Source organism: Crocuta crocuta, unplaced genomic scaffold, assembly GCF_008692635.1.
Source record: "Crocuta crocuta isolate KB4526 unplaced genomic scaffold, BGI_CrCroc_1.0 scaffold258, whole genome shotgun sequence".
Lineage (NCBI taxonomy): Eukaryota > Metazoa > Chordata > Mammalia > Carnivora > Hyaenidae > Crocuta > Crocuta crocuta.
Window position 1 is genome coordinate 2,779,916 of NW_027532842.1, and position 72,089 is coordinate 2,852,004.

The 72,089-nt window shown below is 43.7% G+C and overlaps 1 protein-coding gene across 1 annotated transcript; it reads left to right on the forward strand.

Annotated features, from left to right (window-relative positions):
• The first annotated feature begins 8,143 nt into the window (after nt 1-8,143).
• Nucleotides 8,144-60,702, forward strand: FLT3 (fms related receptor tyrosine kinase 3). Its single transcript, XM_077745373.1, has 23 exons — nt 8,144-8,197; nt 15,087-15,289; nt 17,945-18,060; nt 21,611-21,740; nt 23,307-23,434; nt 23,764-23,903; nt 24,001-24,154; nt 25,634-25,802; nt 34,905-35,008; nt 35,761-35,872; nt 36,145-36,323; nt 37,330-37,436; nt 37,523-37,655; nt 37,745-37,849; nt 40,968-41,078; nt 42,796-42,949; nt 44,813-44,895; nt 45,563-45,690; nt 48,270-48,392; nt 50,950-51,061; nt 51,544-51,643; nt 52,073-52,178; nt 60,237-60,702. The coding sequence occupies exons 1-23, from the start codon at nt 8,195-8,197 to the stop codon at nt 60,357-60,359; spliced, it is 2,823 nt and encodes a 940-aa protein (XP_077601499.1). The 5' UTR covers nt 8,144-8,194; the 3' UTR covers nt 60,360-60,702.
• The last annotated feature ends 11,387 nt before the right edge of the window (nt 60,703-72,089 follow it).

The window sequence follows — 72,089 nt, forward strand, 5'->3', positions numbered from 1 at the left end:
CCATTCCCCCCTCCCCCCACTGAAGCAAACAAATAAACCGTTCCTAACTGGCTATCCCCCCAGGGCTCAGTGCAAAGGGAGCAGACAGAAACTTCCAGTACCTGGTCTTTTCCTGACAGAGGTCTATTTGCAGACTTNGTCCCCCACTGTAGCAAACAAATAAACCGTTCCTAACTGGCTATCCCCCCAGGGCTCAGTGCAAAGGGAGCAGACAGAAACTTCCAGTACCTGGTCTTTTCCTGACAGAGGTCTATTTGCAGACTTTAAATGCCTCTCCTTTTGAGTGGGACTTCCAATCAGTGTTCATCTCACTTGCCGACTGAGCTCCTCCCCTTTGAGACACTGACAAGGTCTTGGCACGCCCTCACTATTACGAGTCAGGAAGAACAAAAAAGGTGGTTTGGACAATCGCAAAGGTCCGAGAAACAACGAAGACCTAAGCGGATTTATTGATAAGCTTCATCTCCTACCCGAGATCATTCTGTGCAGATTGGGAGAGGTGGCTGTTTTATCTAATGCACAGAAACCCACACAGAGAGTCAAGGCAAATGAAAAGGAATATGTTCCAAACAAAAGAAGATAAAACTCCAGAAACAAACCTTAGTGAAACAAAGATAAATGGTTCACCTGAAAAAGAGTTCAAACTAATGGTCATAAAAACTCCACAGAAATACAAAAAGATCATGAGACTATTATGAACACTTACATGCAAACAAATTGGACGGTCTAGAAGAAATGTATAAACTTCTAAAAACATATGACTTACCAAAGACTGAATCATGAAGATCAACAGAAAATTTGAACAGAGTTACTAGTAAGGAGATTGAATCAGTAATGAAAAATCTACCAACAAAGAAAATCCAGGACCAGATGGCTTCACTGATGAATTCTACCAAACATTTAAGGAAGAATGAATACCAATCTTTCTCAAATTCTTCCAGAAAAAAAAGAAGAAAAGGAAACACAAACTCATTTTATGAGGCAGCATAACCCTGATACCAAAACCAGGCAAAGACATTATAAGACATGAAGATTACAGGTCAATATCCCTGATGAAAATAGATGCAAAAATTCTCAACAAAGTGTTTACAGTCCAAATTCAATACCTCAAAAAGACCACACACGGTATCTAGTGGGATTTATTCCAGGGATGTCAGGGTTTTTCAACATCTGCAAATCGATCAGTGTGATACACCACATTAACAAAATGGAGAATTTTTAAAAAATTCAATTTCCATTCACTGGGATACCTGGGTGGCTTGGATGGTTAAGCGTCCCTGGATTTGGGCTCAGATCATGATCTCATAGTTTGTGGGATTGAGCCCCGTGACAGGCTCTGTGCTGACAGCATGGAGCCTGTTTGGGATTCTCTCTCTCCTTCTCTCTCTCTTTGCCCCTTTCCTGCTCTCTCTTTTTCTCTCTCTCTCAAAAATAAATAAATAAAACTTTTTAAAAACATCCATTCATGATAAAAACTTTCAACAAAGTGAGTGTAGAGGGAATATATGAACGTAAGAAAGACTATATATGACAAGCCCACAGCTAATATCATACTCAGTAATCAAAAGCGTTTCCTCTATCATTGGGAAGAAGACACTACTTTTTTTCAACATAGTACTAAAAATCCTAGTCAGAGCAATTAGGCAAGAAAAAGAAAGAAAAGGCATCCAAATTGGAAAGAAGTACAAGTGACTCTATTTGCAGGTGGCATGATATTATATAGAGAAAACCCTAAAGCCTCCATCAAAAAGTGGTTAGAACTAATCAACAAATTCAGTCAAGTTGGAGGATACAAAATCAATATGTAAAAATCAGTTCTTGGTTCTATACACTCACAACAAACTATCAGAAAAATTCCAGGGGCACCTGGGTGGCTCAGTGGGTAGAGCATCTGGCTCTTGATTTCTGCTCAGGTCATGATCCCACAGCTGGTGGGACTGAGTCCTGCATTGGGCTCTGCGCTGACAGCGTGAACCCTGCTTGGGATTCTCTCTCTCTCTCTTTCTCTCTCTCTCCCCCACTCTCTCCCTCTCAGCCCCTTCTCTGCTTGCACTCTTTCTCTCTGAATAAATAAATAAACATTAAAAAGAAAGAAAGCAATTCCATTTACAGTTACATCATAAGGAATAAAACAGCTACGAATAAATATAACCAAGGAATTAAAAAATCTGTACACTGAAAAGTATAAGACATTGATCAAAAACATTAACTAAGACAAATAAATAGAAAGAATTTCCATGCTCATGGATTAGAAGAATTAAGTCAAAATGTCCATACTATTTTTTTTTAATTTTTTAATGTTTTATTTATTTCTGAGAAAGAGAGAGACAGTGTGAGTGGGGGAGGGCCAGAGAGAGAGACACAGAATCCGAAGCAGGCTCCAGGCTCTGAGCTAGCTGCCAGCACAGAGCCTGATGCAGGGCTTGAACCCACGAACCGTGAGATCATGACCGACGCTTAACCAACTGAGCCACCCAGGCGCCCCAGTGTCCATACTGTTTAAAGCCACCTACAGAGTCAATGCAACCTCTATCAAAATGTCATGGCATTTTTCACAGAAATAGAAAAAACAGTCCTAAAATTTGTAATGAACCACAAAAGACCCTAAAGAGCCAAAGCAATCATGAGAAAGAGCAAAGTGAAAACCATTACACTTCCTTATTTCAGACACTATTACTGAGCTCTGTTGTATTCAGAACAGTACAGTATTGGCATAAAAACAGACACATTGATCAATGAATGGAACAGAATAGAGAGCCCAGAAATAAACCCATGCATATATGGTTAATTAATTGAAAACCAAGGGGGCCAAGTGTGTACAGTCAGGGAAATATAATGTCTTCAATAAATGGTGTTGGGAAAGCTGGTCAGCCACATGCAACATAAAGAAACTAGACCACTATCTTATACCATACACAAAACTCTCAAAATGGGTTAAAGACTTGAATGTAAGACCTGAGATGATAAATCTCATAAAAGAACACACGGGGGAAGTCTCCTTGACATCCGCCTTAACAAGATTAGATTTTTTGGATTTGACACCAAATGCAAAGGTTACAAGAGCATGAATGAATGAATGGGACTACATCAAACTAAAAAGCTTTTGCACAGCAGAAGAAACCATCAAAAATATGAAAAGGCAACCTATGGAATGGAAAAAAACATTTGCAAATTATATATCTGATAAGGGATTAATATATAAAATATACAAAGAACTCATACAACTTAGTAACAAGAAAGAAAGAATATAAAAGTATATAAGTTACTCAAAAAATTAAAAATAGAACTACCATATGATCCAACAATTCTACTTCAGGGTATATATTGAAGGATAATTACTACCTCNCCCCCCATTCATTGCAGCACTTTCTACAGTAGCCAAGACTTGGAAACAACTTCAGTGTCCACTGATGGATGAGTGGATAAAGAAAAGTGTGAGATAGGTAGGTAGGCAGGTAGGTAGGTAGGTTCGTAGGTATATATACATCAATTGATATACTGTTTTCCATAGTGGCTGAACCCCTTTACATGTCCTCAAATAGTCCACAAGGGTTCTCTTTTTTTTTAACGTTTATTTCTGAGAGAGACAGAGAGAGGCAGAGCCTGAGTGGGAGAGGGACAGAGAGAGAGAGGGAGACACAGAATCTGAAACAGGCTTCAGGCTCCGAGCTGTCAGCACAGAGCCCATCTTGGGCTCAAACCGTGAGATCATGACCCGAGCCGAGCCGAAGATGGATGCTTAATCAACTGAGCCACCCAGGCGCCCTACAAGCGTTCTTTTTTGTCCACATCCTTACCAACTCTTGTCATCTTTTGTCTTTTAAATGATAGTCATTCTAACAGGTGTTAGATAACATTTCATTGTGGGTTTTTTCTTTTTTCTTTTAAAAGTTTATTTACTTATTTTGAGAGAGAAAAAGACAGCCCAAGCAGAGAAGGGACAGAGAGAGGCAGAGAGAGAGAATCCCAAGCAGGCTTCGCACTGCCAGCTCAAAACCAGACGTGGGTCTCTAACTCATGAAACTGTGAGAAAATGACCAGAGCTGAAATCCAAGAGTCAGATGCTTAACCAACCGAGCCACCCAGGTGCCGCCTCATTGTGATTTTGATTTGCATTTCCTTAATGATTAGTGATGTTGCCCTCCTTGGAAAAAGGAGGCACAATTTCCAACCAGATTTCCTTTTCCTCTCTTTCTCTCTCCCTCTTTTTTTCCCTTGTTGCTATTGAGATAGGTATCTATCTATTTATGAATATCATCCCACTGTGAAAAAAGAAAGAAGTCCTTCTATTCTTGACAACACGAACGGACCTTGAGGGCATTATGCTAAGTGAAATAAGTCAGAGAGAGTAGGACAAATACTGCGTGAGCTCACTACTGTGTAGAATCTAAAATATCAAACTCACAGAAACAGAACAGATTGGTGGTTGTCGGAGGCATGGGGAGGGGTTGGGAGAAATGGGTGAAGGTGGTCAAAAGGTACAAACCTCCAATTATAAAATGAATTCTGGGGATGTAATTGTATACCTTAACCTTATACAATGCTACATGTTGACAATAACACAATAAAGCTAGGAGAAAAAAATCAATCAAAACTCAATAATAAGAAAAGAAACAACCCAATTTTAAAAGACATGTGCTGGACAAAACATGTGGACAGAAACACTGCCAGAGAACATACAGTATGTCATATAGGCATCTGAAAGGATACTCAACATCATTCGTAGGAAAATAGATATTCCAATCACAATGAGATATTATGTGCCTAGTACTTATGTACCTAGTACAATGGCTAAAATTAAAAATTCTCGTCATACCAAATGTTGGTGAGGATGTGAGTACCACAACTGAAATCCCCATACAATGACAATAGGAATATAAAATGATACGACTTCTTTGGAGAGCAGTTTGGCACTAGAAAGTTACATAGACACCTCCCTCCCCTATGATCTGGGTACTCTAATCCTTGGTATTTAGTCAAGAAAAATAAAAGCATGTCCATACCAAGACTTTCATACAAATATTCATAGCAGCTTTATCTGTAAGAAGCTAACCGTAGAAACAATTCAAATTTTATCAACAGGTAAATGAATGAAAATATTGTGTCGTATCTATATAATAGACTACTACCCTTCAGCTAAAAGGAATGAACAACTGATATATATGACAATAGGGATGAATCTAAAAGTAATACATAGTGAAAGAAGCCAGACAAAAACAGAAATTTCATACTATATGATTCCATTTATATGAAATTCTGGAAAATTCAAGCTAATCTATAGTGACAGAAAGGAGATCAGAGGTTGCTTGGCATGTGGCTGTGGGGTGAGTCGGAGGGAGGGATTACAAAGAAGCATGTGGAAACTTCTGGGGGTAAATAAGTTCACTATCTTGACTGTGGCAATTGTTTTACAGATAGATCTGTATTTATGTCAAAAGTATGCATTTTAAATATGTTCAACTTACTGGATATTAATTATGCTGAATAAAACTATTTGAAAAAAGAATAGGAAGGGGGAAAAAAACCACTGGGGAATAGAATAGGGCAGGGAAAGACTTTGAACTCTCTAATTTTGCTTTGTTTTGTTTTCCCCATCCCTTACAGTTGTGCTCATTTGATTTCCTTTTTTTTTTTTTAATGTTTTATTTATTTCTGAGAGAGAGAGACAGAGACAGCATGAGCAGGGGAGGGTCAGAGAGAGAGGAAGATACAGAATCTGAAACAGGCTCCAGGCCCTAAGCTGGCAGTCAGCACAGAGTGTGAAGCGGGGCTGGAACCCACGAACCGTGAGATCACGACCTGAGCCTAAGTTGGACGCTTAACCAACTGAGCCACCCAGGCGCCCTTCATTTGATTTCCTTTAAAAGGTTGGGGTTGGGGCACCTGACTGGCTCAGAGGGAAGAGCTTGCACCTCTTGATCTCGGGGTCATGAGTTCGAACCCCACTTTGGGTGTAGAGATTGTTTAAAAAAGGGGGGAAAAAAGGCTAGGAGCTATACTAAGGGAATTAAAAAGTATATAATGACTACATGCTGATGTGATTGTAGTAAAACTATTAAATTCACACCTTACGTGTAGCTACATAAATTGGTTTAGCACCTTTGAAAAACCAAATGGCAATGCATTCCAAGAACCTTTTAAGTATGTTTATATCTTTTAATCCACTAATTCCACTTCCAGAAATTTATATTAAGGAAATACCATTTTATTTTATTTTATTTCATTTTATCTTATCTTATTGTATCCTATTTTATTTTAAGTTTATTGATTTTGAGAGAGAGACAGAGTGCGTGTATTTGTGGGCAGGGGAGGGGCAGAGAGAGAGGGAGACAGAGGAACCCAAGCAGGCTCTGCACTGTCAGCTCTGAACCCAACATACTGCTCGATCCCATGAACTGTGAGAGCATGACCTGAGCCGAAGTCGAGAGTCAGACGCTTAACCGACTGAGCCACCCAGGCACCCCAAGAAATACCATTTTAAAAGTGACAAGCTTAGTGAAGTATTTTAAATGATGGATGGAAGACAAACCCTAAGATGTGTAACACAAGGGAATGATTAGGGTCATTCTTGTTAGGGCCATTAAAGGAACACAAATCAACTGCCTACAGTATCTATCATAAGAAATGCTTATGACATATATTATTTTCAAAATGAGAATATAAAATGATTTCTACTCTATTAATACAATTAGTTGAAAGCTATGTATACAGATGTGAAGGGAGCAAGGAAAGTGCCTTGTTAGGATGTCAGGATTTAGTGTGAATTTTCGCTTACGATTCCACTTAAATTGGTATAATATGTCTTCTTTAATAAATAATAAAATAATAAAGACAGATGAAAACAAACCAGAGAACGTGGCCTAATATGTAGTTCTCATAGTTGCAATCGTGAGATTTTCATCAGATTATAAGGTACAAAGACGAGTGATCACATACATTTATCTTCTGTCTACCAGGAGTCTACTCAAATGACAGAAAAAATGTTTTAAGTCTTATTTATTTATTTTGAGAGAGAAAGAGTGAATGTGAGCTGGGAAGTTGCAGAGAGAGATAGAATCCCAAGAAGGCTCCATGCTGTCAGAGCTGAGCTCAACGAAGGGCTCGATCTCAGAAACCAGGAGATCATGACCGAGCCGAAATCAGGAGATGGACACTTAACTGACTGAGCCACCTAGCCCCCCAAATGACAATTCTTTTTTAAAGACATAAACTTATAAGGACAAAGACACGGGAGAAGCAGAAAATAAACTTTAGAAAGCTTTGAAGAACATCAAGAAAGCCAAGTTGTAAGATACAGGATGAGAAACTGAAAAGCAACCTGATGTCCACTGAAGAGCCCCCAAAAGGGTATAAATTGCTAGTACCGTCTCCCAGAATTTGGGGAGAGAGGAGTGTCCTCTGGGGAATCTGAATAGCCTGTGACAAAACCTAAAAATAACCATACAGAGAAGATGGGGCAGTGAGTCAAGCCACGTCCACAGAGCTTATGATGCATGCTTTGGGCTTCATTCTTATATACAAACACATTGCCGAGGACCATCCGTCATTTGGGGCAAAACATCCAAATGAAAGGAGAACAGAAAGTGAAGGACAGAGAAAGAAATCAAAGAAATAATTCAAAAAACTTTTCCAAAGGGAAGAATACAGATTTCTGGATTCGAAAGTCCCCCTGAGCATCTAGCACAATGGATAAAATAGACTCTCCATAAGGCACATAATTCTAAACATTGAAGACAAAATTGCTTGGGTGCAAATAATCAGTTCCTCAGTTGCCCTACCCTTATTTCAAATTCTTAGCAGCCTCTACCCTTCTTTCAAATGCTCAATATCACATTGGACAGCACAAAGACTATTTCTGTCATTGCAGAACCTTCTGTTAGACAGCACTGCTCTAAGCACCCCTGCTCCTGATTTATCGTAAGACTTACTTTTTATGAAGTTATATTTCCTATGCACTTTCCTGTGGGCCACCTTTGCCAGATTACGTTTCGTTTTGTTTCGTTGTACAATGAATACGTACTTTCTTTTCCAGGTGTGCGTGTTATCAACATCGTTGTCTTTATTTTGTTTTACAGTTGTTTTTTCAGCAATGATATTTGAGACTGTTACAAATCAAGATCTGCCTGTGATCAAGTGTGTTTTAATCAATCATAAGAACAATGATTCATCACTGGGGATATCATCATCGTATCCCATGGTAAAGTAATGTTAAAATTCTAACTTTAGCTATTTTTTTAGAGAGACCATACTTCGTAAGTTCTCGAGGCCTACCATGGCCACATGGGTTTTTCTTTCTGTATATTTACATATATTATGTATTCATATGCACTCCATTCCATCCAGATCATGTTCTCTCGGGTTTGAATTCAGGAAGGACACTGATACTGAGCATGAATAAGTAACAGGAATTACCCTTTCTCCTTAAAGAGAATCCAAGCCTCTCCCTCAAACCTGAGTCCCTAATTTCCAACTGCCTCCTGGATATAGGTAAAATGGGTTCTCCATTTGCTCCTTAAAATCTACCTATATATATTTTATTTCATTTCTACTTCCCCAAACCTGCTCCTATACTTGTATTAGTTGATTTCTGTTTCTGGCCCTGTCTAGTTCCCAGGCTTGAAAGGTCGGCATCATTTTGGACCACTTCCTCTCCTTTACCTTCACATTCGGTCAGTTACCAAGTTGTGTCCATTTCCTTTCTTTGATTGGTCTCCTATACACACCTCCTGTTCTCTGGTCTCACGGACACTTCCCGAATTCAAGCCCTCATTGTCTCCCCCCTAAACACAATAATATTGCAAGTGACTTCTTCCTTCTAGATTTCTTCTCAGATAGGGCTTCCAGACTGTTCTTTCTGAAGCACAGCTACATCCTCCGCTGCCGGGCTTGGACCCTTCAGTGTCTTCCCGTAAAGCTGACATGCAGATTGCTCTGGCGTCTGACTCTGGCTCCTTCGGGTTCCAACTTTCTTCTTCATTACCCTTCTCCTCCATGCAGCTCATATAGCAGCTTAGGTATTTACTCAAAGGAAGGAAGCTTAAATAATAGAGAACTGAAAATATTACAAAATATTAGAAATATACAATCAAAAGTGAACATAAATTAGCCAATTCCATGAGCATTTTCAGTTAAGGATTCATACCAATATATAGTCACTCTGTTTTCTTTTACGTGGGTATAACACCTAAACACATGACATGATGCCCTGAACTTCACTCCCCACCCCCTAAAATCAGAGACATTAAAAATATCCTCAAGTGTGAATTTTATAAGAATGTAAAACTTCTGATTTAACACACAATTTTTAATGCAGATTTTTAACAGAAATTGGCATCATAACATATTGTTTATTAATAATTAAGACATTTTGCCTACACGGTATTTCAGTGTGGACAAAAAATTGTTAATATTATTTGCTATGATGTTTTAAACTTTTATTGTCTTTTCAACTTAAGAAAAATCGCTGCTTACATTGAAGTGTTTTTTTATAAAATACAATCTTCAAACAAAAGCTAATAATCGGTCTTGGCGCCTAGTAGTATTAAGTCCTGCATTATTTTTTTCATGCAGTATAGATGGTATTCTTATGCAATATTCAAGATTGGATTAAGACCGAGTAGCTCTCAAATAGCATTAAACAGACAATCCAGCAAATCCTCGATGATGCAAAGATGAGCAGTCTGCAGAATAAGCTTTTACCTCCTTGAAGTTGAAGCTACTCTTTTTGGGTATTTTCCTACTTTTTTTTTTTTTAATATTTTTATTTATTTCTAGGAGAGAGAGAGAAAGACAGCGTGAGCAGGGGAAGGTCAGAGAGAGAGGGAGATACAGACTCTGAAATAGGCTACAGGCTCTGGGCTGGCATGCAGCACAGAGCCCGACATGGGGCTCGAACCCACGAACCGCGAGATCATGACCTAAGCGAAAGTCGGACGCTTAACCGACTGAGCCACCCAGGCGCCCAGGTATTTTCCTACTTTAATGTGAAGTGGATTGTTAGGGTAGCAGTGCTCTTTAAATTAATGTTTTAGAGGGGCACCTGGGTGGCTCAGTCGGTTAAGCGTCCGACTTGGGTTCAGGTCATGATCTCACAGTTCGTGGGTTCCAGCNAAATAAATTAATTAATGGTTTAGATTTCATCCACAGTTCACATTGCTCAGTTGAGACGTTTTTCTTTTTCTTTTTTAAAAAATTTTTTAACATTTATTTATTTTTGAGAAAGATAGAGCACGAGCAGGGGAGGAGCAGAGAGAGAGACATAGAACCCAAAGCAGGGTCCAGGCCCTGACCTGTCAGCACAGAGCCTGACACGGGGCTTGAACTCACAAACCGTGAGATCATGACCTGAGCCGAAGTCGGTCGCCTCACTGACTGAACGACCCGGGCGCCCCAGATGAGCTGTCTCTCTGGATATCTTACAGTCGGGGGTGTTTTGAATAACCCAGCACTCTAGTAGACAAAACTTGGCGATGTAACTGGAATAAATAGGCAACTACATCTTTAGCTGTGTTACCAGCATATCCTAGAACCAAAGTAACAGGATTTTACTGTCCCATAATCCACTTACTTGTTTAAAATCATCACTTATCATTTTCTGTTTGATGGCGAATGTGGCTCGGTTTCTCCACTACAAAGTTACCATTTTTTCTCTTTGTAATCAACAAGTATCTGGGGGAAGATGCAAATATCTGGTTTCTCCTGCCATTTTCACCTACTGACTTTAGCACCCATTGGTGGATCTTGCCACAACAATTTGACTGTGACGTTTGCCTAAGGGTGATTCTCTTTTTCCCTCATTCCCTCTATATTTATAAATTGGAATTCTGTGACAAAGAGTTATCTCTTCTTTCTATTTCATTTATTTATATCAGTATGGACTCAGAGACATTTATTTTATTCTATGAGTTATGACCTGAGACTATCATTTTCATTACGTTATTCGGATTTGTCCAGCTTAGGCCAGTGGGAGCTACTTCATATTGACTTCTGTGTCATTTCAACACATTCCTCATTTTCTCAAGCACTTCCTTACTTTCCATTGCGATAGTACAGTTCAGACTCATCTTGTGTTATTCCTACCTAAGCCCTGGAATTAACCATTTCTCCAAAAAAACACTGATGTTTTTTGGAGAATAGTGTTTAGAAACCAAGGTCTGAGTTGGGTGTGCTCATTGCTATTGGGACATCATGGCCCTTCAGGAAATGTATGTACATATACTAACCCCCAACACCTCCCCCCATCGTGCACGTGTCCATGCATGCACACACACACACACACACACACACACACACACACTCTATCTCTCTATCATCTTTACATCTATCTATTTACTTATCTATGTATATATCACCATAAATCATGCTGGTAACTCTAATATCAATTCAGCATCAAAGGGTTTATTCTACCTTTTCCTCTTCCCAGTTTTGTACTTTGCTCTTTGATAGTAAGAAACCTGGTCCTAATTATCTCTAATAAATGACTTATGTAAACCTAGTATATATATAAACCAATTTCAGAATCGATGACCCACACCCCAGTGGAAACAGAATTACTAACTGGAATACAGTCTTTGTGTACAATTCTTTCTGTCTTTAACTTTATAGTATCCAACGCAATATTTTTCTTTTTTTTAAGTTTATATATTTTTGAGAGATGGAAAGAGAGCACAAGTGAGTGCAGGCAGAGAGAGCAAGAGGCAGAGAATCCCAAGCAGGCTCTACGCTGTCAGTGCAGAGGCTGATGTGGGACTTGAACTCATGAGCCATGAGATCATGACCTGAGCCGAAATCAAGAGTCAGATGCTTTACCGACTGAGCCACGCAGGCGCCCCTACAACGTAATATTTTTCAAAGTAATTTATGTTAGTTCTTTTCTCTCCAGCCCTCTTCATTATGGTTACATTGTTTATCTGTTATGCAATTAAATTCTCTCTCTCTCTCTCTCTCTCTTTTTTTTTTTTTTTTTTGGTATTCCATTTTGTGTCCCCCTAATATCCTGGTTAATTTTAATTATTTATTTATTTCTTGTGTATGTGAAACATGTCTATGATCCTAGATGCCAAAGCGATATAAAAAGATACTCAAAGTAGTATTACTCCCTCTTCATATCTATAACCACGTTTCCATCCCTTTTCTACCTACCTCCTGTATATAGCCAATCCCTTTAGATCTTTTATCTTATTCCTAGATTTCTTATGCACACANATCCTGGTTAATTTTAATTATTTATTTATTTCTTGTGTATGTGAAACATGTCTATGATCCTAGATGCCAAAGCGATATAAAAAGATACTCAAAGTAGTATTACTCCCTCTTCATATCTATAACCACGTTTCCATCCCTTTTCTACCTACCTCCTGTATATAGCCAATCCCTTTAGATCTTTTATCTTATTCCTAGATTTCTTATGCACACATGAGCAGATACATGTGTATTTTTTAATCCCTTTCTTTCTTACATGAAGTGTAGTATGCTTGAAAGTGGATACTTTTTGCACTTCGTTCTCTTCACCTAACAGTATATCCAGGAGATCACTCCATATCAGATCATCCACATCAGGAATGGCCTCATGTTTCTTCAAAGCTGCATAGTACTCTACCATGTGGATATACTATGGCTTACTCAACCACTCTTCCATGTACGAGTATTTTGGTGGTTTCCAATATTTTACAATTACTTGTTCATAGGTATAGGTTCATAGGTGCAGTTCTTGAAGTGGGTTTGCTGGCCCAAAGGATGAGTGTACATGAGTTGTTTTTTGTTTTGTTTTGTTTTGTTTTGTTTTGTGGTAGGTTTCACACCTAGCATGGGGCCCAACACAGGGCTTGACCACATAGCCCTGAGATCAAGACCTGAGCTGAGATCAAGTCGAACACTTAACCACTTGGCCACTCAGGTGCCCAAGCACATGTAGTTGTACTAGCTATAGATGGCCCCCAGAAGGGTTGTGCCAGCATGCATGCCTCCAGAAACGTGTAGAATAGCAGCTTCCTCACAACCCCACCAACAAAATGTGTGGTCATACTTCAAAATTTTTGGCAGATTGACAGATAAGAAGTAATATTTCAGTGTTGTTGTTTTTAAGTTTGTTTATTTATTTATTTTCAGAGAGAGAATGTGAGCAGGGGAGGGGCAGAGAGAGGGAGAGAGAGAGAGAGAAAGAATCCCAAGCAGGCTCTGCACTGACAGCATGGAGCCTGACATGGGGCTCAAACTTGAGAACTGTGAGATCATGACCTGAGCTGAAACCAAGAGTCGGATGCTTAACCGACTGAGCCCCCCAGTCACCCCTCAGTGTTGCTTTAATTTGTACTTTCTAATTACAACTGAGTTCGAACATTTTTTCATATGTTCAAGGACGATCCTTGAGATCTTTCTTTGGTGAGCTATCTGTTCAGTTCTTTTTCCCAATTTTCTGTTGTGTTTTGGTCCTGCACCCTTCATTGTTAAAAAATTCTTTATATATTGGGGGTATTTATTTGTAGCCTGTGTTGCAAATATTTTCTTCCAACATGTCAGGTTTTCTTTAATTTTGTTTTGTTTTGTTTGGTTTTTACTTTATTCTGTGCCTATCTTTTAAGACCCATCTCAATTTCTGGACCTCAGTGAAACATCCCCACTACCCCCGTCCCAGCTTGGAAGTTTCTTCTCTCTTCTCTGAAGTGCCCGAGCACTCAAATTTACCTCTCAGAGTAGTTGGTACCTTTTTGTGGGGCACACCGTATCTCTCCTGGTGTTTTAATTTTTCCTTCCCATGGACTTGAAACTCTTTAAGGACAAAATCAATGTCTTTTCTTCCATAGCACCCAGTAGATGGTCTGGCACTTATCAGATATTGAGCAGAGGAACTTACCAGTTACTTGCTGAATAAATAAAGGCAGAAAGCCAGAAGTATGGCCTATGATCGGTAGCAGAAGACCTACCCTGCTCCCCCCATGAAGAAGCTTGTATGTGTGTGTGTTTGTGTGCGTGTGCGTGCTGGGCTGCGTGTTAGGAGAGTAAGAGGTTAAGGGTCCAGAGACAGAAGTTGCTACCACACCCTCCTCTCAATAGATCTCAGTTGCGTAAAGCAGGCAAGAAGTGCGGTGGTGGCGATAAGCCTATGGGGGGGAGGGGGAGGATCTGCCCAGAAAATATTTTGGTTTTGAAGTTCCTTCTAACACAGATACCAACTTACTGCTGCCATGTAGATTCTTATCTACACACCAATAATCACAAACACAGTTACCCATGTGTTATGAATTTTATGACTATTGTTTGTATATTAGTTTGCTAGAGTGGCCGTAATACAGTATCACAGACTGAGTGACTTAAGCAACTAGTTTATTGTGTCATAGTTCTGGAAGCTAGAAGTGTGAAGTCTAGATGTCCTCGGGCTTGGTGCCTTCTGAAGGCTGAGGGAGGGCTCTGTTCCAGGCCTCTCTCGCTGGCTCATAGAGTTCTATCTTCACTTTCTTTTCTTTACCTTTTTTTTTTTTTTAAGTTTATTTATTTATTTTGAGAGGGGGAGAGAGCAGGGGAAGGACAGAGAGAAGGAGAGAGGGAATCCCAAGCAGGTCTGCACTGTCAGTACAGAGGCCAACACAGGGCTCGAACTCATGAACTGTGATATCATGACCTGAGCCAGGATCAAGAGGGAGCCACCCAGGCGCCCCACTATGGTGCTCTTCCTGGTGCGTGTTTTCTTCAAATTGCCCCTTCTTATAAGGACACCAGTCCCCCTGGTTTAGAGCTCACTTTAATGGCTTCATTTTAACTTGATCACCTGTGGAAAGGCCTTACTTTAAATAAGGTCACCTTCTGGGGCGCCCAGGTGGCTCCGTCACTTGAGCGTCCCACTTCGGCTCAGGTCATGATCTCTCAGTTTGTGAGTTCGAGCCCCACGTCAGGCTCTGCGCTGACAGCTCGGAGCCTGGAGCCTGCCTCGGATTCTGTCTCCCTCTCTCTCTGCCCCTCCCCCAATGGCGCTCTGTCTCTCTCTCTCTCTCAAAAATAAATAAAAACATTAAAGAAACAAAAAAGGTCCCAGCTAAGAAGAGGATGCATTAAACATGCCCCTGTAGTAAATTCACATCATTTCCACACAGGCGTCAGAGCCCCCAGAGGACCTTGGATGTGCCTTGAAGCCGGAGAGCCCAGAGGCGGTGTATGGGGCAGCCGCTGTGCAAGTAGACATGTCTGCGTCCGTCACACTGCAAGTGCTGGTCAACACCCCAGGGAACATTTCCTGTCTCTGGGTCTTCAACCACAGCTCCCTGAATTGCCGGCCTCACTTTGATTTACAAAACAGGTAAGAGTGTGGGAGGACAGGGTGGAGAAGGTACACCCACAATCACTTTGGGGAGGAAAACATCCTGGCCACAGAATGGGGTTCATATGCAGTTTCTTTTCAAATTCCTATCCCTGTCCATGGTAACGCTTATCTCCAGAGAGATAACAAACAAAAAATATAGTTAGGACCTGAATACATGGCAGTAGCTATTTGTCAAACCCCTAGGATGGACAACACAAAAAGTGAACTCTAATGTAAACTATGAACTGGAGTTAGTACCCATTGGGTCACCAGTTGGAACAAATATAGCACACTTGTGCAAGATGTTCATCATAGGGAAAACTGGGGGGCCGGGGGTATATGCAGGGACTCTGTACTCTCCACTCAATTTTTCTGTAAATCTAGATTTACTCTAAACAACAAAAAAGAAGCCTGTTAACTTAGAAAATTACATGTAGATCTATAGATACAGTTAGGGCCTAAGAAGGCAGTGAATGGCTGGAAAAATGTAAAACAAACAGTGAAAGAGTATTTGGGATGTTTAGGGTGTCTTGTTTTTTTTAACTGGATCTTTCTGAAAGGTAAAAAGTCAGAAACGTTTCATTACATTCTACGTAAAGTAGGCAGAAGCTTCTTTTTGGGAAACATTCAGGGAAGGAACACTTGGGTTTAATCTGTCTTGTCCCACAGCGTGGCGAGCATGATCGCAATGATGGGCGATGGTCACAAAGAGTTTTAGGAAGACACTGATCTGCGTATGAGGAATGTTGGTCTCCTGACCTAGAAAAAATACTGCTGCCAAGAATTGTGGCCTAATGGCCAAGTTTGGATCTAACTCTGTGCCGATTGCTGCCCTCTGCTGTCCCAGTCCCTGCTGAAGATACCAGACAGGGGCAGGAAGAAAGCGGCACAAGCCATTTAAATGCCCGCTTAATAATTCTAAGGCTACTTTTCTCTCTAGTTCTTGGGGGTGTTCTGGGGTCCCATGGTGTAGAGGAGGCATTGTCTTTCCAGAAACAGTACAGGGAGTGGTACCTAAGTGGTCCACAGGGGGTATCCTGCCTGCCTCAAGTATGGAGGGGACGAGTCTGTGACCGACTCGTACCAAGTATTTGCATTTGTTTCTTTAAGGTCAGACAAATTCACGAGTAATTTTTAGGACGGTAGCTATACTTCTGAAGTTTGGTTCCAAATCTTGGAGCACATTCATTTTCCTTTCCTCTTTTGAGACCGTATTACTCACTTCTGTTTTTTGGTCACTTGTATCTTGGGGTTAAACCAAAGCACTTTGGCTTAAAGAAACGTTCCGGTAACTTTCTTAAAATGTTATGCCACAATAGTTCTCACTGGATTGAGACCAAAAGGCAAAGTAAAAATGTAGGGATCTTTTCATTCCGTGATGGGGTGCCTTTTTTGATTTTAGGACAGACGGTCCCATTTGTTAGTCACGGTCATGGATTGATTAACTTAGTACCAACACTATTCAACTTTTCCAAGCACGGAATTATAGCAACTTGTCTCTGGGCTCAGGGCCAGAAGGCTTGAACACCTAGACTTTGATAACTTTCTTACAGTTTTGTGTGTTATACACAAAGGTTCACAAGTGATAGGAGGAGAGTGAATGGTTCAGAGAAAGAAGGCACATCCCCAAAATATCTGCAGAGGCAAGTCAAACACGGATCCTACTAATTTACTGTCATTATGAGCGCAAGCACACGTATTCTTGAACCATGCAGTCTGGGGCTCTGGGGCAGGGTGTCTCTGATATAGTGTGCATTTGGATTTCCTGGGGACCTTGTTAAAATGCAGATTCTGATTCAGTAGGTCTGGGCGGGGCTCAGAGTCCGCCTATCTGTCGACTCCCAGCTGGAGCTCACGCAGTTGGAGAAAGACCAGGCCGTGAGTAGTATGGATTGAAAGGTCAGAAAGTGTAAATTTACACCCAGCATTACTCAACAAACTACTAGAGGATATTTTAAGCTTTAATGAGAACCGGTATTAACCAAACAACACATCAGAAGTTGTTTCCTTGAAGAGATGGCTCCCAGCCAAATTTATCTTTACCAAGTTTCCAAAAAGTTAAAAAGCGCAAACACTAAGACCTCTGTCTCCTTCCGTATCCGTGATTTCCTCCTTCCCATAGGATAATGCCTTGTGTTAGATCTCACTTGAATTGGATCATCTAGAGAGAGACACACGCAAAACAATGCTTCTTATCTCTGTGTTTCTCGCTTGTATAGTAATCTGGGTCTGCAACTTTGGAACTGAGGCTGGCGGCCAGATGACTGGGCAATATAACTGAGGAGGGTGGCTCGTCATTGAAGGGAATGGCCCCTTATTGCTAATGGGAGTGGACTCCCAAACCTGTGCATTTTTGGACGGGAGTGTTCCCTCCAAGAGGCTAGAGAAGCCTGACATGAAGGTGCCAGAATGGAGGTCACTCACTCTGAAAATGAGGGACTGAATAAAAGTCAAAGTCAAACTAACAAGGCTCAGGCTGAGTGAGAAGCTGGGTTCCCCACAGAGCAGCCAGCCCCCCGGGGGCCACAGTCAGCGACGGAATGAGAGCCACCGAGCCGCCTTCTGACTCAGTATGAAATTTTATGTTTTAGTTTCACACGTTTTCCAAAATAACTAGTTCTCTTTCTTGTTTTGCTTTGTTTTGGTTTTCAGAGGGGTTGTTTCCATGGTCATTTTGAAAATGACAGAAACCCAAGCTGGTGAATACCTACTTTTCATTCAGAGTGAAGCTACCAATTACACCATCTTGTTTACAGTGAGTATAAGAAGTAAGTGCACCTTGCTATTCGGTATTCACGATATTCCAAAGGGACGGTTTAGAATCCGTGAGCTTTCTGTCCACTGCTCAAGGACACAGTACCTCAGGTTTCCCTCAACGTGTAGCTGAAACGATTGCACTCACTTCAACCATCCGTATAACCTGTTGAGACGCTCTGACGTGCCCCGTGGACTATCAAAATGAGCACTCTTCAAAACCCAGGACACTCTCCATTCGGCCTTGCCCCTACCCATTTTTTTTTTCAGCGACCTATGACTGATCACTTAATCTCTCCGAACCTTCAATTTCCTATCTGTAAAACGGGTCTAAAAATGCACCCCTCACGGGGTCGGAGGATCCTAGCAGCACCCATTGGAGGTGATGGAAACGTTTCTGTCTAACGATGGAGTCACTGGCTGCATGGTGTCATTGGACACTTGAAATGTGGCCAGTGTGCCTGGGGACCAAGGTCTTAACTGAACTTGAGTAACCACACGGAGCTGGTGGCTACATCATTTATCCAAATGCTAGATCGCTGTGCAAACCGTCAGGAAGAATCCAAGTGTTCTTCCTCACGGGGGCGACTGTGCCCTTGGCAGAATCAACGCCCTCGTGTGTTTTCTGGCTTCTTGTTTCCTCCCCGTTATGCGTGGGCCTGGTGCCTGCCCAGATTCAGCACTGTCTGCCCCACGCACTACCTCACATGACACGCAGGGACTGGAGGTAGGTGCATTCACTTAGGTCCTACTATCTTTTTTTTTTACCTTGTTTTTTTTTTTTAATTTTTAAATTTTTCAAGCGAGAGAGAGTGAGTGAGGGAGAGGGGCAGAAGGAGAGAGAGAGAGAGAGCGAGAGAGAGAATCTTAAGCAGGTTCCATGCTCAGCACAGAGCCTGACATGGGGCTCCTTCCCATGGCCCTGGAGTCATGACTTGAGCCAAAATCAAGAGTCAGAGTCAAAAGCTCAACAGGCTTAGCCACTCAGGCGCCGCTAGGGTATCTTCCTTTCATCTATGATTTAGAATGGTAAAAATAGGACAACAACAATTATTGAAGTTAATGGGCTTTCAGCACACTGCTAGGTGGTGAGGTTCAAAAAAAAAATCAGGTAGAGGAGACTTGGCAACAGTCAGTGTGAAAAAGAGGAAAGGGTTTAGCAAACCACAGGCTTATCAGTAACCATCAACTAAGGTTGGGCTGCTACAAAAAAAGGAAAGCTAAACCTTAGCAGTTCACAAAAATGGAATGTCTAGGTCCAGGAAATTAATAGATGATTATTCTTTTCAGTTCTACTTTTTTTTTTCAGCTGAATATTGACAGAACAGAGCAACCAGATAGTGACGAACTTGGACTTTCTTAAGTTCAAACAGCTGAAAGAATTGAGAATGTTTAGCACAGGGAAGGAAATATTTTGAAGAGAGGAGGCTGATGGCAGTGTAATGTAGAGGAAAGTTTTCTGGCATGTAAGTCAGGGAACCTGGTTTAACTTGTTAAAATACTTTGGGTGGTAATTATCTCCCTTGACCTTTGTTTCTGATTTTAAAGATCTGAAAGATTTTCATGTGTAAGTAAAGCTACACTTTAAAAAAAAAACTGCTCTAGAGGGTAGAATTGGGACCAATGGTCAGAGGTTGCAGGGAGAGAATACAAACCACCACAAAATGGAAAAAGGTATTTACAATTCCCAAAACCAACAAAGGATTGATAATCATAATAGGTAAAGAGCTTTTATCAATCAGTAAGAAAAAAACAATAGAAAAATGAACAGAAGACATGAGTGGGCATTTCACTTTCAGAACATGAAAACTACAGGGTCAGTAAACACGTTAAAATAATAATTGAGAAATCTAAATTAAGACCACAGTGAGGTCCCATTTTATACCTACTAGATTGTTGAAAATTAAGAAGTCTTGGTGAGCATACAGAACAATGGGAAATTTACATGTAAATTACTAAGTAAGTTATTACATGTAAATATAAATTACGTAAAGTATAACCACTTTGGAAAACAGACCATCATCATGTGTATAGCTGAACTTGGGCTCATATCATATAAGCCAGCAGGTCTCCTCCTAGGTATGTTATGAAACAAACGTACACACCTGCCTTAGAAATGTACAGAATGTTCCTTGTGCCAATTGTTGGTAAACACAACAGGTTGGTAACAACCCAAATGTCCTTTGCAAGACAATGGAATAACAGATTATAATATATTCACCAATGTGATACTATGTAAAAAATGAATTTAATATGGCTACATGCAAAACTATGGATGAATCTTAACAACAGGAGCTTGGATAAGAAAATGAAGTTATGGAAGATTACCTACTGAGGGATATACCATATTTTGAAAAACACACAAAACACCCGGTATATTGCTCAGGAACACGCATCTATGTGGTGAAAACATTTTTAAAAGCACAGGAATGAGAAACACAAAATCAAAATAAAGGTTACCTAGGGTTGAGATGGTGAGAAGCATAAAAGTAGAGTCAAAGATATTTATTAATATTTCAGTTATTAAGTTGGATATGAGTCTCTGGGCATTTATGTTTATTTAATAATAAAGCCTGTTTATTGCCTAAAATTGCTTTGAAATTTGCACTTCAAATTCTTTCCTCTCTCTCTCTCTCTCTCTCTCCCCAAACATAAGACCAGAGATTGGAATTTAGAACAGGAAAACTTGCTTTTAAAGGAAAAGGTCTGTTGAACAATGGAAGGATCTACCTTGGGAGGTAGTGAACCCCTGTCACTAGAAGAATCCATGCAGAATGGAAAGCTTATCTGTCAAGCATTGTGGAAAGAAGCAGAATGAAGGGGGAGAGATGAAGTGTAATGGCCAAAAGCAAATGAGAGGCCAAATTGAACCTCTCGATTCTGTTTCAATTCTAACTCTATCCTGCCATATTTCTGCATTTTTAAATCAGTGTATTTCTGCCTAGTTGTAGATAAAATCATGGGAAGGAAGTTGGGTCTTAAACTAGATAAGTATGAGTTTTAAGCTTTATGCTATTTCTTTTCTTCTTTTTTTAATGTTTATTTCTTTGTTCTGAGAGAGAAAGAGAACACAAGCAGGGGAGGGACAGAGAGAGAGAGAGAGAAGGAGGGAGAGAGAGAATTCCAAGCAGGTTCTGCACTGTCAGCCCTGAACCCTATGCAGGGCTCGATCTCGTGAACCGTGAGATCATGACCTAAGCCGAAATCTAGTCAGATGTTTAACTGAGTCACCCAGGCGTCCCAAACTTTACATTATTTCTAATCTTTTCCCTATGCATATCAGTATTTGTATTTTTACATGGCTTAATTCCACTTTAGTTGTCTATAGGTTTATGAAATACCCCCAAGAAATTAGCTAAATACTAAAGTTGGCATTTCAGCCAGAGTTGAATTTAACAGATTGATGAGGAGGGGATGTATTGTTGTTTACATATGGAGGGGAGCAAAAGACATTGCTATGGTATAAAATATATTTTCTTAATGATGTAGAATTCTTTTTGTGAGCGGGCTACTAAGGACAATTGTTTTTAAAATATTAAATGTTAATAATTTATGATGCTTTAGACACGCTGCTTTACACATTAAGGAGACCTTACTTTAGAAAAATGGAAAATCAGGATGCACTGGTCTGCATATCTGAGAGCATTCCGGAACCGACTGTGGAATGGGTGTTCTGTGATTCGCAGAGTGAAAGGTATGATGGGTATAGACATAATGGCTTTTACGACTTTACTTTTGGTCTTTTTCTAATATGGCTGACATCATACTGTGCAGATAAATTGGCTCATCCGAAGAAGGGGGATGAAAAAGTACTTACCTCGTGCTACAGGGATTTAATGAATTGATAGATGTGAAGCACGGGGAATGGTGGCTGGCAGATAGTGCTTTACAAATATTTGCTTTCGTTTTTCATATGTGCCAGAGCTAAGTTCTCACAAACTGAGAATTTATGCAGTTTTAACCAACAAAAATTTAGGAAACAATTTTATTGAAAAATGGGACTGGTAGAAGGAGAAAAAGTAAAAAATTAGGTTACCAAATAATATGAATGTGATCCCAAATTTTAGAGGAAAAGAAGAGATTACCTGTGGATATGTATGTAACATGTGCATCAAGGAAAAAAAAAAAGACGGGAAATCTATACACCCAAATAATAACAGTTGTTTTCTCAGGGCAGGAGGAATATGGGCAGTTAAAATACTTTTCTTTGGGTTTTTCTGTCTTTTCCAAAATGTCCACAACGAACCCAGTTAGTGTTGTCTTATAATAAGAAAAAGATAGCTTGAAGGAATGATGTGTCAGCAAAGAATACACTAAAGAGACAGGGAGGCGAGAAGGAGTCACACCAAGGCAGTGGTTAGGGAAACTCTTGGGAGGAATCCAAGTCTATTTAATGCTGAGGTGGGGGGTGGGAGGGTGAGGATGAGGATGAGGGGGTGAAGGTGGTAGTGAGGGTGTAGAGGGGTGAGATGGGGGAGTGGTGAGAGGGAAATGGCTGGGCGGAAANGGGGTGGGGTTGAGGGGCCCCCTCACCAGGTCCTGAGACCTGCTGACTTCCTGAGTGACGCCTTTCCTCTTCTCCTTGAGCTCTGCAGACGCGGGCCACCTGCAGCCTTCTCTCTGTCCCTTCTCGTCCTCTGGGCTTCAAAGAAAAAACACTCACCTTGTTAGGCTGTGTTAAAACCTAAGCCTGCTTTTCCTATTCTCTTGACTTTTTTCCCTCTTTCTGTCTTCTTTTTCCATTGTTTCTCTCTGTCTCTCTCTGTCTCTGTCACTGTCTCTGTCTCTGTCTCTCTCTCTCTCTCTCTCTCTCTCTCTCAGGAACAACAACAGAAGAGGTCACCAACCCCCGCCAAATTTAAACTTACATAAAAATGTATATCATTCTCTCCAGTGTTAATTGGTTGAGATAATGAGTAACTAACTAGAAACCTTAGATTTGGGTGTGTTTACCTTTTTTAAGTATATTTATTTTGAGAGAGAGGGAGGGAGGGAGAGGGAATCCCAAGCCGGCTCCTTGCTGACAGCACAGAGCTGGACGCAGGGCTTGATCCCACAAACCAGGAGATCATGACCTGAACCAAAATCAAGAGTTGATAGCTTAACAGACTGAGCCACCCAGGTGCCGAGTTTGTTTACCTTTTGACCCGATCCTTTTTCTTCAGTGGTCTCTAGAACCTGTACCTTTGTTTTTCTCCTGCACATTTGTCTGTGATGTTAAAAGGTCTGTAGTCAAATGGCAATAATTTTCTAATTGCAGCTGTAAAGGGGAGACTCCAGCTGTTGTTACAAAGGAGGAAAGCGTACTTCATGAACTCTTTGGAACAGACATAAGATGCTGTGCAAGGAATGAGCTGGGCAGAGAGTGTACCAAGCTGTTCACAATAGGTAGGACCATGAGAACGTGAACTTCTCTTTTCAGTGACTATTCTTTAGGAACAACCTGAAGCTAACAGCAACTCCTTCAAGGGTCATCGTTCAACTTCAAGGCTGCCATGGTTCTTTATGCCACTTAGCCCCTAATGGTTTGGATTCTATAACAGCTGATTTCTTTATAAAAGTGTAGACAGTCCCTAAAGGAGGCTCCTATCAAAGCAGCTTGTGACATTTGAGATGACATTAAAATCTTGGTTCTTCAGAATGTTCGGGCTGTATTTTTGCAATGAGGACAAAAATCACTTTGTTTTCTTACTCGGGATGTTTTCCATCCTTTCCAGATCTCAATCAAACTCCACAGACCACACCGCCACAATTATTTCTTAAAGTAGGGGAGCCCTTATGGATAAGGTGCAAAGCTGTTCATGTGAATCATGGATTCGGACTCACCTGGGAATTAGAAAATAAAGCCCTGAAGGAGGTAATATGACACATTTGCCTTCTGAAACTGCAGAGACGATGTCCGAATAGTACAGGTTGAAGTCATTAAAGTCAAACTCTGTTTTATTAAAATCTAGGGCAGCTACTTTGAGATGAGTACCTATTCTACAAACAGAACTATGATACGGATTCTGTTTGCTTTTGTATCATCAGTGGGAAGAAACGACACTGGCTATTACACTTGTTCCTCCTCCGAACATCCCAGTAAATCAGCTTTGGTTACCATCATAGGTAATGCAGGCTGCTCGCTCAATCTTTCTTGATACTTTTTAGTTGCTTTCATGTGGAATGTGAGGTATGTCCTAATTCTGATTTCAGTACAATGTTAGTATCAAAAAGCTGAGAACGACTGAATTAGAGTCTTTTTTGTAAATATTGGCTGCCTTCTCCCGTCCTTTCCCACACTCGCTTGAACGGTACTGTCTTCGCACTATCTTAGCACTGTCGTCATCTGATTGTGGTCTTACCACTGCCTACCAATAGACTGTAAACTTCCGGAGGACAGGAAGGTTCCCTTCCATCCTCCTGGCCCCAAAACCTGACAGAGAACCTAACAAAAAATGGGCACTTCATAAATACAGTAAAACCTTGAATTACGAGTAACTTGGTCTGGGAGTGTTCCACAAGACGAGCAGACATTTCTAATAAATGTTAACTCGATAAACGAGCGATGTCTTGCGATACGAGTCATACCTGGCGCTGAATGTCACATGATCACAACTGAGCCAATGGTTCTCGAAATTCGCTCTGCTACATGAGTGCTTTGGATCACAAGCATGTTTCTGGAATGAATGATGCTCGAAAACGAAGGTTTTACTATACTTGTTCTGAGAACCACCTGAGAGGGTGATGAGCATGACAGAGAGAAGGAACACGTGGTTAGATGCACTGAAATTGGGTGGGCTGGATAGGAATGAAAATAACCAGGCTTAAGTCATCTCATACCAAGTGGCAGCCTTCACCTGTACTGAAAATGCTAGGAAATGAGTGATTCTCCTACCAAACGAACGAGGAAAGCCTTCAAAAAGAAATCTGGTGAATTCTCCTGGCCAAATCGTTTGATCTGTGCCTGCAATTCTTTTATGTTGAATGTATCACTCACTGAGAGAGCTGGTGTGACTGAGTAAAGGGCTTCCAGATTCTGTCAGTGGACCCTCCCTCCCCCCCCCCCCCCCCNAGCCCTTCCATCTCTTGCAATTGTCTGTAAAATCTGGAGGTTGATTTATACCTTTCTTTGGGAGGAAAGTCAATTATTTATATCTAATTCTTTAAAAAAAATTTTTTTTAATGTTTATTTAGTTTTGAGAGAACCTGAGTGGGGACGCCGAATTAGAATAGTTTTTGTAAGTACGTAGGGAGACAGAGGATCTGAAGAGAGAGGAGGACAGAGGATCTGAAGCGGGCTCTGTGCTGACAGCAGCAAGCCCAATAGGGCTCGAACTCATGAACCATGAGATCACGACAGCTGACGCTCAACCAACTGAGCCGCCTGGGCACCCCAACATCTTGACTATAGAAGTTGGTGAGCTCAGGCTTATTACTGGGGATAGGACTCCTGCTTTTCTTGTTGGACTATCAAATCTGGCCTGCAGCGTGGCCACAGCTGAGTATTCTTATGTTAGACTGATGAATAATATTTTATTGTATCTTCTCAGAGTCTTTCCATATGAATCTCACCTAATCTATAAATGCATTTTTTTTTTTTTACAGAGAAAGGATTTATAAATGCTTCCAAATCCAGTGAAGATTATGAGATTGACCAGTATGAAGAGTTTTGTTTTACTGTCAGGTTTAAAGCATACCCACAAATCAGGTGCACATGGACCTTCTCTCAAAAATCATTTCCTTGTGAGCAGAGTGGCCTCGATGATGGGTACAGGTGAGCCAACAAAGAGCCCCAGGGCTCACCAGACATAGCACACTCCCCCTCGTTGCTCTCCAGAGGCACACTTTTGTATCATGAGTTTATATATCACTGTGTTGAAACAGAAGATTGGGGGTGGGGGGAAGCAGAGATTAGGACCCTGTAAGAGTCTGATAATCAATTCAAATAGTATAACCTGCCGCACAAAACCCAGAAAGAATCCCATTAGTTTGAGTATGGCTCGTGGCATTTTCTGAGACCCTAGATTGTTACTTCCCACTTGAGAGTATTGTGCTGTAGCATTCCGAATCTCCCTCGGTACAAATGCAGATGTCTGAGGAAGTAAAACCCCTTCAAAACAGCAAAACATACCTATAAGTATATTGATTTAAATTTTCAAAAAGTAAATGCAGAAAGAGGCTCGGAATAAACGCTGAAGGAAAATTCCATTTTCCTGGGCACTTGTACAACTGTATTCAAGATGGTCTCATGGGAGAAACTCTCCACGCCCTCTTTGGAAAAGAGAAAACAACGTTTTCTCTCGTCATCTCTGTAGCGATGACACCTCTTTATCTCTCTGTGTGACATGATTTCATGCTAGACTCTGAGTTCCTGAAAGGTACCTCAAGAAAGCCAATGGTTTAGAATAAATCGTTTCTCAACATGTGGTCCATAACCACTTCTGTAGAAATCGTCTGGACCACTGTTAAAAATGTGGATTCCTGGCCCCCGTTCTAGACATGGTGAACAATTGGGGTGAAATGCCCAGATTCTATGTTCTCAGTCACCTCTGGTGATTTGTATCACAGGCCTAGATCTGTGTGGTGCAGTGTAGTAGCTATCAGCCACACGTGGCTATTGAGTACTTGAAATGGGCTAGTTCAGACTGAAACGGGCCGTAACTGTAAAATACACACTAGATTTCAAAGACTTAGTGTGAAAAAAAAAAAGACTAAAATATCTCAATTTTTATATTGATTTTAGATTAAAGTTATAATATTTTGGATATATTGAGTTATATAAAACCAATGACTACTTTTTACTTATTTTTACTTTTTTAATACAGCTAACTGGGAATTTTAAGGTTATGTATATGGCTTGTGTTATATTTCTGTTGGATAGCATTGGTCCAGACGAAGAGTTAAGAGTTGTTTTCTTAACCTTGACTCTTCTCTGTTTCACAATTAATGTGCCATTCTTCATACCCCAAAACGATTTATAACGGATCCTTGTTTGCGTGTTGAAAAAGAGCTATGCTGCTGAGTTTGCATGGAACCTTCTGTCCTCTCTTGCCTTAACCCCTTAATGTTCAAAGCACTCATTTTTCAGTTAATTCAGAATGTAGACTTTGACCTGTGAGCTGACTGATACCCACCTCTCTGACTCGGGGCTTCTCAAAAGCAACACTATTGACTTCCTGGGCTGGATAATTCTTTGTTCCGGGGGCTGTCTGGGCCCCTGTAGATGTTTGGCAGCATCCCCGGCCTCCACCCACCCAGTAGCCCCGCCAACCCTGCAGTTGCGACAACCAAAAATATCTCCAGACATTGCCAAATGTCCCTGGTTTGGAAAAACGGCCTGTGGTTGAGAACCACTGCCTCGGAGGGCTCAGCCTGCTGTCATAAACTCTTGTTCTGAATTATGAAACTTGAAAGTAGAAGGCCAGGGAGGCAACCCTGTCTTCCTTGTTGAACTGAGCACCACAGGCCTGTGCTCTGAAGGACATCAGTGATATCGACATCCACTCCCTTCTTTCTATTGTGACCCAGTGTCAGAGAAACTCTTAGCACTTATGGGATTCTCTTTTGAACCTGATTCAAAGCGCAAGAGGATCGATTCAATTTAATTCAAATGAGCCTTAAATATGTTCTTGTTGGGCTTGATGCTGTGAGGGTCTACAAGAATGAATACGGTAACGTCTCTTTCTCTCCGCCCTCGGCCCACCCCAATTTAGAGGGGGCACATTCAAAGGCAAGAGGCACCTAGGAGATCATCGTTCCTTTGCTGCTGACTTCTGGCAAGGCCTCTTGAGATTTTAGAGTCACTGATTAGAGGACCATGTCTCTGATATATGGGTCACAGGCTAATCTTGTGGCCTAGTTAATTCCATTTCATTTCGTGGCCACAGTCTGCACCCCTGACCCCGAGTAGTTACTCTGTAGAGGGAGCCAAACGAATAAATCAGGACAGACCCCGATTCGTACAGTGTTCTGTGCCTCCCTCCTTCCTAATTAGCCCCTTTGGGTGTTGAATCTCATCCGTGAGTTTAAAGAACTCCATAGGATCGATGCTCTGTCATTTCTCTGTCTTTATACAATACCTTGTTCAGGCAATGGGTGTTTCATAAGTGAATGAATGCATCATCACCCCCGGAAGGGGCATGCACAGCCTGGGTCACAAAGAGTCAATGCCTCCTCTGGGCACTGTGGGCACCACACCCCTGGCACTCACCACAACACCCAACACACCGTGTTCATCTTATTTAAAAAGTTCTTAAAGAGCTACCGTGTTTGCTGGTGATGATGACACACCTGATACCACACATCACTGTGTGTGTCACTTAACACACAGCACGGAGGGAAAGCAGAGCCTCCTCCTTCATGAAAAAGATGCCCAAACTAATGAACAAAAAATAAACATTGAAAAATCTGAACATAGCTTCAAGCGCTCCAAGTGTCTTTTGCTCTCCACACGAGGCTCTGGGTTAAGAGAGTGGGTGGCACACCCCTTTATAATCTGAGTTCCTTTCGACTTTTTATTGCAGAAAGTTTCAAATGTACTAATAAGCTGAGAGAATAGTACAGTGAGCCTCCTTTCCCTTACCACTTACACTCGACGATTTAACCGAACTGAAAAGTGCTAGTGAAGTATAGCATTTTAATCATGTTGCAACAGATGACTTTATAAACAGGGCGACACGAGGGGTTTTTTTAGATGTAACCGAAAGGCCTGTGTAGTAACCCTCCCCGCGGCAGGGCTCTGGTGTGGTCATAGTGTGTATGCCAGAACTCTGCCGTCTTCCGCACCTTCAGGGCTTCGTTTCTCCTATTTACTTCCTCAAATGTTACACCCAGGGTGTGAGGGTGTACATAATAAAACATGTTGACATCTTATTAAATTACAGTTTCCTAGCAGTCCTGATAGCTTGATCCTGACAAGCAGTCCTAGGATATTTCATCTGTTGGCTTGCGTAATTTCCTGTGTCTATGGACTTCGTAATAAATGCTGAATCTACCTTAGCTTTTCCCAGTTTAATGGTTAAAAAAAAAAAAACCCTTAAGATCTTATAATTATGTAGTGATTCCTTTTGAAAGACTCTCCTTGGCTTGCCCAATCCCTGTGTTTTTCTTTTCCCTGGAGTATTGAATTTTCCAGCTCCAGTAGTCTTGAGTTCTGCATGCACCAGGCATTCACTTAATGGAAAATAGTGGTGTGGTAGTCGTTGGGGCTCTGGGAGGTGAGTAGCCGCCCTCCTCAAGAACAGACTAACAGAAGCCTCTGACTTTGGCTCAGGTCACGATCTCATGGTTCGTGGGTTCGAGCCCCATGTCAGGCTCTGTGCTGACAGCTCAGAGACTGGAGCCTGTTTCAGATTCTGAGTCCCTCCCCCTTTTGACCTTCCCCTGCTCAAGGTCTCTCTCTCTCTCTCTCTCTCTCTCTCTCTCTCAGAAATAAATAAAAAACATTTTTAAGAAGTTTAAAAAAATAAAAATTAAAAAAAAGAACAGACTAACAGAAAAGCAGGCTCACAAATCAATAAGTGATATATAATTGCAGAAGTATGTTGAGCCTCTTTGGGAGGAATTTTTTTTTCCCCAGAAGGAGATTTTTTTTTCCCTTTGAGCGTCTACAGAAAGGAGGGAAAAGATGTGTGGGTTCAGTCAACTACCCGGAACCCCCAGCCTACCCTGCCCCCTTCCCTGCTGCCGAGTGTGAAAGAAACAGCTTTAAACACTTACCACGTGCTAGACAGTGTGCACATCCTTTATGTGGATTACCTCATTTAATCCCCATAATTCCATTTTATGAAAGACAGAATAGGTAGTTATTTGTCTACAGAGGGCAGAGTCAATACCCTTCCTTACTCCTGTTTTCTGAAATCTCCTTAAAAAAATAGAAACAGCACCAGTAATTCTACCTCCAGAGATTCTATTTCGGACTCTTCCTAATCGACCACCGTGGTAGAAACACATAAAAACAGGTTTTCGTATAAATATGGTATTAATTGTGCCATTTGTAACCTGATTTTTTATTTAAAATATATCAATATATATTAAGATATATTTAAAATATATCTTTCTATGGTACTAATTATATCTTACATTATTTACACTATCATGTTAATGGCTGCATGGTATTCCACTTTTAGGCAATTTTATTTTAACTGACTCCCATCGATGGGCATTTACTTTAGTGAGTTTTTTTGTTCTTTGCATCTCTTTTTGTTTGTTTTAGTGTGGTTTTCTCACAGTATATGCCACAATGAAGTTTCTAAATTTCTTTTTTATTCAAAATGATTACCGGACTTCACAAGCCTCATAGTAACGAAAATCGAACACATATATTGTGTTCACTGTGGGCTAGGCACTATTACAGATGCTTTATACAAAACTACTTAAAAATTTAATGGAGCATTCTCCTCCCACAATCATATGAGGTAGATACTATTATGGTCTTTTTTTAGAGCTTATTTATTTTTTATCTTTTTTTTAATGTTTTTATTTATTTCTAAGAGAGAGAGAGAGAGAGAGAGCGTGAGCAGGGGAGGATCAGAGAGAGAGGGAGACACAGACTCTGAAACAGGCTCCAGGCTCTGAGCTGGCAGTCAGCACAGAGCCCGACGCGGGGCTCGAACCCACGAACCGCGAGATCATGACCTAAGCGAAAGTCGGACGCTTAACCGACTAAGCCACCCAGGCGCCCCAAAGCTTATTTATTTTTGAGAGACAGAGAGAGACAGAGCGCAAGCAGGGGAAGGCAGAAAGAGAGGGAGACAGAATCTGAAGCAGACCTCAGGCTCTGAGCCATCAGCACAGAGCCCGAGGCGGGGCTCGAACCCACGAACCGCGAGATCATGACCTAAGCGAAAGTCGGACGCCTAACCGCCTGAGCCACCCAGGCGCCCCTGATACTGTTACTATCTTCGTTTTACCGATGAGGCAGCTGACATATAGAGAGGTTAAGTGACTTGCCCGACGACGCACCACTGGGCAATGGCAGAGTTGGGGTTCCAGCCAAAACAGGTGACTTCAAGACTTGGTTTTTAACCATATCACTAGACTGCCTCTGGACACCAACTCATTTCCAAAGCATAAGAGTCTCAGACAAAGTGTGTAAGAAAAAAATACAAGCATTCTCTTTGGTTACTTAGAAATAAGCGCATCCCCCTTATGAGGTGTGCTGGGCTCTGCTCCTCAGTGTTTCATATTCCCCCGGGCCTCGCTGACTCCCTGGAAATAAAATAAAAACGAGCGTGGTATTACAGAGAGAGTAACATAGAATCATCAGCACCTTTCTCCCACCTCCCGACTACCTTACTCTGATGAACAGATCAGATTCGACGCCAGCCTGGCCGTGTCCCCCCAGCCCCGCCAAAAGTGCAGGCGGGGGAGGTGGAGGTGGCGGCTTGCTGACCCGGTGGCCTCCTGCCCTCTGTAAGGCAGCCTCCAGTTCTGTCAGCTCTTTGCTCTCTCCACTTTCAGAAGCTCTCAGCTTCCCTAACACATGCTCTATTATTCTCTGCATGCTGATTCGACTTTGCTAATCCTCTGCCCTCTAAATAAAGCATTCTTTATAGCAAAATCACTCCCCGAGCCACTAGAGAGAGCCTGCCCTTCTCAGCCCCTCCCCTCTAGGCACCAAGCGAAAAATAAAAATGACGTGCGTTTTGATTGCACAGAGGAGAAAACCTCTTCGTCACCAGGCTGTTATTTCCGGGTGAACCAGGTCTCCGATCTCATGCCAGCTGGCCATCTTGAGAAAGACCCTAGGGGAAAGAGGAAGCTGTGAATCTCCAGGTCACCTAACCTAGTCGGTTAGTCCCCTTGGAATTCCCAGAGGAGGTTTGGCGACACGGTTGGTGCTATTGCTAGGATCTAACCGTCATACATGCGAGGACAAGCTGTTTCAAACAACCTGGATATTTGCTTTTGTGTTCAGGCTCCTTACGTGACCAATTTCCTACCCGGAAGAGCGAGAACATTTCAGATGCTCTCATCTAACCTACGGCAAGTCATAGCGCATGAAGACAGCCCCAAAGACTTGGGAAGGGAAAAGGTTACAAACCATTTTGCTTTGGTCTGCATGATAATCACGAACCGTATTGGTCATCTCTTCTGGTACCAAATCGATTGGTGGCTTTTGGCATGGCGCCTGGCTAGCCGCACTGGCTTCTTTTTTTTTTTTTTTTTTCTTTCTTCTTCCTTTTCAGGGTCTTTGGCTATTGTCCAGTGGGAATTCTGCTTTCCCTTTCTTTTAAATAATGAAATTTCTAAAAATATTGATTAATTTTGAGAGAGAGAGAGCAAGCTAGGAGCTGAGAGAGAAAGAGGGAAAGAGAGAATCCCAAGCATGCTCTGCACTGTCAACGTAGAGCCTAATGCAGGGTTTGAACTCACAAACCATGAGATCGTGGCCTGAGCCAAAGTCGGACACTCAACTGACTGAGCCACCCAGGTGCCCCATGTGCTCCCTTTTAGAACCACACATCTTTGGGTTCATGAACCACTTTGGTGGTTCCACTCTGCCTTCCTCAAGTCTAGAAATCACACGTAGCTATATTTACTTCTTTCCCTACTGTTCTAATTTGGCGTTCCCCGATCTCTCCATCACTTCTGTCTCACCAGCCATGTCCTTCTTGTCCAGAAGTAGGTCAGGATAAGAAATTCCACTTTCCAGTTCTGACTTCTTGTTAACAAGGCAAACAAAAAAATCTTGCTAGATGTTTACTTTGATGGGTCAGAGAAATAAATTCCCTCATCAGTGTACTAAGTCAGAATTACCCTTTTGCTTTGGAGTTAAAGGCACAGAGCATTGGCACCAAATAAACCTGGGCTTAGGAGTTGGCCTACCAACTAGTTGCTAGGTGGTGTGTGTGTTGAAAGTTACGGATCAGTAGGGACGCTGGTCTCTCCTTCATGTTCCATATTCAGCACAGCACCCACTCTTTCCTTTTTTCCTGGTGCCTCTTGGGTCTGCTTTTTCCTCTCCTTTCCCATTTTCCCTACCGTAGACAACCCTTGTGTTTTCAAACTCTGAATTCTCAAATCTGAACTTGTCCTTCGGCTCTCACAGAGCCTCCCACCCCCATACCAGAACTGCTCATCCAGGTTCACCAGCAACAGGAAAACTCTGTGAGAACAGAAACTTACCTTTCTGACCTCACTATGGTCAGAATAAGTCTACAATAAGTAGACTCTACCCTAACCGTTGGTAGTAGAATGAGTGAATGAATGAATGAATGAATTCCTGAGTTCTAAACTTCTGTACTGTTCATCACGTTCCATTCCTGCTCAAGAATTTATAGCATCTTCCTGGTTTCCACATGAATCTAAACAATGAGGCTTGGGGCGCCTGGGTGGCTCCGTTGGTTAAATACCCATCTCTTGATTTCAGCTCAGGTCATGATCTCATGGTTTGTGAGTCTGAGCCCCGCATTGAGCTCTGCACTGAGAGCGTGGAGCCTGCTTGGGATTCTTTGTCTCCCCCTCTCTCTCTCTCTCTCTTTGCCCTTCCCCTGCTTGCAGGCATATGTGCTGTCTCTCATAAATAAATAAATAGCCCCACCCCTACCCATTCAGCCTTTTCTCCTACATCTCAACTTGTGCTTCCGCTCCAGTCAAGAGGCTTCCCCATTCCTCTCCACTGCGGCCATACACACTGAGTCCCCAACTCACTCTTAAGGAAAGCTGTTGCCTCCCCCTTGGATGCTTTTCTTCTGCCTTCTCATTAAAACCGACTCATCCTCAAAGATCTAGCTCAAGTCCTGCGGGCTTCTGTGCAGACCTCTGAACTTCTCTCCTCTGTACTGGCCTCTGCCTTCTTTAATCTTCTATTGGCCTTTAGTTTAATGCTTTAATTGTTCTACCTATGGAGGTGTTGTCCACTCACCTGATTATGATATCTTTGGGAAGAGGAGCCGTATTTTACAGGTCTTTGCATTCTACACAGCTCCGTGCGTAAGTCTGGTTTCCATGCCCTGTGTTCTCCTGTTTACACTTCTACACTGTCAATATGTGGTCCTTTTTTCCTTTTTTTTCTTTACTTTAAGTTGGCTCTGTATATAGAGAGAGGTAGCCTAATTAAATATGTTCTGAACAATCTATAGATGATCTTATTCTGTTTTAAGGGAATTTCTTTTCTATCTCTACAATGCATGAAGGCATATGCAACAGCTCCTTGACCCCCATCTCTCCTATACTGTCCAACACTGAGCACCCCATATATCTGGTAGGCATGTTGGATAATCTCCAATGTCAAGTTATCCATGTCGAAGTGTACTGAGTGGCCGATGAGCAATCCACGGAGATACTTGAGCCTGCTGAAACCACCAAAAGATTTCTGTACAAACTCAGTGGAGTTGAGCCCACATCACTGTAAATTGCTAAGTAAGTCAAGGGTTGATTATAGGTCCTGCATTGGACACGTGTCAGAGAGCCATCCTTTCAGGAAGCAGGGGGCTTAGGGTCTCCTCTACCTGTAGAAGTTCTTCCATATTTCTGGGAAGTCAGACGAGTCCAGAATGTATAGAACAGTGGGGCCAGGAACCTTATTGTCTCTCTTAGGAGCCCCAGCCTAGATGAGGGCTTCTCAGTCTTTAACATGCATATGAATCACATGGAGATTTTCTTAAAATGCAGACTCTCTCAGTAGGTCTAGGGGGTATGGGGACGTAGAATTTTTCCTTCAAACAAGCTCCTAGATAATAACCAATGCTGTTGTTGCCTGGCGGGGTACCATACCACACTTAGATTAGCAAGGGTCTAGCATACGGACACCTCCTTGTCCACCAGACTTTAGGGAATGAGAGTCAAGGAAGACTCCCATGCACGCCAGCACTCATTTCAGCATCTCCTGTAAGAATCTGGCTAAGTGTGTCTTCAATTCTTTTTCAAACAGCATATCTAAGTTTTGCAACCATAAACACCAGCCAGGAGAATATATATTTCACGCAGAAAATGATGATGCCGAGTTCACAAAAATGTTCACGCTGAACATAAGAAGTAAGTTAAATTGTCAAGGAATTTCATTTTAATCTTTTAACTGCTTACTTTATTAACCATGACCAGAAAGAGCTAAGGGAAGGCTTAGAAGAAATTCTATAAACTATTTTTAAATACTGAAGTATGTTGAAATTTTATTTCAAATCTACTGGCTTTGTTGATTGATAGATAGATAGATAGATAGATAGATAGATAGATAGATAGATAGATAGAAAGAAAGAAAAATAGATATTGTTCTGTGTTCCTCCTTGGAAGCTAAGATACTTTTTCCATGTCCTCTCTGAATGTGCTTTAGAGAGCACATTTGGTACCTTGAAAGGTCATGTTAAGGAGCAGCTAAAAGCCATATTACCTGACATTGATTTGTTTTAGTAATTTGGGTGTCTTTGCTCTATAAAAAGACGAGAGTACGTTTCTTTGGACCTTTTAGAGATGTTTCTCTCCTGAAGCTAAGAACCGCTTTGGTACTTGAAGGTGGAGAGAAGTGCTCATGTCAGCCGTCTCCAGGAGGGGCTGGCGGTGGAAATGCAGTGTGTTGCAGATGGGTGGTGGTAGGGCTGTCTGTACGGAAAATCCCACACAAGGGGCAGAAAGGGAATAGCCAGAGGTCTTGTGTCATCTTGCATACAAGACACCTTCCCAGAAGCACAACCTGCTTGGAGTAGCTGGGCAGCCTAGATGAAGCGATCGCTGAGGCCATTTCTGGAAAGTACCATGCCACATGCACTTACTTCACATGTTCTTCTCTACAGGGAAACCTCAGGTGGTAGTCGAGACATCATCAGCAAGTCAGGCTTCTTGCTCCTCTGACGGATACCCACTGCCATCTTGGACGTGGAAGAAGTGTTCGGACAAGTCTCCCAAGTAATGAGGACATTGGTATCTCTGGTGTTAGAAGAACACAAAACTCATACTCTCCCCGGCGTACTGACGCTTTCTCATGAACACAGCTTAAAAAGAAATGATGAGCTATTTACAATGTTTACATTCTGACTCAACTGTAATTCTAACTGGTCACAGATTGTTTCTCAGAACTTATAACCAAGAAATCTCTCGTAAAGCTCGCAGCACAAACCCTAACGTCTACTCTGACAATAGGCCCCACCTGTCTGACTTCCCCGCCCTTTCTTTTTCAGCTGCACAGAGGAAATCACAGAAGGAATTTGGAATAAAAGAGCTAACGGAAAAGTGCTCGGACAATGGATCTCAAGCAGCACGCTCAACATGAGTGAGGCCTTGAAAGGATTCTTGGTGAAGTGTTGTGCACACAATGCCCTTGGCACATCTTGCGAAACAATCCTTTTAAACTCCTCAGGTAACAGCGGTTGCTATTGTACGGTGCCGCCTTCAGGAATTCCCCGCTGAAGTCAGTCCCTGTTGTTGCCTTTTACTTGGGGGATTTTACAAAAGCGTATAGGTGCATTGTGTGACGCGCGTCTTTTTGAGTCAGGCAAGAATCCCCACGGGACATAGGCTGTTTTGTAATTCAGGGCAGACGGACTTCTCCTTACGTTATTATGACTCATGAGGTAGAACCATAAACACCCAGGGTAGGAAGTATCAACCAGAAGATTCAATTCTAGAGAAACCAATTTAGCGCTGTGGGGTCTCTACCATTTTCTCTTTTGATTAATCTCTTTATGTTCCTGTAGCCTACTGTTTGAGTTTGTTTCTTACAACCCTTCTAACTTAAGCAAGTCTGAAACCGGCATGCCTACACTAATGGTTTAGAACCGCCAGCATCCCCATGCTAACTTCCCATGCATCCAATACCTTCATACGGAGGACACAAACTATTTTCTTTTGTTTTGTTTTACTTTATTTTATTCTTAAAGTTTAGTCATTTATTTTGAGAGAGAGAGGGAGAGAGAGAGGAGAATATGTGATGGGTGAAGCGGCAGAGAGAGAGGGAGAGAGAATCCCAAGCGGGCTCTGCACTGTCAGTACTGAGCCCGACATGGGGCTCGATCTCACTAACTGTGAGATCGTGACCTGAACCGAAACCAAGAGTCGGATGCCTAACCGACGGAGCCCCCCCGGGTGCCCCCTAATTCTGACCTGAATATCCTGTGGGTTTAAAGAGAGGTGATTTGCATGACCCCGGTATGCGATTTTTAAAAATGGGCTCAACATCACTCAAAATTTTCTAGGAAGGGAACTTGCCCTGTTTAGGAATATTGCCAGATTTTCCATGGGGGAGACGAGTATTTCTCAAGGGCTTGTCAGGACTGCACAGGATGGATTCTCAAACAAGACATGCAGAATCCTAAGGAGCTTCCACTCCATCCAGTCCATTGCTCAGCGATCCCCTTTCCTTGCAGCGCCCTTCCCTTTCATCCAAGACAAGATCTTGTTCTATGCGACCCTTGGGCTTTGTCTTCCCTTCATTGTGGTCCTAACCGTGCTGATCTGTCACAAGTACAAAAAGGTAAAAGTCAAGGTACAAATTCCACCCTGTTTCCTATTTCTGAGGAACTGCCTGTTGCTAACAGACCCGTTATTTCATCCCTGAAGCAATTTAGGTATGAAAGCCAGCTGCAGATGGTACAGGTGACCGGCTCTTTGGATAATGAGTACTTCTACGTTGACTTCAGAGAATACGAATATGATCTCAAGTGGGAGTTTCCGAGAGAAAATTTAGAATTTGGTAAGAATCGAATGGGCCACATGTTTCCATAGCATTTCCGTTCTGTTGGAAAATCTCTAACGTGCACTCACTCACCATTTATCTTGCAGGGAAGGTTCTAGGATCAGGTGCTTTTGGAAAAGTGATGAATGCAACAGCTTATGGAATTAGTAAAACAGGAGTCTCAATCCAGGTGGCAGTCAAAATGCTGAAAGGTACAGTAAAGTGGCATGATGTCCACAAAGTTGCGCAAAAATGGGAGGCATCGTCTCCCGCCTCCTCTTCTACTCTTTGCTGTCATGTTCATGGTTACCGCCGGCCATGCCTCGAGGTTAAAAGGGGACTGAGGTGGGGTTTGTGGCAACCAAGGAGGGAATGCAAAACCCAAGTCACGAATGCAAAACTCCACCTCTTCTTCCTCTTCCGGCTTTGTTGAGTGTTTTCAGCTTCAGTATTAGGGGGTGCTGTTACTACAGGCAGATGTCGTTTCTTACATTTTGACACAGACTCTGGGCAGGAGCACCGATTGAAGCCCTCTGTATTCTCACTTCCCACTTGCGGCTCCGTCCCCTCCCACCTGGCCTCCACCTCCGTCCCCCGCTTCGGTCACTCAGCAAGAGCCCTCTGGTTGGCTTTTGCTGAGGTGCCCAGCAACTTCCGACGAACTAGGTCTCATGGACACCTTTCCATCTTCACGTTACTTGAATTGGCAGCTGGGTCAGCACCGTTGCCTAGTCTCTCCTTTTGGCGCTCTTTTCCTCTGACTTCCACGTCGCCACGTTCTTTTGTTTTTCCTCCTACCGGTCTGACTGCCTCACAGTCTTTTCCTGGCTCACGGTCTTCTACCAGCTGTTTATACAGGCTTGCCTCCTTCCGTTTCCACTGCACATGCTCGCTGCAGGCTGGCTCATGTTCCCAGTGGCTCTATTCTATGCACCAATGGTTCTCACAACTGAATCTCCCTTCTGAGCCTCAGGTTATGTCCAAATGCCTGAGTGTCTCCAAAGTTTCTCTCATTCGAACTGAACTCCTCCAGGCCTGGCCCTCCCTCAATGCTTCCTCCACGTGATTGGTTCCGAGGGCCAGTGACCAGCCACATTCCCCACAGTCAGGCAAACCGGAAGCCTAGGCCTCATCCTTGAAACTGTGTTCGTTCTAGTGCCTCACAAGCTTTCCCTGTCTGGTATCGTGCTCGGTGTTCCTTGAACCCACCCTCTTCTCCCCTCTCCACCACCCCAGTCCCAGTCTATCTCTTCAGAATGGCGGCAGCAAAACTTCCAGGCATGTCCCCTGTATGCTCCTTCTGGATTCTCAGTTTTGAAGCCCAAGTGACAGTTTGAAATGCAAAGCCGACCGTTTTTCCCACTTAGCGTTTACAGGTGCCTTGGATTACTCCCAAAGTAGCCTCTACCCCTGCAGCCTGTGGCTGCCCTCCTCCCCACCTCGCACTCAGCTGGGAGGTGGCACACCTCCGGCCTGCTTTCGGTTCCTCCAGAGTGCCGTGCTCCCTCCCAGGGCCTTTGTGTGGGCCCATCCCTCTGCCCACCCTTCCTCTTTCACGTGGTTCTCTCCCACTCCTCCTTTAGATCTCAGCAGAAATATCACTTCCTCAGGGAAGCCTTCTCTCACACCACTGAGGAGATCAAGTTCCTTGCTGTAGGTTAGCTCTCCGTAGGCTCCTTTCTCACGCGACATATTACAATTGTGATGACATATTTGCTTAATTAGTCCATGAACGTCTCATCTGCCACATTAGTCCCTAAGGCTCATGAGGGCCAGGGTTGTATCTGTTCTGCCGAGTTGTATTTTGATTGCCTGTTCTGTTTCTTCAGTGTGGAATGTTCTCCCTCCCTTCCCACTGTGAATTCACCTGGCATTTTCCCTCAGGCATTCGGTGTCCCCTTCCACTCCTCTCCAAGGCTAGGGTGGGCGTCCCTTTTGCGTGATCCCACAGCCCCCTTTTACTCATTTGCTGCTTTGCGTTTGCCACACTATGTTGTAATTGTTTATTTACTTGTCTCCCTTTCCCAGGAGACTCTAAACCCCAAGAAGACAGGGCCTGTGTCTTGTCTATGGCTCATTCCCCCATCGCTCGGCACATTGCCTCATACACAGCAGGCGGTCAATAAATACTTGTTCCATGAACGAATGAGTGAATGAATGAATGGATACGAATGGACAAAAGTCAGGTTATAGGATATGAAGGTGCTCTGACAATGCTAAGCGCACCATAAAATGTATTATTTTGGTCATGAGGAACAAGAGATGGACATTTGAAAGCCACGGATCCCTGTAAAACATGAAGCAGCAGAAGACATGAAGTACTAGGGAGTCACAGTGGCCACAGAGAAGCATCTCACTCCCATGCCCAGATATTGGAAGTGAGAATACCCTGAGAGCTCACTAACTCAAAATAGATGGCATCAGTGCTCTGGGAAAAGCTACCATAAAGGCTAAGATGTCTTCCAAGACAAAATAATGACACCTAGAAATACCTAATCAAATCTTCACTGAATGTAAAGACAAGTAACTATGTCTGTAAGAAAGAATGTGCCAACAGAGGAGAAGGTGCCTGGTACCTGGAGAGGGAAGTCCAAAACCCTGCTCTTGCCTCTAGGGCTCCGGCACCCTCCTGGGCAGGGATGCCCCAACCACCTGGGCACATCAGTCTCACTAGCATGAGATAACAACCCTTATGCTATGCTTCTAAGAAAGATTGTGAATACTCTTTGCCAAGCTATCTGGACTTACCTTCGTGGGGAGAATCCATTGGCCAATGGAGACATTCTAGCCTATCTGGTAGTTATATTTCTCATTATCAATTAATGAGTCTCTTGAGCACTTGATAAGTGGGAACTGGTCTCTTTGACCTTCTCACCATTGGATCCGTTGACAAATATAAGGTTTTAGACCTGGGGACTATGGGCCAGAGCCTGCCACCCTTGCTGACATTTCTGTCTTGTCTCACTGTGCCCACAAATCCAAGAGACAAAACAAAACCAATTATGTTTCTCCCTTCAGCATATTTATTAACTTTTTCATGTGTTTTGTTTTGTTTTATTTTGGTTTTTGAGGGTCAGCTATAGAGATTTTCATTTTGGTAGGTAGAGAAACATCCAGTAGAAAGGCTCATTATTAGACTCAACTTTTATACTCCAGTCTTTGAAATTCTGTCTTAAACACAAGCTCTTATTAATTAAAAATCATGTATTATTTTAGGCATTAAAATGGTTTCATGCAAATTTGAACTGGAGAATGTTTTAATTTATTAAATGACCTAAAAATAACCTATTTTACTTTAGCTTTACATTTTGTATGCTTTTCCATTGACAGAAAAAGCAGATAGCTCCGAAAGAGAGGCTCTCATGTCTGAACTCAAAATGATGACTCACCTGGGAAACCATGAGAATATTGTCAATCTGCTGGGGGCCTGCACACTGTCAGGTAATCAATTCCTACTGAAAACATTTCATCAAAAATATTTTAGCTTGAAAGCAAAGAGGACATCTGTTCCCGTTGTCTCCTCTTTCTTAAATTTTTTTAAAAATGTTTTCTTTATTTCTGAGAGAGAGAGAGAGACAGCGTGAGCAGGGGAGGGTCAGAGAGAGAGGGAGACACAGAATCTGAAGATAGGCTCCAGGCTCTGAGCTGGCTGTCAGCAGAGAGTCCGACGCGGGGATCGAACCCACAAACCATGAGGTCATGACCTGAGCTGAAGTCGGACGCTTAACTGACTGAGCCACCCAGGCACCCCTCCATTGTCTCTTCTTCCCTCGGTCATTGCGTAGGTCCTCACACCCAAGTGGAATTAGACATTGAACACTCTGAAATCAGATGGGTCAGTGTAGAGAAGGCCTCTTGGTATGGGGGTAGCCCACATCATTTTCACCTACTCAAAAACGACAGCACTGCAGACACACTTTGTGGTGGCTCGTTCTACTTGCTCAGATGGAGTTTCTCCCCCGGCCATGAAGCTGGACTAAAGGCAGTGGTGAGAATGGCCATAGCACCTGGCCACTGCTCTCTTTGGGCCGCTTCAACTAATGCATAGCTAAGACGGGCTTTCAAACTTCATTTTCCCAGAATTCAACGGAGCAGCCACTCTGATTCACTTCTGCTTCAAAATACCTGAAGGACGGGGGGCACCTGGGTGGCTCAGTCGGTTAAGCGTCCGACTCTTGATTTTGGCTCAGGTCACAATCTCACGGTTCATGGGATTGAACCTGGCATTGGGCTCCACTGGGATTCTCTCTTTCCCTTTCTCTCTGCCCCTCCCCTGCTCACGCTTTCTCTCTCTGTCTCTCAAAATAAGTAAATAAACATTAAAAAAAAAAAGAAAAGAAACCCCTGAAGGATGTGCTCAAGCATCATTCCTTCTGGAACTGGGGCAAGGAAATGGGAAACAGAGAAAATGGATGGGAGGATGCTTGTGACATATTTCTCCCTCCTCAGCAAACAAGAAATGGGCATATATTTGCCAAGCACTCACAGTGCAGCTGTCATATTATTCTCAGTTGCAAACTGGAAAACCCAAGGGCCGGTCGTTATTGGTGAGGCAACACGTGCAACTCATTCCCACATGGAAGGCGAGAAGATACTGCTTTCCAAGGAGTTAGAGCAAAAAGCTGAAATTGAATTTAAAGTATAGGAAGAGATAAGCTCAGGGGCAGCCAGCTGGCTCAGTTAGTGGAGTGTGAGACTCTTGATCCTGGGGTTTTGAGTTCGAGCCCCACATTGGGTGTAGAAATCACTTTTTAAAAATCTGGAAGGAAGGAAGGAAGGAAGGAAAGGAGGGAGGGAGGAAGAAAGGGCGCCTGAGTGGCTCAGTCTGCAAAGCGTCCAACATCAGCTCAGGTCATGACCTCGCAGTCCATGAGTTTGAGCCCCATGTAGGGCTCTGGGCTGACAGCTCAGAGCCTGGAGCCTGCTTCGGATTCTGTCTGTGTCCCTCTCTCTCTGCCCCTCCCCCACTCATGCTGTCTCTCTCACTCTGAAAAATGAATATATGTTAAAAGAAGAAGAAGAAGAAGAGATAAGCTCAAAGTTGTACTCTCCCCACCCCAGGGGAGAAGTCGGCTCTCATAGATTATTTTGTCTGCCACACAGACATCTGAAAAAATTGCCTGGTATTTGTATGCCTCTAATGAAAACTCTATTTCAGGACCAGTTTACTTGATTTTTGAATACTGTTGCTATGGTGATCTTCTTAACTACCTAAGAAATAAAAGAGAAAAATTTCACAGGACATGGACAGAGATTTTCAAGGAACACAATTTCAGTTTTTACCCCACCTTCCAGTCACACCCAAATTCCAGGTAAGAGAAGGGGTCAAGGGTTCACAATTATGTGTTATAGAACGCAGACAAAGTATGATGGTTTAAACACCCCCCACTGGCCAGTCTCTGAAGGCCATCGTCCGGCATTGTGTAGTCTATGGGTCCTAAGATCTAGAAAGGTCACTTATCTCTGCTATCGTTTTCTCTGTTGATTTGGGACAGTGAGACCTTTCGCTTTCCGAGGGTACAGGGGCCCCCGCTGTGCCAGTCCATCTGTGCCTGCAGCATACTTAGGACACATACTCAGTTTGGGGATGGGCGCATTATTCAGTCTCTCAGGTCTCCTGGATAACACGTAGGTGTCGGTAGAAAGAACAACACTTTTTCCAAAGCCCTTCACGTACTCACAGAGAGTGGTTCAGGCCTTGGGAGCTTTGCTCTGAACTCATAAACAGGATTTTCAAAAACTAGAACGGATCAATTGACACAGTGTGATGGGGGCAAAATTAAGAAGCAGTAACGTTTGTCCCTGTGGCCTGTGTTGTGTATTCTGCCGTGGGGAGCCCGCGTGATTCTCGGTCCTGTGGGGAGCTCTTGTGTCAGTGTGTAAGTGAGGGCCGTAGGAGTTTGGGGATCCATTGGTTTGGGAATTTCTTGCCAGTGACTCGAACATAGTGTAACCCCTTTCTCCGAGTGAATCCGCAGGCATTCTTGATAGAACGGTTCCCCGATCCACGATGCAGTCTTGTTTCCTCGGCCCATGTGGAAGTTCCCCCTTATGCTAAAGGCACGGTTGTTAGAGACTTTTGTCTTTACTGAGGTACTTCTGGAGGGTGTATTTGAGATTCCAGCCTGTTTTCTAAGTGTGTAGCTTTCAGTGCACACCTTTGGCCTTCTAAGGTCTGAGGCCGAGACCTAGCATCTTAAAGCCGGGAGGCCCCATGGAGATCCCCATGGGTGTCTTGGTGTACTTGCCCTTAACTGATTCATACCCGTCACTCCAATCTTCTGCACCGATTTTCTCAGTTCATATTCAAAAACTGAGAACATTCTATAACATAGTCTGTATTGTAGAGTAGAGTCTTTAATGAGTCAGATATGTGTGATCAGCACTCCGTGGTTAGTAACCACTAATGCTGGTCAACAGGGCCTTTGGTTCATTCTGGTCACTGGGGTGTTAAATACACTGAAGCAATTTAGGGGTATTTGTGGTCTGAAAGGACGAAGCCATTTTCTGAAGATACGGAAATTGTAAGTTGGGGTGAAATTGTACGCTGGAGTAAATGGAATCCTTGTATACAATGCACACAGAATTCCTCAGTGAAGAATTTTACATTATATACCATAGAAAAGATTATCATTGTTATAATTTATTAATTTCACAGGAAAGGGAAGTGAGCTTTATTGACAAGGACCAGCTTGAGGAAAGAAGGATGGTAAAACACTTCAAGGTCTTTATAGAAGATCTGTATTACATGAGGTTTTTTAGGGAAAGTGAGATTTTGGAAACAGAGGTCTGCGTCCTGATGATGTGTTTTGTTAGTTTCGTGATTTCAGCAAATCACATTTCTCTCACCAAGTCTTTTCTGAAATGTGACTCTCACACCCCGCCTGTTGCGTTGTGGCAGGGACAGAGTGAACAGTCCTCTTTGAACTGTGGGATCCTGGACGGATAGCGGGGATCACTCCTCTCCTAGTTAGACTTGGCAAGTTCAGTTAATTCCACCCACGTTTTGAATGCCCACACACGCGAAAAACAGACGCGAAAAACAGTGTAGATGCTGTGCTTTCTGTTTAAAAGCTCATTTATAACTGGAATTTCGTCTCTTTGATGAATTGTAATTTTTGAAAAGATAACGTCTACTCAGAAGAACATAAATAATGAAACAATGTTTTTAATAGCATGCCTGGTTCAAGAGAAGTCCAGATTCACCAGGACTTGAATCATGTCTCAGGGTTCAACGGGAATTCATTTCAATCTGAAGGTAATATTTTATTCTGATTCGTAGCACCTTAAAATAGAAATGGATACAGGAATTCTCTTAGCTACTTTTGAAAAGCTTGTAAATGCAGAACATGATGTTCTTTGCTAATGTCACCTGTAGGCTTCATTCATGCATATTTGCTCCAAAGGTAATGACAAGCCAATGGTTTATATATTGTGCCTTTTATGTCAGTATGTAACTAATCAACACTGAGGGCTGTCTTATTTGGTCCGGTGATCCTTTTTAAAGTCATACATTTATTAGAGCCAACTGAGTACTGATAAGTGAAGTGGATGAGTTCTGGAATCAGATAGAAGTTGGGTTAACCTTGGGGTTCCTTCACTTCCTGGCTGGAAGACTGGACAAGTTATGTAACCATCTGAGCCACAATTTTGTCATCGGTAAAGTGGGGCTAACAATACTTTCCTCATAGGACCATCAGAAGGATCAAAGGGAGGAACAGTCAGTGTCCCATACGGTTCGTAAAATGTGGCACAGCTTTTAGCATAAATGAGTTCACACCAGTGCTTCCGGGGCCGAGCCCTGATAGCGTCTTCTTGTAGTCTGGGCGCTCCACCTCACTGTGACTTTAATAACTGTCCGTGGAGCTTTACAAGGACAACTTCTTAGACTCTGGGCAGGTGTGAGGACCCGTTCTGTTTTACAGACGAAATCGAATATGAAAACCAAAAGAGGCTAGAGGAAGAAGAGGACTTAAACGTGCTGACATTCGAAGATCTTCTTTGCTTCGCCTATCAAGTGGCCAAAGGAATGGAATTTCTGGAATTTAAGTCGGTAAGCTCCTTTTGAAGAAGAACCTACCAGCCACAAGATAATTTGGGAACTGAGATGTGCTTTCCTTTTGATTGTTTATTTTAACTTGTATCCCTTAAAGTCCTCCCCTCCCCACCACCAACCACCTCACCCTTCACTGGTGCAAGAAGGTTCCTCACACCAGGTTCTGACAAATTACAGCATGAACGCCCGGGATCCTTTATTAGATAATGGTTATCACAGCCCTCCCAGGCTGTCCAGAGTCCCCTGAAACTTCTAGATAGGAGGCCAACGTGAGATGTACAGTGTCAGTCCTTCCTTGGATGGTCAGTTCAGGTTGTGTGGGCATTGACCTTGGGTAAGCAGAGGCTCCGATACTGTGTGCACTACTTGCTGGGCTGGTCCCCCGACCCCCGTGCCCGGGTGTCTTTGCCTTTTCTGCAGTGCCATGCTGCTGGCCAGCAGGATTCCTGTGTACCCACCGCCTCCTCCCCTGCTAAGCCCAGATCCAGACAACAGAGCCTGCCTCGAACCATGGTGTCTATCTCAGCTTTGCATTCTTTCTGCAACTGCCTTTGAGTCCTGTTCTCTGACATTTCAAACGTCTCCTGCCTGTAAGCAGACGAAAGCCATTCCCTGGGCTACTTTCCGTCCTTGCAGTCTTACGTTCCATTGCCTTCTCTCTATTTCCCAACTCTCCCCTCCTCTTTTCCCTTTGAATTTTCATTCTCTTTCCCCCGTCTCTCCTCCACGTCCCTCCTTTTTGCCTCCTCCTCTTTCTTCCTGAATTTGGAGACAATATTTTCAATTATCTTTTTTTCTTTAAAAAAATTACTTTCTCTAATATGGTGTCATTATATCTCTGTTTATTTTTTATTTTTTTATAGTTTATTTATTTTTGAGATAGAGAGAGACAGAGCACTAGTGGGGGTGGGGCAGAGAGAGAAGGAGACACAGAATCTGAAACAGGCTCCAGGCTCTGAGCTGTCAGCACAGAGCCTGATGCGGGGCTTGAATCCATGAACCGAGAGATCATGAGCCAAAGTCGGACGCTTAACCGACTGAGCCACCCAGGTGCCCCCCAGTATATCTCAATTTAAAAAAGATGAACATGGGGGCACCTGAGTGGCTCAGTCAGTTAAACGTCTGACTTCAGCTCAGGTCATGATCTCGTGGGTTCAAGCCGGGCTCTGTGCTGACAGCTCGGAGCCTGGGGCCTCCTTCAGATTCTGTCTCTATCTCTCTGCCCCTCCCCTGCTCTCTCTCTCTCTCTCTCTCTCTCTCTCTCAAATACAAAATAAAACATTAAAAATTTTTTAAAAAGATTAATGTGAAATAAATTTACAACCTTGAAGAATAGGAAAAAATGGTCTTCATAATAGCAACCGAACCTGTGAAGCATCTTGAGATACACAGAACAAGAAATACACAAGCCCATGCACTCCCCCATGAGACATTACTAAAGAACAAGAAGACGACCTGAATAAATGAGCTTCACCAGTTTCATGTAGGAGAGATTCTGCATTTACAAGAAAAGTCGGTTCTGTCCAAGTTAATCTGTATGTTTAACACAACTCCAGTTAGGCGCTCGAGGGTTTTGTTTTGTTTTGTTTTGTTCCCTTCACGGATATTGAAAGTGCACATTACCTTCTTTGCTCTTCCCTTCAAATGTGGGTACCTTGCTCACGAGTTAAAAAAAAAACCCGTCCCATCATGTTTTCCTGCTCCTCGTCTCTGAGGCCCTTTGTCCTCTTCATCTTCCCCACCGGCTGTTGGAGTCCCTCTTTGCTCAAGTGTATGTATAGTTGATTTCCCCCTAGTTCACCTACGTGGCTACAGTAGTGCTTCTGGGAGCGTCTTTGTAGACCTTGGAGAGCATCTAGCCTGACTGACTGGCCTGGTTTGCTGCCTGACCTTAACTAAATACTCAAACTACCCACAACTGGAGGTCAAGGGGCACTGCTTCCCCGCCCCCGCCCCCCAGGCTTGTAATGATAAGAATTTTCTGAGGACTCTCCAGTTTCTTAGACCCTCTCCCGTTGTCTTCCCTTCAGGCCCTGTCCCCTGAGTCCGTCTGTCCTTTCTCCCTACATCTCTAGTTGCTCCTGGGTCTCCCCGTAGCCTCCACGACCCCATCAAACGTTGCTTGAGCACCAGAGCACCGTGCGAGGTGCTGAAATCGAGTCAGCTCTTGTCACTGACAGGAGAGAAAGAGACAGGCAGACACGCACATCAAAGATGACACTGTAGTGTGGTAAATATCCATGCCCCAGGAAGCCCTGGGATCCCAGACCGGTCAGACCCNCAAACAATAAAAAGCTATATAAAAAAAAAAAAGAACCCAGCCCCTTGGCCTCTAGGAACGTTCCAGAAGCAGCACGGGTGACTGCATCCACAATAACTGCGGCACTGGGCTATCTGTGTTCAGTCAGTGCCACAAATCACGCACAATGACTGCTCTTGGCCCAGGAAAGAGAAGACACTTTGATGAACCCTACATCCCCATAGCCTGTAACTCCTGACCTTGAAACCAGAAGAAGGCTTGCACTCGGCGATAATCTACATCACAGTAAATAACACTCCCATTTCATCCTTTCTAGTGTGTGCACAGAGACCTGGCAGCCAGGAATGTGCTGGTGACCCACGGGAAAGTGGTGAAGATCTGTGATTTTGGATTGGCTCGAGACATCATGAGCGACTCCAACTACGTTATCAGGGGCAACGTGAGGCTGCCGTTTCCTGCATCTTTTTGTCTTGTCACTTTGTCTTCTGTCATTGTTCCCAGAGACAGCTTTGCTCACGGTGGTGCGAGTTCGATTCACGGCAACTCCTCCGGGCAGTTAGCTTTCTTATGCTCAAAAGCTTTTTTTGTAGCTTCAGGGAATATCCCAGCTGTAATAAAAGCCAGTGAAGGAGCATCACGTCTATCTGTCGTTGGGCTGGTCACAAGAGATCAGTTAGGGACCTTGGAGAACAAGCCACACTTTAAATTTAACCCATTACTTGCACTTTCTTCAGGTCCCTTGGCTGTAAAGTAACCAGAGTCCTGTTTCCAATCATGGGATTTGGCAGTAGCTTCCATAAAGCATTTTTTAAAGTACAACATATAAATTAAATATTAAATGTAAAAAATTTTAAAGGCACAATATTTAAATTAAATATGGCTAGTGAATATTTAGCATCTTATGACTGTCACACAGGCAGACCTAAAACATGACTGGATATACTTGTTAAAACAAAACAAAACCAAACAGGGCTCCTGGGTGGCTCCGTTGGTTGAGCGTCCAACTTCGGCTCAGTTCATGACCTCATGTTTGGTGAGTTCGAGCCCCGCATCCGGCTTGCTGACAGCTGGCCAGTGCAGAGCCTGTTTTGGACCTTCTGTCACCCTCTGTCTGTCCCTCCCCCACTTGCGCTCTCTCAAAAATAAACATTTTTTAAAAAGCATTAAAAAAAAACTAAGGACAGATGTGTTTTTTCAATTTTTTTTTTTTTAATTTTAGAAGAAGAATGAGCAGGAGAGAGGGGCAAAGGGAGAGAGAGAATCTTAAGCAGCCTCCACGCTTAGCGCTGAGCCTGATGTGGGGCTCGATCCCACGACCCTGGAATCATGACCTGAGTTGAAATCAAGGGTCGGATGCTCAGCCGACTGACCCACCAAGGCACCCCTATTTTTTTTTTAATTTAAAGATTTTATTTTTGAGTGGTTTCTACACCGAACATGGGGCTCGAAGTCAAAACCCTGAGATCAAGAGTCACATGCTCTACTGACTCAGCCACCCAAGTGCCCCGCCCAATGTGTTATTTATAAGAGAGCTATTAGAAATACTAAATGATAAAATTGTGCCGTGGAGAGAACGTGGCTGCAATAATTACAACACCTAGAGTTAAGCTCCTATCCTTACTTTTTAGTATTTCTCGGTCCTTTATTGTCCCCATTTGTGAAATAATAGTAACAGCAAGTACTGACATAGAGCTTATTGCATGCTCAGCACTATTCTAAGTGCTTTACATACATTAATTCATGGAGTCCTCAAAGCACCTCGCTTGTGGGTGAGGAAACCGAGGCACAGAAACGTGATTTGCCCACAATTACACAGCCCGTGGATTAGAGCACAGTCTGAGCCCCAACTCTGGCCATAACCTTGGGACACGTGTGGCGTTTCCCATGAGGATTATCCACTCCCTTCCCCCGCGTTGTTGTGGGAATAAACCAATAAAACCAACATGAAAGCACCTGTCTGGGGGAAATGGCCAATAAATGTTAAAAATCAAATTAGACCGTATTCCCATTAGCATCAAACAACCATCTTAGCTGATGTTAGATCTATGCCTCCATTGTCGGAGCTGAAGTTAAATATGATCAAAGCTTCTGTGCGGCTGTGCAGCGTTTAACCTCACTATCTGGCAGCCTCTTACGTGGGAAGGTGAATTCCATGTGGCACCGCAATTAAGTCATGCATTAATCAAATTAACCAGACCAGCCTGTTTGGTTTTATCAGCTCATCTGTTGGTGCAGGATTTAAAATAGGGTTTCTTTCTTGAGCTTCAGGTTTTTGTTTTTCTTTAAATAATCTCTACACGCAACGTGGGGCTCAAACTCATGACTCCAAGATCAGCAGTTGCGGGCTCTACCGACTGAGTCGGCCACGTGCCCTTTGAGCTGTGATCTCCCTCGGCAGATTAAACATGGCTGGTGAAGTTCTCCTCCACTCGTGAAAAAGAAAACACTACAGAAAGCTCTACCCCAGTCACCTATCCACCCTTTGGTCTTGGCTCTGAGCTGAGGCTGTGCTAACTCAAAACCCACCTTTCGTGCCACTGGAGGTTATTAAAGCCACAGAAGCCAGCCTGGTATCATTCCTGGAAGTGGTGATCTATGCTCCCCTCACCACATCCCTGTAGATGGTATTTCCACTGACGTTCTTCCAAGAAAATATCCCACAGGTTTACCAGCGTCTGCTTACCTCTAGCCACCTGACGGGTTACTCCTTAATGGGAAATACCTGCTATGGGCCTTACCCATGTCCAAGCACAAGCCTTTGCTCAAGATGAGTGTTAAAGAGATACGCGAGGTTTGGTTTTTTTAAGGCTATTGATTAGGATGTTGATTTGAAAGTGAAGACTTCCCCTTGAGCAATGTGGTCTTGTCAGTTAGGGATGAAGAACGGCTTTAGGAGGAAACTATATTTTAGTATCTACCTAATAAGAGAAATACTCTTCATTCAGTCCGTTCACCGCTGGTCGCCACTGATCAGTGCCCTCTTGGATCCCTCACAGGCCCGGCTACCTGTGAAGTGGATGGCTCCTGAGAGCCTATTTGAAGGCGTCTACACCATAAAGAGTGACGTCTGGTCGTATGGAATACTACTCTGGGAAATATTCTCACTCGGTAAGTTTTGCGGTTTGCTGCCACCGCTTGTCCGCCGCGCCCCGTCGCATTCCTAAGTCAGAGTGCGTGACGTGCGACCTCTGATTGTAGTCCCTACCTCCATGCGGCGTGTGCCATTCCATGTTTTGTTTTGTTTTTTAATTGTTTTTAATGTTTATTTATTTTTGAGAGAGAGAGAGAGTGCGAGCCGGGGAGGGGCAGAGAGAGGGAGACACAGAATCTGAAGCAGGCTCCAGGCTCCGAGCTGTCAGCACAGAGCTCGACACAGGGCTCGAACTCATGAACCGTGAGACCATGACCTGAGCCAAAGTTGGACGCTTAACCGACTGAGCCACCCAGGCGCCCCCATTTCATTTTTTATTTGTGGTCTGTCCCCACCTGCAGCCTCACGCCAAGCAGTGTCTGGCCCAATGAACATGCTTGTTCATTGAGTGAATAAATAAGCAAACGAGATGGCTTAGCCTGCCTAACGCTTTCCCCAGGTGTCAATCCTTACCCTGGCATCCCGGTCGACGCTAACTTCTATAAACTCATTCAGAGTGGATTTAAGATGGACCAGCCATTTTATGCTACGGAAGAAATGTAAGTTCACATCAGACTGTAAGGTGGCTGAAATCAGGAGTTTATCGTGTCTCTAGTTACAAATGCATGACCAAAAAAAGTAAATCCTTCAATGCAAGATTCGTATGATTCCTCTTTTAAAAAAAAAAAAAAAAAGGAAAGGAAACTCTAATCCTTTTTTTGCGGGGGGTGGGGATTCCTGAACAAGACTGAACCTTTCTTGCCCTAAGCTGCTGGGAAGTAGGGGTTTCAGTCGCTTGCTCCAGGGCCCCCTGGGAGTGATAAGACTCCACCTCCCGACTTCTGGGCCACGCGGTAGTCTTTTAGATGCGTTTCTGCCCCTCATCTGATTCGCCTCAACTGAGTTCTGGCCACGCAGTAACCGGCGGGAGGGGACCGGCTTTGCTTCGCTGCGATCCCCTCCGACTCCCCCTCCTCTTGCCTTTACAGATACTTTATAATGCAATCCTGCTGGGCTTTTGACTCAAGGAAACGGCCGTCCTTCCCCAACCTGACCTCATTTTTAGGCTGTCAGCTGGCCGACGTGGAAGAAGCGGTANTCTCCACTCAGGTCACGGCCTCCCGATTGCGTGAGTTCAAGCCCCCTGTCGGGCAGCGTGGAGCCTGCTTGGGGTTCTCTCTCCACCACCCGCCTTCTCCGTCTCTCTGCCCCTCCCCCACTCGTGCTGTCTCTCTCTCTCTCTCAATAAATGCACTTTAAAAGGCATTGTTAGAAAGGAAAGCAGTACCTCCAAACACTCGCTGGGGTGCTGAGAACCAAAGGCACCACGTGGTCTTTCCCACCACCATTTGTCTTGTTTGCCCTTTTTTTTTTTAATGTTTCATTTATTTCTAGGAGAGAGAGAGAGAGAGAGACAGCGTGAGCAGGGGAGGGTCAGAGAGAGAGGGAGTCACAGACTGAAACAGGCTCCAGGCTCTGAGCTGGCAGTCAGCACAGAGCCCGACGCGGGGCTCGAACCCATGAACCACGAGATCATGACCTAAGCGAATGTTTGCCCTTTAAAAGGTGTATGGGGCGACCCCTATTTATTGGTGTTTTCAGGGGGGAAAAGGCTCTCCCTATAGATTTTGGCCGATTAAGAAATCACATGCTGTTAGGTGTCCAGTGCATGGGACTGGACAACCGAATAGAACCGAGTCCCTGACCCCCACCCGGTTCGGGTGCAGTGATCGCACAGTCGGTCATGCAGCGCGGTCATGCAAGGCGGTACCGAGGAAGGAACACTGCCCTCAGTCCTGGGAGTCAGGCCCAGTCCTGCACTCTGTCCCTCGTTGCCTGCGCATTATGGCAAATCGCTTTCCTCCTCTGTTCCTTGCTTTTCTCACCTGTAAAATGGGTTGTCACGCTGGGTGATCCTTGAGCCTTGTGAACTTGGAATCCCTGTGCTGACTCTGCCCCCAGTGATACAACCCGGCGTAGTGAACGGAACCACCCTCTAGAAGCAGTGGGCAAAGGATGGGACCTTGGACCCCCAGCCCCCGGTTCAAATCTTGGCTCTGTTGTTTACATCTTATAGTCCTCCATTAAGTCACTGCATCTTTTTTTGGCCCCCAGTTTCCTTATCTAAAATACGGGATTAACAGATCTTACTTTGTGGAGCTCTGAAGAGTAAGTCATATGATGTATGTGAAAAGACTTCGCACATAGCAGGCACTTGGTAGTTAATCAATAAATGTTAGTTACATGGGTGCCTGATTCTTTAAATGGAGTTTCTGTTCTCTTTTTCTAAACTATTAAGAGTCCATTTTCAATTCTGTAGCCTCTCCGGAAACCTGGGTAGAGGTGGCATATGTCCTGTCCCCCTGGCAGAATGTTTGAAAAATCACATTCAGTCTTTTTTTTTTCTTCTTTTTTTGGTGAGAGAGTGAGCGTGAGCAGGAGAGGGGCACAGAGAGAGAAGGACAGAGGCTCCGAAGCGGGATCAGCACTCATAGCAGCCAGCCCACTGCGGGACCCGAACTCACAAACTGTGAGATCACAACCTGAGCCAAGGTCGGACGCTTGACCGACTGAGCCACCCAGGTGCCTCTGAAAAATCACATCCGAAAATGAAATTATTGTCAGGGAATTAGGCCAAAAAGGTCAAGGGAGATGGAAAGCCTCAAGGCCATTGAGTAGCTGATTCTGGAAATAGTTAATGATGCTGCAAGATAAACTGAAAGAAGAATTACAGAGGGAAACAAGAAACAAGCCGTTGAGGCAAAGAGAAAGCACCGAGGAATTTTGGCTGGCTGGGGGGTTGGGTGTGGATTCAGAGGTCTTATTTGCACTACGCTGTGAAGAACGAGTAGCGCTTTGGCTGCTGGGGAACGAGGGGTTGGTAGAGTGTTCCAGGCTGGATGAGTGATGTAAGTAAAGGTTCAAAGTTGAGAAAGTTGAATGGAAAATATGTGGTTGTGGCTAAAGTTTAGGGTGAGTGGGGGAATGTGCAGGAAAACAAGACTATAAAGCTGGTGGGCCAGGGTGGAGTGTCCGCTGCCGTTGAACTGACCCTTGGCTTTGTTCAGGAGCGCCTTGGTCTCGGTGTGCAGCTCTTTGATGTCCCCATGGCCACAGGCCGTCCAAATCCGTCTCCCTCTGTTCAGGGGGCCTCCCACATATCAGGAATTGTTGAATGGCAAGCTCTCCACGATGATGAATCCGCTGAGGTATCCAAGCTCAGGGACACCCCTTCACCTCTCCCCCCTCTTCTCTGCCTCTCTGCCCCCTGACCCTCTGTGACGGAAAGTTCCTTTCCCTACCAGTATCAGAGCCACTGATAGCAAGCTGTTGCTTCTTTCGGTAAATTACAAGATAGCATCCCTTCCTGGAGGGGGGGTGGATTCATCCACCCAGCCACCGAGAGGCGCCTCCTACTCCTGGCTGGTGCCACGGGCTCCCGTCTAGAAGCCTGGGGGGCAGAGCAGAGATTGGATGGGAGTGCCCCCTTGCCCGCTTGGATGGGCACCTGGGAGCGAGACATAATCTCCACAGCCATACGAGGCGGCTGTGCCCGCTGGAGCAGAGCCTGCTTCCTCCTCGGTTGCTGTTCCATGCTTTCCCTTCGCATCCCCTGAGCGTCGCCCCATCGCGCCTCTGGAAGAAGCCAGGCCGAGGCGGCACGCCTAGGGTAATATTTCCTGGTGTGCACGTGAGTGCTTTGTGTGAAATCTCTGTTTTTGCTCCGTCGTGGACTAGGGAAGAAAATGGCCCTCGGGGGAACAAGTGAGAAGCGGAGGGAAGCACATAGGTCAGGGGCGCCTGGGCGGCTCCGTCGGTTAAGATTTGACTTCGGCTCAGGTCATGATCTCACAGTTCATGAGTTCGAGCCCCACGTCGGGCTCTGTGCTGACAGTTCGGAGCCTGGAGGCTGCTTCGGATGCTGTGTCTCCCTCTATCTCCCCTGGGCTCATTCCCTGCTCGTGCTCTGTCTCTCTCTCTCCACCTCCTCCCCCAATAAATTAAAAGTTAAAAAAAATTTTTGAAACACCACAGGTTAAAGCTTTAAATATAACTTAGAGCAGGGAGATCATTGACTAACGTGCTACGGCATTATTCAGACCGGGGCGGAGCCAGTGAGAGATTGTAGAATGGACAAACAGGCTTCAGAATTTGTCTTGATGGCCCAGATCTCTACATAAGGCGACAGATGCTCATTGCAGTGGTCACTTTGCAATAGAGACTCACTGATGACTCACATCATACACCTGAAACTAATATAGTGTCTATAGCCATTACACATCTGTTACCCCCTCCTCCCCAAGACCCCCTGTAACTTCCCTCCTCAGATTTCAGGGTCCTCCTTCTGAGTCCCTGTGACACTTTATGTATAACTCCGTGTGAGCCTCAGATGGTGTTGTGCGATACTCTTGCTTTAGCATCACTACGCTTGGTTCACGAGGGCAGGGAAGTGCACCGCTCACCTTCACGTCCCCTGTGCAGTCCCGTAGGCAGGGGACACTCACAGCAGGAGGGCACGCTAGAGGCCACACCTGTGTCGTTCACTGTCACGTACCCAGTGCCTCGCGTAATGCTTGGCGTAGAGAAAGGGCTAAGCAGGTGTTTCTGGAAGAAAGGAAGCGTAAAAGCAAGTTTGAGAAAGCAAAAGCGGATCAGCGAAAGCAAGGACGTCAGTTGAGAGCTGACTGGCGATACAGCAAAGGAGGGCGTGAACTGGACAGTGCAGGGGGGAGGCGTGCAGAGGAAAGGGACACACGCAGCTCCTGTTTCGAGAAAGGGGTCTGAACTCACATCACCTCGCCTCTCAGATCAGTGCCCACAAGTTATAGGAAATATAAAATATATCCTATATACTATAGATATATCATATATAATGAATTATACATAAATACACAAATATAAAATAAATGTAAATATAAAAATATAGATATATGCTACATATTTTTATTATTTTTTTATTTAAAAAATTTTTAATGTTTATGTTTGAGAGACAGAGTCTGAGTGGGGGACGAGCAGCAGAGAGAGAGGGAGACACAGAATCTGAAGCAGGCTCCAGGCTCTGAGCTGTCAGCACAGAGCCTGACATGGGGCTTGATCTCACGAACTGACCTGAGCTGAAGTCGGACACTCTACCGACTGAGCCCCCACGGTAGCCCTGTTATATAATTTTAAAGAAGTGAGGCCATAATTGGCTTTGAAAGCCAGAAGGGGGGGAGAGAGAGAGAGACAGAGAGAGAGAGAGAAAGCAAGCAAGCCAGCCAGAAGGAGATCTTTGTGGACCAGAAACGGTGGAAAACCCCCGGAGCCATGAAAGCCATTAGGACCGAAGGGGGAAGACCCACAACAGAGGCCCCTTTGAAAGAATAAGGACACTGCTTTCCTGCCAAGCGGGGTCGGGGCCAGGGGGACCCTGCAGCGGCTCCACACTGGGAGCAGCCGTGCTGTTAAGTACACAGAAGAATAAAGCGGGTGGTAAAAATGTACCTATAACCACTGTGAAAAGAGCAATATAATCTATAATCTCAGGTTTAGTGTAGAAATAAAAAAACACCATAGAAAACTTGATCAACCCAATAAAGCAGGGGAGAGAGAAACAAAGAACATTCATGGAAAAAGAAAAAAAGCCCCACAAAACAGCAGGATTCGTAAGTCCACTTAGGAAGGAGAATTTCAAAGTAAATGCGCCTGTCATCATATGGGTCGCGTTGACTCACCTCAGTGCCGTGGGGTAAGAAGTGGCCCAAGGTCAACCTAAAAGCCCCCAACGTCTGACATCAGAGATTAAAGTCCCTGCTTCTTACAGAAGTCTTTGGTTCAGAAGAAGGAGAAAGAGGAAGGAAAAAGAAATACAAATAGGTCCTGCTTGTTAAAACCTGGAGGCGCCAGCCACACTTACAACTCTAAATTCAGTTGTTAGAAAACAAAAAAGAATGAAAATGAATGACTTAGACTTTCAACTCAAGGAGCTAAGAAAAAAACCCCAGTTGGGGCGCCTGGGTGGCTTAGTCGGTTAAGCGTCCGACTTTCGCTTAGGTCATGATCTCGCGGTTCGTGGGTTCGAGCCCTGCGTCGGGCTCTGTGCTGACTCCCAGCTCAGAGCCTGGAGCCTGTTTCAGTCTGTGACTCCCTCTCTCTCTGACCCTCCCCTGCTCACACCGTCTCTCTCTCTCCCTCTCTCCTAGAAATAAATAAAACATTAAAAAAAAAAAGAAAAAAAAACCCAGCAATGTAGACGACGGGGAGGGAGGGGGAGAGAGAAAGAACACAGCAGCAGAACAGAACTAAGAGAGGGGCGCCTGGGTGGTTCAGTCAGTTAAGCACCGACTTCGGCTCAGGTCATGATCTCAGTTTGTGGGTCTGACCCCTGCATCGGGCTCTGTGCTGACCACTCAGAGCCTGGAGCCTGCTTCAGATTCTGTGTCTCCCTCTCTCTCTGCTCCTCCCCCCACTCGCTCTCTGTCTTTCTCTCAAAAATAAACAAACATTTAAAAAAAATTTTTTAAAGAAAAGAACTAATGTTGATATAAGCAGAATTAATTAAACCAAGAGTAGCCCCCAAAACAAAATAATAGTGATGGTCAGGAGAGCCAAAAGTTGCTTTTAAACTAATAATTTAAATGCTACCATTTTAATGTCATGCACACTACTAACATGTTACCCATAATAAGGCATTTAATTCTCATATGAGGCTCACGAAGTCAGTTCTACCATTATCTCTTTTGCAGATCAGGAAACAGAGATACAGAGAGGTTCATTAATTTGCCCAAGGTAACACAGTAAGGACTTAGGGGTTGAATATAACAGTCTGGAACTAGCTGACACTATATTACTACTGTCTGTTAACACAGTGTACAAACATACCAGTAAAGCATACTAACTTACGAAGAGAGCAAGGAAGAAAGAGAAAGCACAAATGAGATTCAGAATAAAAAGGACATAATTGTGGATGAAGACACCATTTTCAAAAGTATAAGAAAAGCTTATGCACCTCTTGGAAATGCACTTGGAAAGCTAGGGTTTCAAATTTTCTATAAGGAGGACTTACTCATGTATTATGCAATTTAAAAAGTCACTAAAAAATCACTTACAGGGGTGAAGGAGGTACCAGCTTCCGATTATAATGAATAAGTCACCAGGATGAAAGGTACAGCATAGGGAAGAAGTCGGTGGTAGCGTAATAAATAGTGTTGCAGGGTGACAGAAGGTAACCACACAGTGGTGAACACGGCGTGACCTACAGACTTGCGGAATCACTATGTCGTACACCAGAAACTGATGTAACATTGCATGTCAGCTACACGTCCATAAAATTAATTACGTAAATAAAAAAATCACTGAAAGGAATGGAAAGGAAGACCTTAAAAGCAGTGACATAGCAGAACGGGCCCCAGGAAGTGATTGGCTCTGAGAATACAGCAAGCTTAGGAGGTGGTCCTGAAACTTCTGGATCACGGGATGGGCAGTGTGCTAAGTGGACTTGTAAATACAGGAGGCAGAGAAGGCTTGAAGATGAAAGATAGTAAATCCAGGTGTGGAGCTGCTGGATTTCAAGTGTCCCTGGTATTTCTGTCACAGCCTTGCTCAGATGGCTAGAAATTCAATACTACATTTGGTTCAACAGGTCATGACCAATCTCTACTTTCCAAAAAAGACATATCATCTCTGTTCATCCTTAAGGGTAGAGGCAAACTGTTATTGTGCGGAGCAGGTGTGAAAGGATATTTTTGTCTATTTGTTTTACAGAAAGAAAAAAATTAAGAGTAGGAGACAGTCCATTCAGTTAACAAACTGACGGTCAAAAACAGACAAAAAGTCATATACAGAATCGAGGGGGTGGGAGAGGGGAGGAAGAGAGTCTGTCAAACTCACCTAAGAATGCACTATCCCGACATCACAAAGAGTTCTCATAAATAATAAGAAAAAGATGGATAGCCCAAGATAAAAGGGCAAAGGCGATAAGCAGACTATTTGCAATGAAATGCAATTCACTGAATGTAGAAAAAGATGTTCGACTTTGCTTATCGTGAAACATAGACAGGCAAGGAGATAAACTTGTCCCTGGACAAAGGGCTAGAGATGTGAACGACAGTCAATGCCATTGTCGTAAGGTTCTGGAGAAAAGAGTGTTCCAGACACAGCTGATAGGAGTGGAAATAAATAGAGCTTTCTGCAGGGTACCCCTGAGTGCTTGACCACTCAAATATGCATCCCCTTAGACCCAGCGATGCCAGGTCCCCCGTTCATCCCAGAGACAGACAACGTCAGGGTGCACCTTTCAGTTTATATTATGTAACCAGTCCATCAAAAGGTTAGTTAGGGGTGGCTGGGTGGCTCGGTCCGTTGAGCGCCCAACTTTGGATACTGGCTCAGGTCATGATCTGGCTCCTCGCTGAGCAGGGAGCCCGCTTGGGATTTTATCCCTCTCTCTTTCTCTCCCTCGCTCTCTGTCCCTCCCCCACTCACGCTCTCTCTCTGTGTCTCAAAAGTAAATAAATAATTTTTTAAAAAAGATTAGTTATGGGGCATCAGTACTAAGGGAGGCTGCTCTTAAAAAGGTGAATGTGCTCCTGTTTAGTAAACAGTGAGAATATCTAACACATGTAACATGCGGAAAACACATCGGCAACTCAGAAGAAGGTTCTAAACCAGAATCTGCACTCAGCCTACTGATACAAAGCTGTGTATACACAGCAGACTATAATGGTGGCTATCTCTGACGATTTTAGCTATACATCTTCCTATATTGCTTACGTTATCTATATGAATGTGCATGAGCTTTATCATCAGACAAAACGGGTTTTCATTCTGGGAAACCACTCTAACGTCACGTGGTTAGAACCTGAAGCATCGGTCCCCTGTGTTAATTGCATAATGACCAGATCTCTTGTGGTGGCCTTTCTCTTTTATGGTTTTACGGCTCAGCTTTATGATTTGTAGATCGAGATTTTATAGCCAAGGTTAGACATAGTCATAGAATAAAATGTTTGACTTGATTTCTCCATGAATAAAAGGACCACATTTGCTTTGTCAATTAATATCCTCTAATATTGAAGACTTATGTATCGTAATAGCAAGTAATTTGCAAGGAAAGCCCCTCGACATGGACGTCATAATCCAATGGTAATCGGTGTTCTGTTTTTTTCCCACATTCAGATGTATCAGAACATGGATGGCCACGGTTCCCACCGTCCTTCTGTCTACCAAAACAGGCGACCTTACAGCAGAGAGGCGGAATCGGGGTCACTCCCTCCACAGGCCCCTGGTGAAGATTCCTAGAGAGAGGACTTAATCTTAAGGACTTCCTCCCTTCGACGCCCAGCTTACACAGGCTATAGATTACCAAAACAGGATTAATCTCATCACTAAAAGAAAGTATATTCTCAACTGTTTCTTTGCTGGACTTTTCTCTAGAAGCTCTCTGTATTTACTCTTGGTTTCAAAGGAACTTTTGTAAAATCACATCATCCTTTGCACAGGGCAGGAAGAGATGATAATTAACTTTACTGGAGCACCTACCTACATCCAAAGGCCTTCTCAGTCTGGCTTTAGTGAAAATCGTGTACCCGAAAATAGTATATTCTTGTAAATACATACAACAAAAGCATTTTGCTAAGGAGAAGCTGATATGATTTTTTAAATCTATGTTTTAAAAATAATATGTAACTTTTTCAGCTATTTAGTGATATATTTTATGAATGGAAATAAACTTTCTTCTATAGAATTGTCTGTCATTGAATTGTTTGCATGGTCTATATTCAGGGCAAGACTTAACTGGAGGGAAGGAACCTGATGGAATTGTGTGCAACCTTCTATTTGCGCATGTGTATTTTTTTCCTACTAAGAAGGTGCATCCTTTGTCGGATTCTTAAAAGCATCTGTGACTCCTGCCCACAGACCAGGAAACAAAATGGCTGATGTCTGCTTGCTTTTCTGTAGCATGTCGTCGATTCAGCCTCCCTCGTCCTATGAGGCTTAGCTCCCTCCGTCCCACAGGCTTATAAACTTGGACTTGCCCCTTGGCCTCCCATTCCAGGTGTGGTTCTTGCTGAAGGTCTGTCTTCTCTTGTCCTCTCTTCCAGTGCTTGATTAAGATAAGACCCACCCCCCCCAGGGGCACCTGGGTGGCTTAGTCGGTTGGGCGTCCGACTTTCGCTCAGGTCATGATCTCGCGGTTCGTGGGTTCGAGCCCCGTGTCGGGCTCTGTGCTGACTGCCAGCTCAGAGCCTGGAGCCTATTTCAGTCTGTGACTCCCTCTCTCTCTGACCCTCCCCTGCTCACACTGTCTCTCTCTCTCTCTCTCCTAGAAATAAATAAAAATATTTAAAAAAAAAAAAGATAAGACCCCCCCCCCAAGCCAGTCCTGCCAGGCTATAATTCCCTGTCCACCACTGCTCAGCCATGCAACGTTGGTCAAGTAACTGAACTTGGTTAGGCCTCGGTTTCCACTTCCGGAAGATGGAATAATAATGGATGGAATCTCTCTTATGGGCTTGTTGTAAGAATTAGATGGATTACGTATATAACACGTGTATATTACAAATAGACACATATACAGATGGTCCCCAACTTAGAGTGGTTCAACTTATATTTTTCAACTTTACGATGGTGCCAAAGGGATACACATTCAGTAGAAATGGTCCTTTGAATGTTGAATTTCAATCTTTTCCTGGGTTAGTGATATCCAGTACTGCCCTCTTTCACAATGCTGGGAAGTGGCCGCGGGATCACAGGGTAGAAGCAACACACTGGCAACCATTCTGTTTTTCACTTTTGGTTTAGTATTCAATCCATGACATGAGAGATTCAACACTTACTTGTAAAATAGGCTTTGTGTAGATGACTGTGCACAACTGGAGGCTGACATCAGTATTCGGAGCACATTTGAGGTGGGCCAGGCTAAGCCATGATGTTCAGTAGGTTGGGTCTATTAAATACATTTCAACTTATTTTCAACTTACTCTGGGTTTACTGAGACATAGCCCCATCGCAAACTGAGGAAGATCTGTATTACATAAACATACAGATTGCTCATATCAGCGGCTGGCCCGTAAGTATAACCTAATTTGTCACGTGCACTTCCCTTTTCTGGTTTTAATCTTTCACTTTAGACCATGCCATCATAAACTCACTTGGATTACACAAATCCATTCTTCGCCTAACTTCTCCCAGTCTCTGGGCTATCCAAAGTTTTCTCTGGCCACGGACACATTTGTCTTCCTAAAGTATTGATGTGCACATATCACTCTGCTAGAGTGTGTTTGGGGACTCCCGGTGTCTATTCTCTCACCAGCGTTGATGCCCACCATGGCCGGCCTACCCCGCATTTCTCAGCATCAGACTACATGATGCTTTTCTGTCACCAAAACCACCTACTCATGGTCAGTGGGTTTGCCTGGGGCATTCCCATCTCTGGTTTTTCTTTTCTTCACTCTCCACCCTCCTAGTTTTTATTTATTTATTTATTTTTAAATAGTTTATTGTCAAGTTGGTTTACATGTAACACCCAGTGCTCATCCCAACAAGTGCCCTCCTCCATGCCCATCACACCCCTTCCCGTCTCTCCCACCCCCATCAACCCTCAGTTTGTTCTCAGCATTCAAGAGTCTCTCATGGTTTGCCTCCCTCCCTCTCCCCAACTATTTTTCCCCTTCTTCTCCCTCACGGTCCTCCATTAAGTTCCTTCTAATCCTCCTATACGTGCAAATATATGGNGTAAATCCACCCTCCTATTTAATGCTTATTCCTATTTAATGCTTCTTCCTCTTTGTTGCTGAACTTGAGCTCTGCCTTATACTTCAGGTCTTTCTCAGCTCCACCAGCCACGAGTTATGGCTTCCTCTGCTGAAATCTACAAGCTTCTTGTCCATATCATCCAGTTGGCCCTTCACATAAGCATCCTTTATTTTCACTTGGATTTTTTTTTAAGCAACAAAAATGTTTTTTCTTTCAGTTCTATAGGTGAGCAGTTCAACGAATGTCCTGTCCTTCTGGGCTAAAATCAAGGTGTCATCAGGGGTCACATTCCTTTCCAGAGGCTCTCATGGAGAATCTGTTTCCTCCCATGTTCCAGCTTCTTCTACGGGCTGCTAGACTTCCTTGACTGGTGGCCCTCTGCCTCCATCTTTACAGCCAACAATGTTACACCTCTGCAAATGTTCTTCTGTACCCATGTCTCCCTCTGACACTGAACTCCGCCAAGACCAGTTCTCTCCTTGCAAGGATTATGTCTCTTCATCTGGAGTTTTAGAAGTTTGAAAGTAGATATGATTTATTCTATGCTGTATCCTTAATTCCTATTTGTGTATACAGTCAGGACACAAGAAATCTATTGTTCGATTATTTTGTTACCTACTCAAGTTAAAGCATAAAATATGCTTTGTGTTAAAAATTCAGATAATTTTGTATTTTTACTTAGGGTAATAAGTGAAACTTCCCCTTTATGCACTCAGCCCAAATCCCAAAATTTGGGAAATGCTGTTAAAGTTTCAGATATATTTCTCCCATCTTCTTGTTTAAATACACTTTATTACTTACACATATTTGCACAAACACACTCAACCTACAGAATTCCTTGATTTTTACATAAATGGGATCACACCAGCCATATTATCAAATGTATTTTGGTCTTAACTACATGTCAATATTTTCCCCAACTGTACATGTTTGTGAAGCGCTAAGTGTTGTGTTCGAATGATGTATGTATCATCTCATTAAATCTTCATAGCTGCTTTATGAAGTAGGTACTAAAATAACACCAATTTTTTCTGGAGAATTTGAAGTTTAACTTAGTAATCTGTGGTTTCCAAGCCCCTGTTAACACTTACCTTGTGGTTACTCTTGGGTTCTATTATTATTTTATTTCTCGTATTTATTTATTCTTTTTTTTCAACATTTTTTAAAATATTTTTTATTTATTTCTAGGAGAGAGAGAGAGAGAGAGCGTGAGCAGGGGAGGGTCAGAGAGAGAGGGAGTCACAGACTGAAACAGGCTCCAGGCTCTGAGCTGGCAGTCAGCACAGAGCCTGACGCAGGGCTCAAACCCACCAACCGCGAGATCATGACCCAAGCGAAAGTCGGACGCTCAACCGACTAAGCCACCCAGGCGCCCCTCGTATTTATTTATTCTTAATTGTGGTAAAAAACACAACACATAACACAAAATTTATCATCTTAACCATTAAAAATTTTTTTAATGTTTATTTTTGAGAGAGAAAGAGAACACAAGTGGGGGAGGGGCAGAGAGAGACAGAGACACAGAATCCGAAGCAGGCTCCAAGCTCTGAGCTGTCAGCATAGAGCCCAATGCTGGGCTTGAACTCACGAACACACAAGATCATGACTGGAGCTAAAGCTGGAAGCTTAACCGACTGAGCCACCCAGGTGCCCCTCATCTTAACCATTTTTAAGTGTATGGTTCAGTATTGTTAAGTATAGTCACACTGTTGTGAAACCAATCTCCAGAACTTTTTTTCTTATAAATCTGGAACTTTGTCCCCATTAAACAGTAATTCACCCCTTCCCCTCCTCTGAGCTCTGGTAACCGTCATTCTACTTTGTTTCTATGAATTTTACTACCTCACATAAGTGGAATTATACAATACTTGTTTTTTGTGATTGACTTATTTCACTGGGCATAATGTCCTCAAGGGTCATCCGTGTTGTAGCATGTGGCACTAAGTATTTCCCTTATTTTTAATGCTGAATAATATTTCACAATATGTGTATACATTTAGTGATTCATTTATCCATGGATGGACATTTAGTTTGCTCCAACTCTTGCGTTTTGTGAATAACGGTGCTATGAACATGGGTGTGCAAATACCTCTCTGAGAACCTGCTTCCCATTCTTTTGTATATTTTTGTTTTCTTTTGTAGAGAAGTGGGATTGTTGGATTGTAGAGAAGTGGTAATTCTATTTTTAAGTGTTGGTTGTATTTATTACTTTTAAAGACGCTGTTGTTGGGATCAAGTGTTTCTTTGGTCATCCAGCATTGATTTCCATTCTTTCAGTAGCAGCACTGTGATTGAGACATTACTTTTCCAGATGGTATGCAATGGGGTGGGACTTCAGTGGCGGGAGGGGATGGTTGCCTTCTAGCCAAGGAGGGTCCTTGACTCAAGCTTGGCTAATAAACTTCCTCTTTTGTTCTGGAAATTGGTGCCTGGCCTGTATTCAGGCAAGGATGAAAAGGGGAGTCAGAACTTCTCATTCTTAGCAACAGCAGTCTCTGACATAGTGTGACAAGCAGTCCCCAATTCCTGGATCCCTGGAGATGCTTTGGCCCCTCTTCTTACCCAAGCCTTGCTCTCTGGCACTTCCTGTTAGGCTGGGAGCCATTCAGTGTCTTTTCTATAAATCCTCTTCTGATGCCGTGAACCCGAGTCGGCCTTCAATGCCCCCGGCCATGACCCTTGGCACACACACCTGCACTGACTCAGTCTCCTCAGCCAACCTGAGGATCTCACCTGCTTTGCCTTCTCTAGAAGGTCCTCTCTGTGTTGGTTGGCCAACGGGTCTTCTTTCCAATTTCGAATGATTTCTCCTCATGTGTATCTTATTCCATGATCTGTGGAAGTAGAGTCACAGGCATTTGGTAAAGCCTCCTGGGCTGTTGGCCAAAGACCTGGTGATCATAGGGAAGAAAAGAAGAGAAAAAAAAAGAAGAGAAGAGAAAAGAAAAGTGAGGTAACGTTTATGAGAATGTTCTCCTTTTCCTTCGGCCAGAGCCATTTTAGTCAGACCCACATACATTCTGATCGTGAGTTCGCTGCGACGGAACCCAGTACATTTATACGTAGAGTCACCCACACAGCACACCCCTGGCTGTGGTAGTACCCGAGGCACCAAAGAATTTGATTTCCTTGGAAACGAATATTCTCTTGTTCATGAGCTTTGTAAAAATGGCTCCATACGCTATGTAGACTTCCGGTCCCTGCTTTCTTGAAAAAAAAATCCAGTTCATGCTTCTAAGATTCACTCACGGTGCTACCTGGATCCTAAATTCTTCTATTTCACTGATGTGCAATGGGAATATACATTGACCATTATTTATGCATCTTCACACTGATATTTGGAGCTTTGGGGCGAATGAGGTAATGGTTCATGGGTGTTCATTAATATTATTTTTCTTTATAACATAATTTTTGTATATACCAAATATGGTATTTGAAAGGCAACATTCTGGGGACACGCCTGGGTGGCTCAGTTGGTTAAGCACCTGACTTTGGCTCAGGTCATGATCTCAGGGTTCATGGGTTTGAGCCCCATGTTGGGCTCTGTGCTGACAGCTCAGAGCCTGGAGCCTGTTTCGGATTCTGTGTCTCCCTCTCTCTCTGCACTATCCCACTCATGCTCTGTCTCTCTCTCAAAAATAAATAAAGATTGAAAGGCAACATTCTGAGGGCACCTGGGTGGCTCCGTCAGTTAAGCATCCAACTTTGGCTCGGGTCATGATCTCATGGTTTCTGGGTTCGAGCCCCATGTCAGGCTCTGTGCAGACAGCTCAGAGCCTGGATCCTACTTCGGATTCTGTGTCCCCCTCTCTCTCTGCCCCTCCCCCACTGACACTCTGTCTCTCTCTCTCTCAAAACTGAAAAAGCATTTTAAAAATGATAAATAATAAATAAACAAAAATTAAAAAATAAAAGACAACATTCTCTGAGGAAGGAAGGTATTTAAAACCCTTGTTGGAAGAAACAAAATTAAACTCTTTTAAATCCGGCTCTTGCCACAGATCTGTTTTAGTTTGGTCAATTTGTGACGTAACTACACATTTTTAAAAAAGATTTTATTTTTAAGTAATCTCTACACCCAACGTGGGGCTCAAACTCACAACCCTGAGATCAAGAGTTGCGTGCTCTACCAACTGAGCCAGTCAGGTGCCCCAGACTACACACTTTTAACACATGTAAGAACACGACTTAAAAGCATGGATTTTAGAGAGGTGTTCTGCTACTGCGTGCACAGCCCCTTCCATCCGACCAGCAGGTGGCGCCCTAGGACTACTGTTTATTTAATCAATGTCACAGGGCCTGACTTCACTCCTACACCCCGCCTTTGGAAAGGCAAAGTTTCACAAACAGAATAAATAAAAGGCCGATCTGTTGATGAGAAGGAAGAACAGCCCTCTACACAGATCACTTAAATTCATTTATTCAATATTCAGCTATTTCTTGACTATGATACCGATTGTGCATTTTCTGTGCATTATTTATCACATTCCAGATGTTAACAGAGCAGACTATGTCAGCCTCTTTATAGGACCTTGTTTTTAGAACAACAATATATTTTAATGTTTACTTTTGAGAGAAAGAGCCAGTGGGGGAAGGGCAGAGAGAGAGGGGGTGGGACAGAGGATCGGAAGCAGGCTCTGTGCTGACAGCAGCAAGCCCGCTGCGGGGCTCAAACTCACGAACCGTGAGATCGTGACCTGAGCCTAACGCTCAACCAACCGAGCCACCCAGATGCCTCAGACCTTTTATTTTTAATCTTAAAAAAAATTTGTTTTTTTGAGAGACAGCATTTGCACTCGAGGGAGGGAGAGAATCCCAAGCAGGCCCCACGCACAGCATGGAGCCAGATGAAGGACTCAGTCTCAGAAACCATGAGATCCTGATGTGAGCCGAAATCAAGAGTTTGGTGCTTAACCAACTGAGCCATCCAGATGCCCCCATAGGACCTGATTTTTGCCATTCAATTCTATACACACAAGGGACTGACTTTGGAACTTATTCCTCTTGGAGCTGAGTGTTGCCCCAGCCTGGACTGGCTTCCTATCAAAGCAAAGAGTTTGTTTTCCCAGAGATCTTGTGGAGTAAAAACCACAGCCAGGGAGGATGTCCTGGGTGACCTCTGATTGAAGTTCCAGCCCTTCGATTACCCATCTCGTGTCGTCCTTCACCCACCACTTCCAGTGTTTCTTCCTGATCTTCCTTCTCTTTCCTCAGCTCTTCGTGAAGGACTTTCTCTGGAGCACACTTATCCGAAAACTTCCGCTGTCATTCTGTCAAAAGTCAATGACATTTCAGCTTTCACATTTGTTTCTGTCTGTACCACAGTTACCATCAGCAACAGGAAAAAAAATGGCAGGGCAAGTTCTCACCTAAAAACACTACATCTTTGTGGCTGGTAGGAGTTCAATATGTATTAAATTCCAATCATCCTCCTGAGGCAGGAAAGGCTTTGATGATTTCTTTGGGTAGCAAAATGTATATAACATACACACATGTGTATGTACCATTTACCCTTTTAACCATTTTTCAGTGTCAAGTTCAGTGGCATTCAGCACATTGACACCGTTGCACAACCACCACCAGCCTCTGCCCCCGGATGGAACTTTCTCATCTTCGCAAACTGAAACTGTCCCCGTTAAACATGAACTCCCTACTCGCTCTACCCGCAGCCCCTGACGACCCCCTCCCTTCTTTCTGTTTCTATGAGTTTGACTTCTCTAGGCACCTCACATGAGAGGAATCACCCAGTATCGGTCATTGTGTGACTGGCTTATTTCACCTAGTGTACAACGTCTTCAAGGTTGGCTTTGATGAACTCTTTCTATTAACATTTGTTGATAATACACTCTATCCCAGAGCTGTGCTAAAGGCTTCACATTACTGTCCTGTTAAAAAAAAAAAAATTAATGTCCCCCAGAGCACAAGTGGGGGAAGGGCAGAGAGAGAGGGAGACACAGAATCCGAAGCAGGTTCCAGGCTCTGAGCTGTCAGCACAGAGCCTGACGCAGGGCTTGAACTCACAAACTGTGAGATCATGACGTGAGCAGAAGTTGACAGCTTAGCCGACTGAGCCACCCGGGCGCCCCTGTATTGTCCATTTAATAAAATGTGAGGTAGGAGTTATTCTGTGGCAGTTTAGCAGCTGGTGAAACCAAAGCTGGAGAAGCTTAAGTCACTGGGACGCCTGGGCGGTTGAGTCAGTCAAATGTCCGACTTCAGCTCAGGCCATGACCTCATGGTTGGTGGGTTCTAGCACCGCATCAGGGTCTCTGCTGTCAGCGCAGAGCCCGATCGGCTCCTCTGTCTCCCCCCTCTCTGCCTCTACTCCCCTCTTAAAAAGCAAAAAACATTAAAAACATTTTTAAAACTAAAGAAGGTTAAGTCACTTACTTAGACACGAAGCAGGCACGAAGCGCACACTGCCTCACAGCCACACCAGAGGTCTGGGCTCCAGCCACGTTCTCTCAGTCCTTCTTGCTTCCGCTCAGTCCTTAGCTTATGAGAGCCATCAGGAAGCAGCAAGATTAGGTGGGTTCCGACTCCCGATCTGCCTCAAATTAAAAATGTGTATGAAAGAAAAGCAATCTGTCTTTCTGGTATCTTCTTGAGAAAACACTCCTCATAAGCTCCATTTGTGAAAAGTTAAGGGGTGCCGGCCGAAGGGATGCGACGGGGGACCATTTCCACTAAAAAATGAAACACAAATTTAAGAATGTTTTCCCCTGTTCTGATAAAAGTCTCCTAAGAGAAAAAGTATAATAAAGTCAAATCCAATATTATTCAGCAACTGGAACGCAAGAATGGTATCTTGTATAGTGAAACAAATTATGAGGCTACATCTTTATATAATTTAATTATTTTTTATTTATTTAACTTTTAAAGTTTATTTATGTATTTTGAGAGAGAAAGAGAGAGAGAGAGAGAGAGCACTCCAGCAGAAGGGCGGAGAGAGGGAGACACAGAATCCCAAGCAGGCTCCGTGCTATCAGCACAGAGGCCGGCCCCAGGGCTTTGGGTTTACAAACCCTGAGATCATGACCTGGGCTAAAACCAAGAGCTGGACGCGTAGCTGACTGAGCCGCCCAGGTGCCCCTATATAACTTTTTTAAAAAGCTTTATCGAGGAGCTCCTGGATGACTCGGTTGAGCATCGACTCTTGATTTTGGCTCAGGTCATGAACCCAGGGTTGTGGGATCGAGCCCCGTGTTGGGCTCCACGCTGAGTGTGGAGCCTGTTTGGGACGCTCTCTCGCTCCCTCACTCTCGCTCTCTCTCTTCCCCTCTCCCCAACTTATGCTTTCTCTCAACTACAACAACAAAAACTTAATTGATACAGAAGTCGCATACCACACAATTCTCTTATTTATATCATACTATTCAAGACCCCAACTTTTCCTCAGATGAAAGTTGCCTTACCTTCTGAGCACCTTACATTCCTCTGATTGGTTTGACTGGTGAGAGTCAACAGAAGCAGAGCCCAAGGGGCTGAGCCAAGCCCAGCGGCGCGAGTCGCTGAGTTCCACGTTAGTGATTTGTATTTCGTCATTGTTGTCCGTGCTGTTTCTATGTCCGTGACTATTTCTATTCCTGAACGTTTTGGTCTTGAAGGTTCCTATGTTGGTAGGCTATTGGGAGTTCCAATATTATACAACAGCTACAGCAATCGAAAAGTTTCGGTTTCCAATCTGCCAGCATGGTGGTGGCTTCAGTAGGTAGGTCCTTCCCACCATGTGTATCAGCATTGCCAAGAGCGGAAGAGGTTTCTACTTGCAAATTCAGATGTTGTTCTGAGAGCAGCTGAGAACCCCCAGGCTCCAAGCCCCAGGCAGGAGCTCCTTTGAGGGTGGGGGGACCCTCCCCCTGTGCAGAGACAAGACCAGGAAATGGTAAGGGGTCATGCAAAGGCGGGGGCGGGGGGTACAAAGAGCCAAGGAACCAGAATGTTCTTTCTCTGCTTCTGCTCTACCTGCTTTTCCCAGGGTCTGGGGATGAGGGGGGAAAAGTGTAGGGAGCCTGGAGAGCCCAGTCATGGGGATCCAGCCGGACTCCTCCTCCCTCTCCCCATGCTCTTATTTGGACATTGCAGGTGCTTCACAGATCACACCAGAACGAACCGCTCAGGGCAGTGATGGAGGGAGAAGAAGAAATGGATATGTTGGCCCGTTAACTGGGTCTGCAGCAAAGCCTGCATGGATAAGAAAAAAGACTTCTGGTGGCAGGAAGGAAAGAAGAGCAAATTCTGTGGTTGGTTGTGACGGAGAGATTATACACAGAAAATAGTAGCCGGCATCTATGCAGTGCTATGTAAGGCAGTTGCGTTAAGGACTTCCCTATATTTGCTGATCTTTCACAAAATCCCACAAGGTGAATACATTCTTATCCCCACTTTATGGACAAAGAAACGGAAAAACAGAAAGTTCAGTAACTTGACACATGTCTGACTGGAGTGGCAAAGCAGGGTCAAAACTCCCCCGGGTCTGTGCTCCCCTGCTGTGTTCTATTGCTTGAAACTCATACACTGCAGGATCCACTGTATTTGCACATAGACACAGGCATATTGTACATAAGTGTTTATCTCATATATCTTCCTTCACATTTGAAGATGAACCAGTAACGGTGGTACTTCTGGCATTGGAGTCACTTCCTTGAAAAGCAAATTTTGGGGATACCTGGGGACTCAGTTGGTGAAGCATCCAGCTCCTTTTTTTTTTTTAATGTTTTATTTTATTTTTGAGAGAGAGAGAGACAGAGCATGAGCAGGGGAGGGGCAGACAGAGAGGGACACACAGAATCCAAAGCAGGCTCCAGGCTCTGAGCTGTCAGCACAGAGCCCGACGCAGGGCTCGAACTCAGGAACCGTGAGATCATAACCCGAGTTGAAGTTGGAGGCTTAACTGACAGAGTCACCCAGGCGCCCTATCCAACTCTTGATTTAGGTTCAGGTCATGATCTCACGGTTTGTGGGTTCGAGCCCCACATCCGGCTCCACGCTGACAGTGTGGAACCTGCCTAGGGTCCTCTCTCTCCCTCTCTCTCTGCCTCTCCCCCTCCCACACACTCTCTCTCCCTCTCTCTTTCAAAAGTAAATAAATTCATTTTAAAAAAGAAAGAAAAGCAAATTTTATCAGCTTCTTTTCAAGAGATGGAGTCTTGATCATTCTGTCAGCCATTACCTTTTGGCCCAGGTAGACAGAGGGGGTGCTGGGCTGGTAAATGTCTATGAACAGAGGTGGGACCCAATCTGTGGTCACACTGTTGGCACCCACCTCCCACA

What these genes read in the sequence shown, in the direction of transcription:
- FLT3 (XM_077745373.1), top strand. An exon ending in TGTTCGGACAAGTCTCCCAA is followed by an intron (nt 35,873 to 36,144) that starts GTAATGAGGACA and finishes TTTCTTTTTCAG; the next exon opens with CTGCACAGAGGAAATCACAG. An exon ending in TTTTATGCTACGGAAGAAAT is followed by an intron (nt 51,644 to 52,072) that starts GTAAGTTCACAT and finishes TTGCCTTTACAG; the next exon opens with ATACTTTATAATGCAATCCT.